The following is a 60,948-nucleotide window of genomic DNA, read 5'->3' as shown; positions in this document are numbered from 1 at the left end:
TGAGACATGGTTTCTGTCTTTATTTCATATTTGGAGAGAAACCATTCCAGTGTGGGAGGATTTTTGATTTACAGAACATCTTAAGGGCTTTCACTTGGTAAAAAATGAGCCATAATATCTGCCTCGCCCAGCTGTTAAACGCCATCAACCCACCGAGAAGAATTCCATTTCTCTGGCTTTCAATGGTAATGGTTTGAAACAACACTTCGGAAAACTTCAATATCCATGAGGGATTTATGGGTGATTTTGAAGAATGACTTCTGATAATTAAACCTGGCTTTTGTGCAGAATAGAGGGTTCTCTCCACTGTTTTGGTAGCAGATGTTTGAAGAAGTGTTTCCTTTTGGTTGCCATGGACGATAAGGATCAGTTTAAGACAACAAAGTTTTGACATAAATGTGTTTATTTGACCATTTGTATGACAAAAATCTCAGCAGCAGTTGCCATTTCAATTACATGTCCATGGTAAAAACTTTACAAAAATAAATAGCTTAAAAAGGAAGCTGTAATAATAATAAAATAAGTATGGTCCTTCACTGAAGGGATATAGGCCTAATACTTCATCAGTTTTATAACATACTGTAAATTAACAACAGGAATGAAAAAAAAAAAATCAAATGTACAAATCAGAGTCTGAATACAACTGTGAGGGGTTGCATAGGATATTGTAACACACGGAAAAAGAAAAAGAATAAAATCAATGGTATTTTTTATATACATGATAGATAATGAGCTAATAACTTAGTAATAACACCTCCAAAGAAATATTTCTTGCATTGCAAACTGTTAGTACCATTGTTCCTTTGCATTAACAACTGCTTTGTAACGCAATGTATAGGGAAAGGGGGAAAAGTCCAAGCTAGAGTTTTCAGATAGAAACATGACGTCCTCTTTCATATTTTGGTGCGTGTGCAGAGACGATATGGAATCAAACGGGAGGCCATTCTCTCAACTATTGCCGCATTTCCACAGACTTTTGTTTAGTTTTCGTTATAGCGTTTCATGTACGGACTCCGCCCCCTTGTGTTGAAAGCACTGGAAGCATGTCTTTACAGATGGAAAGAGTCACCACTGCAGCCAAAGAAGAGAATTTGGTGTGTTTGTTTTTTCACGTTGTGGTTTTGTGAAATATCTGTATTGCTATAAGGTTTGTGGTTAAAGTGCATTGTTTATATTATCATCATCTATTGATTTCTACAATTACATGAATGTGTGCTATGTTAATGTAATGATATATCGCACACTGTCTGAACAAGTTTATATTTTTAAACTACGGCTTGACTAACAATATCATACAACTGAATTTAACTAAAAAGCCAGATGGATTGTTTTTATGCTAATTTTCTGTTACGCAACTAGACACATAGGCCTTTTGCCACAAGAAGTAAGCCTAAAAAAGTGCATACAGTTTACCAAAATCAACTGCACAAATTATAAAGTCCAGATGAAAATATTACCAGATATCAGATATCATGGAGGTTGCCATTGGAATGAATACACTTCTGGCTGATTCGCTGACAGACAGAGCTATGTGGAAAGCAGACGTATACCTCAGTCATATGGACAGGGAGTGAGTGCGTTAGAGGGCGGCTGGAGGTATGAATAATTTGCTGGTGGTTGACAGCAGATTTCATGCCCCAAATGACACCCAACGTACAACGACTGAAACAAACTGCAGATTTGACAAAACCGCTCCCAAGAAGTTCGATTCTATCTAAAACAGGACTATAAAACTTCTCATTCTTGAAAAAAAACACACACACACACACACACACAGCACCTTCATCTATATACACGCATCACATGAGGTAGATTTCCATTGTTTCAATAGTGGTTGTCAAATAAAGAAAAAAAGAGACAAAAGGCAAAAATTCAGGCAAAAGCCTTTGATGCGACTTGATGCAACCAGTTGGCAACATGGAAAGATTATCGGACAATGGGTCCCTGGGCACAGGCCTTGCATCACTTTGCAGCCATTTTGTGTGTCTTTATAGTATTAGTCTAGCTTTTGTTTCTCATAGTCTCTCTGTAATCATTTTAAATTTCTTCAGATTTTGAGTCTTAGTAGTCATTTTTTAATGTCTTGTTGTCTTTGTGGATGTCTTTGTCCCTGTTCTATAAATCTTTTGTGGTCATTTTGTGTCTCCTGGTAGTCATTATGTCCCCTGCTCCCTCGGCCTGTGCCCGGCATGTGTTGTTCAGTAATCCATCCGTGGTTGGTAAGCGCAGTCAAACCAATATGGGAAAGTTCACTGTATGATGTTATTCATAGGCACTCCTGGCTGAGACACTGTACGGAGACTGGCTCTGGGACTTTGTTTGGGTCGCACTTCTCCGGATCAGTAGTCATCCCTGTGTAGTCTATGCAGAAGACGCTGCGGAGACGCTCCCCCTGGCCACAAGTTCGTGAGCATGTGGACCAAGGTCCCAACTGCCATATGGGACATGGCAGGTCACCGCAGGGTCTGATATCTACAGGTTTCAGATCTTTGTCGCACTGGCTGGAGAAAAAGCCTGCACTGTCCCGGCATTCAACATTCCTCCTGGACCACCCAAAACCGCAGCTCTTGGAACACTCGGACCACTCCCCCAACACCCACTCAGGCACGCTGAAGGGATGGATCATATGCAAAGACGAGCCCTTCTTCTCCTTGGATTTATCGAAACTCACATCTCTAGGAATGAAAAAGGTGTATTTGACCTTGGGTGGGTTGGCATCACCTGCAGTGGCCAGAATCTGGATGGTGATGGACTCTTTCAGTTGCCTGAAGCTTTGGATCCTCTCAAGTGTGGTGGAGGAGCCACTGTACTTTAGCACAGCACCCAGCACAGGAATGTCCTGCTCCACTGTGGATACAGAAAAGTTCCCATTTAGGATAAAACCACCATTCTCTTTCTTTATAGCCAGGTAGTTCCCGTCATGTTTGATTCCTCTGTTGCTCCGCTGTTTGACGTCAATATTAGTAGCGCCAATGGGAATTGTGACAATGTCACTGTATCCATAGCTGGTAGGAAAAAGAAGAAGAACTGGATTTAGATCATGTGCCATTTCAATCAAGAGACATTTATTTGCTTTAAAGGGAAATAACCTTTCAGCATATTGTAAACCAAAGGGTCTGTGTTATAACAACTCTTCTTCACCTCTTAAACTTTTGTTTACAGCCCATCAAGGGAGAGTTTGACCAATCTCAGAGCTTTTCAGAGAGAGAGATTGACTGATCTACTGTAACTACTCTGCAGTAGAATGATTGCTATTCCAGCAAGTGAGTGGGAGTATTACTAGACTTTAGTAGAGTAACCCCCCTACATCTGTTTTTATGCTAAGTGGTAAACATCTTAGGTATGACACAGCCAGGATTGCACCACCAAGACTTTCAGAAATGGAGGATTTGCTTCGGGCATGTGGGAAATGAGTGCGTCTGTTAGGACTCATCTAATGAGGAGCTCACAACAGAGATCAGTGACCACAAAACCTCAGTAATTTAAAGCTGTAGTCTATAAATGAATGTCTGTTACGTTCAACCCATTGCCAAAGTCTGTCAGCTCCACATGACTCTGTTTCTCAGTAAAACAGTTTGTTTGTTTTCATATCTGGGGCAACATTCTCTGCACACAGAGTGACGCATTTTAACGTTGAAAATAAATCTGGACGTTCAGAAGGACTTCACAATCATATTGCTTTAGCTTCTTACAAACATGATCATTCAATATCGGAAATGCGTGCTCCACCAACAGCAATAAAAGATTCCTCAACAGCTGCCCGACTACATGCCTCCATGTATAATCTACTTGTGTCTGCACCTCAGTGTCCTGGATGCAGTCATGCTACGGTAAAAGACAGATACATAACACATAACGTATACATTGATAAGTTATGTGTACTTATTAAGTACTATGGAAAGAAAAACTTGATATGGCTCTATTTCTGTCACTGTGTGTGTGAATAAACGGTGTGGTGGTTAGCACTCTGCATGTTGGTCACTCTAAATTGAGCGTAGGTGTGAGAGTGTGACTGGATGGTGGTTTGTCTCTATGTGGTCCTGTGATAGACTGGCAAACTGTGCAGGGTGTACCCTGTCTATCGCCCTATATCAGCTGAGATTGGAACAGCAACCCCCCACATGACCCTGATGTGGAGGATAAAGTGGTAGAAAATGCATGGATGGAGATATAATGAATTACATTTTAACAGAATGCAAACTTGGTGTGTTACGTGAAATAGTATGCATCTCAAAACAAACAAAACAAATGTATAAACGTGAAAACCAGACCAAAATATCTGCCTCACTCGCTCTGCCACAGCTGACCAACCTGAACACGTTAACAGTGTCACTTATCCTTGCTTTGTTTGGCATAAGTTGGTAAAAGCCCAAAGACCACAGAATCCTCCTCCAAGGCTGCATGGTTTCCCACAGTGTCCCATATGTCGCAGGATTGTATAAAAGCATAAAGACACACAGACGCATCCTTCTCATCTCAACTGCGAGGTTACAGAACACATAGCTGCGACTGTCGTTCTGTGTGTTCTACTGTTGCTTCAGCTGAAATAACCAGCAAAACCAGCGATGCTATGTTTTTGACTGAACCGCCTCAACCGACCCAACCACTGCTGCCTAAAAAAGCAAAACAATGTTCCTGAGCGCATGCCTCTTTGACAGAGGTGACACTTTTATTTTGAAATTCTGCCACTCAATGCATTTGTGCAATTCACTGAATATGAACTTTAATACATCACTTACGTTGCTTTGTTGTACGAGCCAGTTATCTTTCTACAGGTGAGCCCACTCCCTCCACACATGCCACACTTATCCACTCTCTTGTTGGATCCTATCACCTGGTCGCAGCCTGCTTTCACACACTGGCCTTGGACACACACTGAGGTGGTATCAGGGCCACAGGTCGTCCCATCAATCACCTGCACAGACATTTGACAGTTATGGATATAAATCATATTAAAGTGAATGTACAGTTGAATGTATAGTTGATTTTTCATTTTAAGATGGTCAGAGCTTTCGAGCCGTCATTATCAGTGGATGAAGGTTACATGTAATGATCATCCTTATGGTGGATGGACGTTATAATCAGCCACAGTTACTATATATGAAGACGATAAGGTGCTTCTCAAAGCTTCAAAGTTATAGATGCATATGTGTGTGTGTGCACTGTGTATTATGTTTATGAATAGGCTGTGACCTTGAGTGCATAATACTGTACCTTGTGTTCAAACACCTTAAATTCACTGCTGCCTTTGGCCCTGCAGACCAGTTTACATCTGTCTCTGGGAGAAACGCCAGCATACTTTGGTATCCACTGCTTCATGTTCCCATTGAACTCCACACTGTTGTGCTGCTCACACTGCTCCTCTCTGAAACTCTTCCCTGATGATAAAAGACAGATATACTGCAGTTTAGCATACGTCTACCTACTGAACAAGAAAAGAAAAAAAGAAATGACACCGTAGAAACACAGTGTAGAAACAGCCTTTCAGAACCAAACTTCTTATTTTCTCATTATTCTTTTATTGAACTATTCATTTCGGAATGCATAAATTCCTGAATTTATGTATCTATTTAATTTAATCTGACCTCTGACACACTATTTCCCAAAAAACAAAGCTACCTCATGGAATTTATTTCTCTAAAATAGCACAACAGTCATGCAATTCAATATAAATGAATGGATTCTCAATCATTTTATAAGAATAACAAAATATGTCTATCGTAATATCCAAAGAAATCCAACAGTGCATGATCTTGAACTATAAATGATGTCAGAATTTTTTTAGTTGTACTAAAGTTGTGTGACCCTCACATGATAAACACTATAGCTAATGGATGAATTAAAGATTTTAGATATTATTAATAACCATTTGATCAATTGACTTAACATCAAAACATCAGACATCAGCAGCCTCAAGCATCAGAGCAAAAAACCTGATTCTCACCATCGCTGTCGTCACAGGACTGCGTGTTGCAGGACTGATACTTGACCCTCTGTCCTTCGCAGTACTTCCCTCCGTTCTGTGGTATCGGGTCAGTACACTCCCTATAGGAGAACTCTACCCCTCCTCCACATGTTCTGGAGCACTGCTGCCACGGTCCCCACAAGCTCCAGCCGCCGTCCACAACCACCTGTGGTAAAGCACAAGCAGGACGAGAGAGGAGGGGAAAAAAAGAGCTGTCAGAGTTTTTGGTCAGAGCGCCGTGCCAAAGGCAATCTCAGCTGCACAGTCCAAACCACAGTCTGGGCTTCTGGGTTTGAGGCCGCACAGTAAGTTGGCGTGCCGCGACTCCAGCCCAAATCTGTGTTGAAGTTCGGCACGCGCCTGCTGTCTGCCTCTGCCCACGTTCCTGCCACATGCGTCACTCACTGTAGTGGAACCTGCCATGCTACAGCTTGAAGAGGTCACACTGAAAGTGTGTGATACGTTGTGGGTGTCCACTTTTAATGACTTTCAACCAACAAAGGTCCCAGTTCATGAACAGATTGTGATTACAAAGGCGATCAAGCTAAAATGAAACCCTGATGTAAAATGTTTTTAAAGATATATTAAAAAGGAGGCAGTAGGTTTCAAACCCCCGTTCCAGCTATTCTGTAATTCTCCATTTCATGTCTAAACTAAAACAATTTATTCAAAAGGGTTTGGTAATGATTACCATTTGCATGTTAGCCTGAAGCTTGTCTAAGTCACAATATTCCGAGGAGACATTTTGATCTGATTTTGTACTACTCACATCCCACTAACGTCTTCAGCAAAAAGGTTTTGCCCGGTTGTTAAGGAAGTTGTGGCAGTTCAAATTTCCTTTTCTTCCTGGCATGTGTCCCTTTCATCCATATTTCACAATTTCAGCTGTTATTTAAGAGCAGAATGACTCCAAGGCCCAACAAATGGTGATTTTGTTGGGGAAGAAATTCCACAATTCCACACACTGATAACGAGCTACCTGAGTTTATAAGTGTGTGTGAAAGCTGTTAAATAGCTCTATATTGCTATATTACTCTGACAGTAAATACAGGAGAAACTTTTCAGACTAGCACATACTTGTGAGGTTAGACTGTAGACAGTGAATGAATGCACTTATGAACAAGTGCGTTCATAAGGAGACAGAGGGAGTGGGGGAGGAAGCCCAATCCAATTTTTCATTTTGACCTCTTCCCCTTGGTTCAAAGGTACGAGGTGTATTGGTTAAAATCTAGCTCTACAATATAGGACACTCCTTCATGAACATGCCATGTCATGAAAAAAGCTCTTGTAATATCACTATTGTGGATTTTTGGAATAATTGTGTGCCGGTCTGTAGTAAAGTGGAGACATGTGGACCAGTTTATGATACATAAACATTGCAAACAAGTTCTGTTGTGGTTAGTGTTGCTACACAACCTGCTAATCAATGTTATGACTTTATGATTAGTTTCCTTGGTTAATTTTGGAAACAATAATCCACCGCCCCCTCCACGCCCAACTTAACCCGTACAATTCATCTTGCCCCACGGCCACAACAAGAATCAGGACAAGCGTCGCCTACAAGTGAATGTGCAAAAAGGAGAGATAGGGCTAAGTGGTAGGTGCAAGGGGAACAAAGGGAATTTGGCCTAAGTAAGTAAAAGGTGAGCCAAAAGAACCAAAAACAAAACATCACTGACAGCAGCTCTGATACTGAACGCGTCGAACATGAAACATTTTTGAAATGCGATGTGGTAGGAGACGGTGTCAGTTTGACTTAAAATTGTTTTTATAAGTCAGTTTCAGAGTAAATGAGCTGTGCACCTCAAGGAAAGTGACTCATCCACCGTTACAGGAAGATCACAGCAGTGAGCAAGTGAGCAAGTGCAAGCACAGCACACATCGCCCGCATGCAACACAGTGTGACAAGGTGTGTGTTCAGATCGCGTTACACTCTGAAGGTTAAAGTGAAGCAGTCAGAACTTAGAAAAGTTTCCGACAGCTGACGGTCACTCTGAAATGGCATCAGTGAAATTTGCTGATGTCGTTTATGGGGGTCACAATTTCTCCAGTTCCTCATTAAACAATTGATGCCATGTGACTGCTGTTCATATAAAGCCTTTTCAGTCTTTTCTGTGTATAAATACCGAACAGAAGGTATCTTCCAGAGTTACTGCCCATTTGATACAGAATTACAACATTCTGCCATATATGGAGGACCAAAAGGGCCACAATTAAATAAATAAATTAAATCATTCATTAAATGTGTCATTACATAATAAAATGTGCCATTAAATAATTCAATGTGTCATTAAATAATTCAATGTGTCATTAAATACATTTAATTAATTAATGACACATTTAATTATTTCATGGTCTGTGTTGCAGTGGATCATTAATTTATTTTATCTGTCAAACTCGCCCATCAAAGTCAGAGGGCGGGGCTAACGCTGATCGAGTCTGATTCATTGCTTTGGTCTGAAATGGCATGGCTGCCATGTATCACAGCATAGCAGCACAGAAAAGAAATCTAAACCTGAAATAAATATTTTTCTGAGTCCCCGAGCGCAGTTTTAAGATCATTTGTGGCGAGAAATAAGTCATTTAGAATTCAAAAATGTGGTTTGTGTATTAAGATATGATGTATTATATATAGTTTGGCAGCGACGGTATCGGAGGTGATCAGCTTCGCCTCAGCGGACGCTGGCTGCTTAGTGTCCGACGGAGAGCAGCGTTACCTCGGCCTGTCCGTTTGTGTATTACGATATGACGTATTATATATAGTTTGGCAGCGATAATATCGGAGGCATAGTCTCAAATTTATATTTTTGCCTGTGGGTGCCAAAATTAAAAATATTTATTTCAGGTTAATTAATTAAATGTATTTAATGACACATTTATTATTTAATGACACATTTAATTATTTAATGACACATTTAATTATTTAATGACACATTTAATTATTTAATGACACATTTAATGAATGATTTAATGGTGTATTAATTTATTTAATTTTGGCCCTTTTGGTCCTCCACAGCCATAATCATGGTGCATGGAAATACCATCAGGGGAATTACAAATAGGGAATTTTTATACTAAAATAATTTAACTTTGGAAGATACAATAAAGAGGCTTTTCCTTCATTTGAATGAAGCTTGTGCAGCTCAGGCAAAAATGTTGACTCAACTTTTGTTTTTTAATGGCAAACAGCAAATTTCATCCATTCATTTGGCCTGTTTTCTTTTTTCCCCCATCTGATAAATTACACCAGTTTAATAATAAATATAACACAAAATAATGTAAATAAACATATTTAACAACACTTATTGTCTGTCTCTCTGAGTAATTATCTCCTGATGCTGATTATTAAAAAAAAAGAAAACAAATCTGTCAATTATCAGCCCGACCAAATAATCAATCAACCTCAACACTTTTACATTACATTACATGTCATTTAGCAGACGCTTTTATCCAAAGCGACTTACAATGGAATCAAGTACAATTAGCCAGGGGTGGAATCGAACTTGCGACCATGATGTCTTTGGTACACAAGGTAGGGTCTTAACCACTGAGCCACTCCACCCCACACTTGCCACCATAATACTAGTTATGTCATACCGAACCAACTAAAGCTGCAGCAGCAAAACAAAAGGATGAGCAATGAAACATTTCAGAATGAACAAATTAAACTTTTGATTTATAAAAAGACGAGCATGTTTTTCATTCCCTCACTTGTTACATAATCTCAGTTTGAGGCCAGTAAATGAAAAACAGAGATTTTTTCATTTTTTTTTTTTAAACAATTAAAATAATCTGTCTTACCAGTGGCTGCATCACCTCGTGGGTCGACATGCATGCTCCTCGGAGACAGGTCTGGTTGAAGCTACAGGCGGTGCCGTCAGCCCAGGGCATGCTGCCGTTCTTGGTGATGCACTGTGAGGTCCCGTCCTCCTGGCACCAAAGCTGGCTGCAGACGTCACTGTCCGAGGTGTTGGGACAGTGGATGAACTCCTCTCCAAATATCTGCTGGCATTGTTGGTCCAGACTGTACTTGATGCCTGGCAGCTCACTTGGTAAAGGCATGGTACTCTCTGGAACGTCCAGCAGGCAGTCTCCTGTGATTACAATACAGAGCAATGCTGTATGAGACCGATTAGTTTGCGGTTTGTGGAGATTACAGAGCTGACAATGGTTCCACTGTGGCAATGGTAAAATGTGTTGCTCTTTTCTGTTTGACATGACAACAGTGGGAAAATATTCCTGGCAATTTGTGCCCTGACTGTTAAAATAAGCAATTTCATTTTAACTAATGCAGTGCACTTTTATAGGCAGCCTAGTGCTTTCTGTCTCTCCCAGTGAATCTGGACATTCGACAGCTATTCTAAATGTGATTTTATCCATTTCTTCTCTAACGATTCTTCCAAACATTCGATAAGCTTTGGTCTGGAGCTGTCGATGACACCCAGAGTTCGGAATTTACATTCTCAGCCATATGAGTTGTCGTTGGAGTTATTTTCCAACTGATAAAGAGCTTATTTTGCTGACACCAGCTGTTGCTTTTGGCTAATGAGGTGCAGAACAGGGAGAAGTCCATAGTATGACTCAGTGGGAAAGAAGGTTCAGTGATGGGTCTAGCAAGGATACAAACAGAACGTGATGAGGAGGTGGAGGTGGCAACGACAGGGAAAAAGAGAGTGAGCGGAGGAGGAGCATGTGGGAAGAGAAGATGTGGAATTCTGAGGATGAGATAAACTATCCCTATAAGTTATAGCCCATAAATTGAAGGGAGTGACACAGTTAAAGCATGAGAAGAAGAACAGTGCATTTTAATCTTCTCTGAGTGAGCCTTAATAATAGGGCCACGGCACTGTGAAAGATGTCTATGTTGGCAGTGGGTCTCTGTGGGGCGGCACAGTTTCACGGTGTCATGCCGTAGTGATGACATGAAACATTTCCTACCATATCCATTGTCAAAGAACTCGGTGATGGAGAGAGCACTGCAAGGGGACCAGGGCGCCGTCATATTGAGGCTGACAAACAGCGGCGCCATCAGGTAATGTCCTCCCAGCTCTCCAAACTGCCTCTTACAGTTCTTAGAGTCATCGTGGGACATACTCAGCACGTGACCTGCACCAGGAGAGGACACGAGGATAAAAATGTCACAGTTGTAGCGTCACAATAGATCGGAATGACTGAGGAGATGAAGATTAATTAAGTTAGAATAGTCAGAACATTAAGTTAGTCCTATCATAATCATACTGTGAGATGTCATTTTCATGGTCTTGCTACCAAAGATACTGATAGAGAGGTTTTGTAAAAGGCTTGGGTGTGTTCACCCATGTTTACATTTTTTTTTCAAGACCATGCTGTCACACACTTCTGTAACAGTTGAGTGAACTGTGGAGGGAAACTACACATACCTGACGGATTCACCATTTATTCCTAGTGCATGCACACTCATCAATTCAAAATCATCCATTCATCCATCCACCCAGCCTTCAAACCAAACTCCACAATAAATAGTTAAATGGGTCTTGTATCGCTGTGTTTGAATATGCAAGTTCATCCAGTCACCTGCTTTCAGTTAGATTTTTAAGTTTACAGCCTTTAACATATATTTTATTCTTCTATAAAAAAATATTTCACATGAATTTTATTTGTTTTTTAATTGTTACCAATTGGGCTTGTTATGCAGGTTGCCTTTGTGTTGTATTTGTCAGATTAGGCTTTTATTGCTGTGTGTGTGATTATTGTTTTTCTCCCTCTTTTTTGTTGAGAAAACGTATAAATCTGACTCTGTGTTGCTTGTTTACGCTTTTATTGCTTTATTGTTTGTGATTATTGTTTTTGTCTGTTTTGTTGTTGAATAACTGAAGACTTATAAATCCTGCAACCCACATGTCAAGGTTCAGCCAACCTCTTACCAAGCTCATGTGCAGCTGTGAAGGCAGCCTGCAGGCCGTTGTCCTCAATCACGGAGCAGCTTCTCTTGGGATCACACATAGTCCCGACATCGGCCACACCCAGTGTGTCGCAGCTCTTTTGTCCGCAGATGTCCTGAAAACAGATTATTTTGTAACTAAGTACTGACAGATCAAACCTGATGCCCAAAATAAACGCGACAATTTAGAGTCCAGAAACAGTTTAGAAAGAGACATTGTAGTGACCTGGAGTCTGTGGAATTTCTGCATAAATGCAACATATTTGGCTCACATATGGTGTATTTATTTTTAAAAAAAGAGCAAGATTGTTATATGGTTTGATGACAAAAAGGACATGTTTCTGCATGGTTAAAAATAAAGAAGTGGTGCACTATTATAAGTGCTGAATACATTTTGTTCCCCCAAACAGCAACTCAAAATAGTCTAAATGTCCAGACATATTGTGAGCTATAACAAATGACTAGAAATATGCTTTCTACTACACTGCAGCGTGCTCATTCTCATTGATTTATAGAAAATCCTATTAACTACGACTGCAATTATTCATCGGTTTTAGTGTTGTTGTTTTTCAAATAATTAAAACAAGCTCTCTATTTTTCAGCTTCTTAAATGTGAATCATTTCCAGTTTATTATCCATATAACAAATAAATGATTAAAACTGAATAATTGAAGAACATCATAATTTCAAGGTGGTCCAAAAAATGCTCAGGGAGTTTAGCTGCAGTGTGGTAAAGATTGACCATAATGCAAAATATTGTTGAATAGAAATGCCTTTTTTTGTATCCAATGAAAGAAGTCATATGTATGCATGTACTGTATATACGTACTAGTATACAGTACTATTTGATAGTGCTTGGTAACAGAGTCTAAGGCTGAGGAGGAGGCTAAGTTAGGGCTAAGGTGACGGGAAAAGGGGGGAGGGAGGGACTTCACTTCCCTCATGAAGTGGCACAGTAGTGACACACACAGCCCGCCATTAATCACAGAGTGCCATGAGAGTAATGGTACTTCACTAATCAGGAATGATATGACATACCATGCACAATCAGCCTGCGTCACTGGAACAAGTGGTGCACAAAGTGATCTCAGCACTGCTGCCAAACAGCTTTAATGTCAAGAGACACCAACATATTCCACAGAATATTTGAAAAGGCTCCAATTAAACCATTTCAGTCAAATCAGTTCAGATTAGGACCTTACTGGACATGCATAACCACTGTATTGTTGACTTGAATTTCTCTATTAAGTTACAATCAAGCGCTGTGTAAGAATAATACAGTGAATAAAATACTTCATGAAGTATTTTATTCACTGTATTATTCTTACACATCGCTTGAAATATAGTAAGTGTTTGGGCAGCCCTGAGGGACTGGTATAAAAGTTAGTTTATAAGTATAAGTACATAGGATGGTGTACCTTCATTCTATATTTACTGTCTAATTCGTTTTTTACAATTTTTAACTAAACAAATAAAAACACGTTGCTCAATGTTCCCATTATTAGACAAAGCTAATAAATATCTGCAGCTGAGATGTGGTGTGGAAATGAAAGTGAAGCATGTGGTATATGAGAGAACTTTCACTTTTCAAGACGATGCCTGGCTGTGTGGGACGGAGATGGACATGTCCAGTCTTTAGCTCAGCCCCAAAAAAACCCACAAGGCAAAGCTCTCTGTGATTCACAACACATCTGGACCTGGAGCAGCAGCTGAATGAAGCTCAGTGTGTGCTTGTACACCATGTTCCACAACAGCATCTGCTGCTCATATATGTATCTAGATCAGGGGTGTCAAACTCATTTTTGTTCAGGGGCCACATATAGCACAATTTGATCTCAAGTGGGCCGGAGCAGTGAAATAATAGCATAATAACCGATGACCAACAAGAACTTCATTTTTACAAAACATGACATTTCAGTGCAATTTCAACAATATCATGCCTAAATGTACTATTTACACATCACACTGGATCTATAAAGGCACAAGTATCTGGAAGTGAAAAATATTGCATTTGACATTACGTTTAGATTGTAATCGAAGTGTGAAATTTCAACAAATTCATCCCGTGGGCCGGATTGGACCCTCTGGCGGGCCGGTTCTGGCCCCCGGGCCGTATGTTTGACACCCCTGATCTAGATGTTCTCTATGGGTCAAAGTATGAGCAACTGTATCCATTCACCATTCACAGTCATTACTGTGCCGCACAGGTTGAAATATGGCACATCTGTCTAATCTTGGCTATTAATTAATTAAAGGGTTAATTATAAGGTTTGGACAAGGCACACACTGACAAAAATAAAAAAAACCTTTCACTACAAGCAGCAGATGGTAGATTGTGAGTTTCATAACAGCCAGTACTAGCAGCTGCATTCTCTTATTCCTGTGGAGAACATGGCAGACATTTTCAACACTAACTTCGCCAACATTTCAAGTAGCTTTCTGTCGTGGTTGACTTGTGGGGGCACTAAACTTAACTCATCCACGAGGAACCATCCGCCCTCAAAAGCATATCTCCGCAGAAATGGAAAAACAAACACACACCAGGTTTGTGTGAATGATGGTTTCCCCAACCCTGCGCTGTTTCAACAAACCCAACACAAGTCAGCAAAAGCCCATATGTTCTATTCATCATCTTCCCTGATCCTGGGTCAGATTTGCATGCTCGCGTCATTCGGTAGGCCCATAAATGTCAAGCCAATACCAGGGCACTCACCTACTAAAATATAAATCACAGACAAGCTCGTCACCTAATGTATTGTCTGCTAACACCTTGTCAGCAGGCACATACCAGATGAATAAAGGCAGCCAAATAAAGCAGAACAAGCCTATCACAGCTCAGGCCCTCAGGGCATGTGAATGCATTTCTTTGTGAAACTTCCATAAAGCCATCTCCTCTGTCCATACACTGTTTACCCCAAAGGGCTATAAAAATGTTTTTTTATTTATCTTATTTTATCCCCTTTTTCTGACTTATACATGTTGCTAGAACGGCAATCACCTCAAGGCAAGCGCTTCTTTTTCAGACGGGACCCCCCACATCTGCACTTCTGTTAATATACAACACTCATGTTTCAACAAATTGTTGTGTGGTCGAGTGTGATGCCTCTGAAACCACAGAATGTACCGCAGCTGGTCTGAGACAGAGTTCCACTAGGGCTTCATTCATGACTCATCCTTAGAGAGTTGTTGCTTTTTGGACAGTGAGAAAACCTGACCAGACTATCATGGGTAAAAGGACTTTTAAACAGTCACACTATATTTCATGCACTGAATAGAAGCATGACTATGATATTTCCTCATAGTTGCTGTCACTCCAACAATTTCAAATGTTGTAATACTGGTATCAATCCTTATTTTTCTTTCCAGTTTTGTTCGGCCATTTGGGCCCATATATCTACAACACTTAATGTTTCAAAAGGCAGACTTATTTGACTGTTGGAGCAGACAAACGTGAGGGTGGATACCTGAAACTAAGCCAGTCAGGATCCACTAAGTCAGGTTCAGATAAGGTTTGATTGGTGTCTCAATCAGGTAAAGGCAGAAAAAAAGCTTTGCTCTGAAACAAACATCAGTTGAGAATGCTTCAGACGACCTGACAAATATTAGTCGCCCTAAGAAAAATATGTATCTGCTTCTTTACCCAACTTGCTGGCATATAGTGTATGTCCTGTTTATGAAACATCTCTCGCCAAAAAAAGGTTCTGCTGCCGCTGGAAGCGAATATGAATAAGATGGAAACTATTTGGGACGGTCATTATTTTGTGAGCAACTTCATCTATTGTCATGTAAGATTTAAGATTCGTATGTGCAGCCCTAAATAACAGTTTCATGCCCAAATATCATGAGATACAATTTAAACTGTTTGTTGAAAACTAAATGTGGTGTTCCCCAGGGATCAATTCTTGGACCTCTGAAGTTTTAGACTGGAATATCTGGCAAAGTTAAGCTTTTTTTCCCCAAAAATGTCAATTTCTTGCTGTTGAAGTTTGTGCAGCTGTTGTGGTTAAGTTGTTATCATGTGACAATGACTGAGTTTCAATCACAGGGTAAAATGTGGTTTTATATGAGTGAGGATTGTAACCCACATCTTTCATTAAGATGTGGGTTACAATCCTAATTCATTGATTCCTGAGGAACTTAAATGTGACCTCTCCTCAGTAAAAACAGTCAGCTCGTGTCGGTTTCACTTTCAATGACAACTAATTACAATAAACCAACAGAAGAACTAGTTGGAGATGAAAGCTCTGGGAGAAAAGCTAATTAATGAACCGTTTGATAAATTACTCCTAAGGTCAAATCTAATCCGTTATTGTAAAAACGTTTAAATCCATTCTGAATGTCGTACGAAGAGATGAAACCACTTCTGTGAGTGTCCCTCACCTCTCTAGTGAAGAGCATGGCGGTGTCATAGTGCTCTGGGTGTCTCTGGCTTGGTGGATTGAAGATTTGCTGCCAGGAGCAAAAATTTCTTAGAGCCACACCTCCGTTGCTTGAGACCTCAGGGCCGACCTCCTCGTCCTCCACGACCAGCATCTTGACGACCACCATGTTAACGGAGTTCTTAATGCTGGGGTGCTTGTACAGCTGGGCTGCCATGGACATCAAGGTCAGAATGTAGTGCTACAGAGAGGAGAGGCAGGAGAGGACATCTAAAAATAAAACGTCAACTTTCATGAACGGGAACCTTCATCCACAAATATCCCAAATATCTTTTTTTATGTCTACATAGGTTCTCCAACACAATCGGAAAAAAAGGGTAAGGTGAGGGATTTCCACCTGCAACCAATACCTCTTGCCAAGTTTTACACACTGTACCTTTAAAAGAAACTTTTAACACTAGTAAAGATATGACCAAGATGTACTGGGTGGGATTTTTCATGCTATCAAATTAACCATGCAATTTCTCTCTGGTATATGTTAGAAATTAGATAGATATACATTTGGACATATAACACATGTGCAATTTGTTGGCCAACAGATTTGTGATAAAGTACAATGAGCAAATAGAGTGGGATTATCAGTTGTTCTCTATCACACACATCACCTTGTATCAAATGCAAACAAGAGCTATATATGCATGGCTTGATTTGGTTCATGTGCATACATGGACCTTTTTTTTTTTAATATATAAATGTTTTTTTCCCCCCTTTTATAAGTGTGACTATGATGGCCAACATTTAATCCCACAACTAAAAGTCAAGATAACCCAGACTAGAATTCAAAGAACAAGAATACCTCAATCTCTAGTGTAGAAATCCTCCTAGAATGGAAGCATTACTCAGAAAGTTATGGCACTGGCACTTAAAGCATTTAACGCATGGAGTTGTACTTTATATCCCTGCTGCTGCTGGAGAAGCACAGTTAACCATGTGCTGCCTATATTTCGTCCACTCATAATGTACAGTACACTTCACCAGGACGGCATATGAGTTATATCAATCTAATATGTTGTGTTTGTATCTACAGTAAGAGCACAAACGACTTCATTTGTCCGCATTGTCCAAGACAGACTGCAATATTACAGCACAACAGAGGTATTTCAAGTGCAGTATGTCAACAATTTCTAAAGCTTAAGACCTATCCCACTTTCTTCCATGCTGTCATATATACAGCTTTTGGGTTTGTCGGGGGTATGAGGTTGGATTTTACTGTTTACCTTGAAAAACCTTCATGAAAGAAGAAGGATTATTTAGAAGTCTGCTGTCTTTTTACATGTTGCCTCGTAATCATTGCGGGGGCATCTCTTTCATGGTTTTGTTGGTCGCTTGTATGGGAGTTGCACTATGGAGTGAATTGAAAAGTCATGGGATGATATTCTCTCATTGGAAGGTTTTGTGCCAGTGCTGCACATAGTGTTGGTTATTTTTTTACCGGGGTCTAAAAATCACCGTCCCCACACCTGCTTATTCAGAAACGATGTAAATGGAAGCTGACATTGTGTGAGTTGTAATTTAAAAAAACAAAATGAGCCAAATATTTCACCACAATTTGTATCCACTTGACTCTGGTGCCTGGTTGCCTGGGACTTACTGTGGTGCACGGCTAAGTGTTTGGCAGCCAGGAGCTTTTTAAGTAGAAACAGACTAGAATTTGGCTGGTCATGGATCATGGATTGTCCTACTTCTTGTTTAAATAAATAAATGCCTTCGGTTAGCTCTGGCTCAGACCAGGACTGATCTTAGTTAAGGAAGACTGTTTAAAAGGATATTTCTTAAAATATACACAATCCATTTAATTCTGCTACAGTATAATACGGTAAGTTTTAAATAGTATGTGGCTGAAAATGTAAGCAATTTATAATATTAAGATAGAGTAGAACAGATGTTGTAAGCCTCGTGAATCCTCTCTGGATGATGCTGAAGATCTGCTGCCAAATCATGACAAAGTCGTGAGGAATGTTGTGCAGCATTGCTTGCATTTCTGTTGCCTGACCTCATTCTGTGGAAAACAGGGAGCCACCGATTTCCTCCCAAACTCCCTTATTGCCTTTTTTTCATTTTGACTTTTTTATGAAGCAGCACAGGAAAAACAAACCCCTGCCTGCCTCTGTGTTTCCTATAGGCTGTAAAATGTGACTGATGTGGAAAGAAAGAACAACTTGTGACGTCTTTGGCAGTTTGTTTATGGGAGAGTCTAAATTGCTACGTTAGACCGGGCTTTGTTTATGTTCCTATCAACTGTGTGTGCGCAGGAAATAGTGAGTTCATGGTGTCTGACCTTTATTTCATCTCCATAGAAGTGGGTCATGGTTGAGTCAGCTACCACCAGGGTCTCTATGAACCGTGGCGCGGAAACAAAGCGTCTCCGGCGAGGTTCCCCGTGTGCGTCACTGTCGCTGTGCGTAAAACTTTCCCCGTCGCCCTGCTCCACTCGGCGCTCAAGCGCCGCGTGATCAAACAGGAGGGAAGCCCCGTGGCTTTTGGCGAGTGTCTTCCTCTTTATGACATGCAGCTGCTCGGCAGAGTCTGGCCCCAAGCTACCGCTGAGTTTGGGCTCAATTAAATACTCTTTCCCCTTCGTGATGAAGGAGCCGAAGATGCCAGAGCACAAACTGACAGCCACCACCGAGTTCTGATCGTGGTCCACGTTCCCAGAGTAGAAGCAGCTCCTCAGGTGTCCTTCGCTGTCCTCTGTCTGGTTCATGAACACCTGAGGATCTGACACCAGCCCAGCTTTAGCACCTGTGGCGCTGCGTAAAGCGCCAGCATCACTGGCCTTGATCCGCTGGACAGTGAAAGACGGAGCCATGAAGCTGGTGTCCGGTACAAGATTTAGAGTCATGTCCTTGCCAAATACGCTGAGGACAAACCTTGGCTGCTCCTCGCTTCTTTTCCGAAAGCGGCCACTCGTTCTTGCTTTTATCCGAACAGGTAAAACATCCTCTGATTCAAATGGAGTGGACAGTGCCGCGTTCATTACGCACATGGATAAAAAGACAAAACGCACAGAGGAACGCATCTTCAGACAATGAAACAGCTGTCCGAAGTTGTAAAAAAACATATAATAATAGTAAAAGACCTGATTACAGTGTGTGTCCTTTATCTGTTGTTAGTGGCACACCTTCTCCAAATGAGAGATTATCTTCTCAAGGTCAGAGATCTCTTCTGATAAAAAGTGATTTCCCAGCGCTGTGAAACAGTCTCAGTCAGAATATGTCTGCTATTTTATTTCAGTCTGTCTGTTTCGACTTCCTAAAGCAAACTGAGTCTTGTTGTACCGCTCAGCAGCACCGCTGCAGTCTGGAAGCATCGGTGGTATTTATACTTTCTGCTCTTCCTTCGACGTGGGGGGGTTTATTTTTGATATCCTGGAAAATCTCCTCCCACTCGCACTTCAGGAGAAACTCCACGGACAAAACGGGTCCAATGAGAATAGGCCGACACTCCCCCCTTCCTTCCTTCCTTCCTTCCTTCCTTCCGAGACAGCCTGACACCCGCGCTCCTATTATTAACCCGCTGCAGCGGCGGGACACCAATACTGTGCGCATAGCTGAAAGTTCGCTACTCCAGTTATTTAGGAGTGAGTGGCATGCGCGCGCGCACTCAGACGCGCAGTGTGAGTGCGCGCATAATCAGTTCCACAGATGTTTCACTGGGTGCGCTTCAGCGGTTTAAATTATAATCTTTACTCACATTCATTTTCTTAGATTATGTGAAGTCATTACGTGGATAGATTTATCTGAGAGAGGAACGTCAGGTTTTCCCACGTGACGTTTTAAATACCTTTTCGATTCATATCTTTTTGTATTGTTATTATTTTTGGTTTATTTGATTTTTTTTAAATTCACATTTAGTTACATTCAGGGTCCCGGACCAGTATTGTCGTCATATTGCTATAGTTGCTTCTGCTGGACCAACACACTGAGCTCATGTTCCTCCAGACACAACGCAAGTTACATCATCAGACCGTGTGCCAGGAGGAGGAAGATGAAGTGTGCTCAAGTGTTTGAGAAGGGGGGCGTCTACAGAAGCGTCGAGAGTGAGAGAAATAGTCCTGGTAGCGCAGTTTACTAGATTAACCGACAGGTGGCGCCACAGTATAACAAGCGCACATACGCGCCAACGCACCAGAGGATCTCAAACGCAAACAGGTGTCGCTCTTTGCCTGCACTTTCCCTTTAAAATGTGCAGAGGGAAAACGTTTGTTTACATGTCACTGGTGAAGCTCTTGTTAGAGATGGATTAAACATGCTGTTTTAGGAAAATAAAGTAGAAAGTAAATTATGCAGTGATGCAGCAGAGAGCAAAAAAGTAACAAATGAACATGAATTATGTACATCTAGAACTATAAATACATGGACAAATTATAATTACACATGTTAACACTGTAGCAAAATATAACATTTCTCTGAGTTTAAAATTTCATGGTGGTTAATCTTAAACAAAAGTTAATCTCCTCCCTTCGAAACGCCAAGGGAACCAATTCTCAATGATGCTTATTGTTTTAAGTTGTTGTTGTAACTTGTGGCATTCTATTGTTAGTTTAAGTTTCAATAGATTTGAGGATCTATTGTTTATAAATAGACCCTACTTGGATGTTTTCCTCATATGTAGTAGTTTGCCAGTTGCCAGGAAACTGTAAATTCAACTTGTTAAACCTTAATCACTTGAGTTTGATGTCTGAAGATTGCCATACTTTATGTTAAAGATAAGAAATGATATGGTATCTTATTTTCACAACAGTGCCTGTTAAAATCTTGTACAGTGGTCCAGAGGTTTGGAGACCAAAACCTGGTCCTAATGAGGCAGAACCTCATTTGTGATGTACTGTTTAAGATTCCAAATGAATATAAGTCAATACAGTGTCCTAAGAAGACTAGCTGTGCAAACCTGTGTGTGTGTGTGTGTGTGTGTGTGTGTGTGTGTGTGTGTGTGTGTGTGCATGCGTGCGTGTGTGTGTGTGGGTGTGCGCGTGTGTGTGTGTGTGTGTGCGTTACCCTTTGCAGTGACTCATGAGTCCAGGTTGTGGGAGGGGGATGATGCTCCGGTTCATGTCACACATGTTGTGCAGCAACAATAATATTTGGAGAGTTAAGTGGCTGCAGTCTGCAGCACAAACTTAGACGCACCGACCACTGAGCCCTCGCGCTTCTCTCGCGCGCGCACTCAGTCAGATTTCCCTTGTCGTTTAAAGTGTAGCAGCTCAGAGGAGTTGCAGTTCAGAGTGGAATCGCTGTGCAGGATGAAGAAGCTCAAGGGGCAGCGCGTTTGCATAGTTATCTGAAGACGCGCAAGCGGCATTTCATGAAGTTGCGCACAACTTTGTTTTAACTGCACGCCAACGCACAGCAGCTGAATTACTGTGTGGACTTTTCTGACCGGGAGCAGACATGGCTACACTCATTCATTATTTGGTTATTTGTGTAGAATTCCTCCTTTATTTCAAACAAACATTTTGTATGGAGGTGGATTTCCTCACACCAGTTCGTGTGGATCCAAACGTGGACGAGAAGCATCTGCAGATGAGTGAAAGACAAGTTGTTTTTAGACTAAGTGCTTTCCAACAGGATTTTTACCTACGACTCACACCGGATTCTAGCTTCCTTGCAGCTGGTGCTTTGGCCCCGGAGAGTGGCTCCTCAGCATCCAACGCCTCTACAGCGGCTGACCTCAGGGAGTGCTTCTACTCCGGCCAGGTCAACGCAGACCCAGATTCCTTCGCTGCACTCAGCCTGTGTAAAGGCCTACACGGAGGCTTCTCTTATAAAGGGATGGAGTATTTCATCAGCAGGAGTGAAGACGCAACAGCCGCGTCTGGAAACCGAAACTATTTGGACGGGACGCATGTCATTCGCCGCAGGGCACGCGCTGCGAGCTCAGACGGCAACTTCACCAGCAGGTGTGGAGTCGCACCTGATCCCAGCTTCACTGTTCCCCTGGAGAAATACAAGCACTTGATTGAGCCGGATAGAGATGACTTTACTGAAACTGTGCTGAAAAGCTTAGGAAGGTCAAAACGATTCGCCTCCATCCCCAGATTTGTCGAGGTGCTGGTCGTGGCTGATGAATCCATGGCCAAATTTCACGGGGATGACCTGAAACATTACCTCCTGACCCTGATGTCAGTGGCCTCCCGACTGTACAAACACCCCAGCATTTTAAACTCAATCAACATTGTGGTGGTTGGGTTCATGGTGATTAATGAAGCCAACAAGGGCCCGAAGGTTTCCGGCAACGCAGCTCTGACTCTGCGGAACTTCTGCTCCTGGCAGAAGAAGTTGAACAAACACAATGACAAGCACGCGGAATACTGGGACACTGCCATACTGTTCACCAAGCAGGTAAGTGGTAACATCTCAGAATTGTCATTAATTGTGGTCTTTGCAGACTTATTGCATCAATGTATGTACTTGTTTGACCTCTTTATTATTAAACAACTGTTGTGTCTCTGTCAGACCATGTATGAAATAGTGACTGGGGTCCCTTCTGAAGCCAACCTGGTAAAGAATAGCCACTAGGGGGCGAAACCACTGGTTGTTTAACAGTTTCGTTGTCATTGCAATGGTTAAATGGCTTGTTGTGGAGAGATTGGGAGCTGTCTTCACTCCCTCTATTGGGGAAAACCATCCTTGCAAGATCAGGGCGTCTGACACAGAGTCCTCAGAATCAGGAGGGCACCGGCTGTAAGATCAAAGCAGCGATCGTGTTCATCATGGCACAGCCTGCGAAAAAGTAGCAGAGAAAACCAGTTTCAGAGGAAGTGAGGAAGAGGAAACGACGGTCTGACCGAGCGAACGACGAGAATTGAAAAACACACAGAAGCAGGCAAAACATGGCTCCACGCTTGTGTTTGCCGGCTCGAAAACAAGTGCACATGGTCAGGCGAGGGGAAGTGTTGGGAATGGGGAATACACTGCTTGGACCCAAATGCACGAGACAGGAGGCACAATGACGGATTTCAAGAGTCTTTATTCTCTTGAAAAGGTAGGCAAAATCAAAATCACTAAACTAGACTATACTAGTAGAAAAAACAAAATCACTTCTTTACAGAAGTAAAAACTAAACTAGACTATACTAGATGAAATTAAAATCACTTCTTTACAGAAGGAGAACAAACAAGATTTGACTTGACGCTTGAGTTAAGACTAAACCAACTTGGGACCTGACGTGAACTCTAGAAGCGTAAACGACGCACTGGCAAAAGACAAAAGAACTGGGGACACTATATAGGGAAGAGGGAATCAAGGGCAGGTGCGAGTGATTACTTAAGGATCACCAGGTGAAGTGCATGAGGGAATAAGGGGAGATGTGTCAAAACAACTAAGGAAACTACGAGAAAGTAAGACATGACATTTACCAAAATAAAAGGGGAAGTGAAAATCAAACCCACACCAAAAGTGACATGAACTTAACGTGACTTTAAGCCTAAACTAACACAAAAACTAAACTAAGCGAACTAACAAACTTGACGCTTCGTGACAGGAAGGGAGGGGGGAGCGTCAGCAGTGAGTTTTTACGACAGTCAGGATAAAGCAGTAGACAGTGGATGGATGTTTACGGTGGCGTATGAAACGATGTACTCCGGAACTGTAGGGGGAGCTCCATAGAGAAAGAGGTGAAAAGTGACTTGCACAGTTCCACTTTAAGTTTGGAAACCTCAACATGGCACTGGCAAAATCCTTTTCTGGAGTTCAGATTTTTATCGGTGACGTCACAGCTGTAGCCATCAAAAATGTATCCTGAGGTTACTTTGCACACCTTTATAGTCATGTAGTGTCTCATTTGAGTTGTTTTTATACTGCGTTGGTCAGTTGACGTTCTTGTAGCCATGTCATGTCTCATGGATTAGTTTTGTCTCTGACTAACTTAACAAGCATTAACAAAGAGGCTGTGGGCCCTGACCCCTAATCCTTAGGGGTACTACAATTGACACTTGTGCCTGGTATACACCAGTTCTGTAATCCATCCATGAAAGAAGTGTTTTATCTACACAGCTGTGCAATGCCCTTTTTTTCTGTGTCACAGGAAAAGATCAAGTGAGAAGGCCCTTCCCATGAAAGACTCTGATCGCATGTGTTTCTATAGAATGAGAGTTTGGTCACATGCAATAAATTAAGTGTTAGATCTAGAATGTAACCCTTTGAACAGAGTAATATTCCAATAACAATTCGAGAAAGCACTCAAAGGCTGCTCATTTTCCAACAGTGTCACATTTTCCTATCTTGCAATGTTAACAATTGTTTAAAAGAAAAGAAAAAGAAAAAGATCAAATCAGCCAGTCTTTCTCTTGGAAGACCTTCAGCCCATGTGTTTCTACAGAATAAGGAGTGGGTCTCATTATCTGCCATAAGAATTGTCATAAATTACATTTACTAGTTTATTCAGTCAGTTTTTCTTTCTAAACTCATAACATGCACATGAGGCCAAAAACATGTCTTGTGATCCTGACCCTTGTCCATCCAAACAGTTCATCTGTGAGTCCAAATAAAAAAAGGAACCTTTCCATGATGTTCTGCCTCCAACCACGTCTGTCACCATCGCGGAGGCATACAATTCCTGTTAGGATACAAGTCACTCCTCCATGATGTAACGCGACACCATCAAATGCATTCACCATAATCACAGCTGTCAAGTAACCCCACATTACCATCATAGCTGTGACCACGCACATACTAAACCGGAGCTCTTTCTCCATAGTGACTCATTTCTGTCCATCCTTTCCTCTCTGTGGTGTGTTAGATGTTTCCTGCTTTTAAATAAGGTATAATTCCACTCTCACTGAGCATCAATACACACTGCAGAGTAATTACGTCAAAACTCTTGAAGGTCAGAGACACTCATCTAAGTACCACAGTGAAATAACTTGTTCACTCTGAGGGCACTTCTGTATAGGAAAGGCCTGGTCCAGTGTTTGTCCTTGGAGGACACAATGAGCACAGCTGCTGCATTGGAAAAAATCTAGTCATAGATTATGGAGAGCAAGTGGTGTGGACTACACATGGCTGACGGAAAGCAGTGCTCCTGGCGTCCCCACATTAGTTTAATGCTTGGTCAATAGACCCATAAGAGAGCCACGTCACAGAAATGTGCATTTTGGGGTCAGAAAACACACTTGTACCATTAATTTGTTTGGATTTCACAGAAATGTGTGTATCAATGCACATATGTATATGAAACCTATGCTGCCTAAAGTTATGTTGTGGTCTTGGACGTAGCTAGCTTGTAGTTAGCTGCTGGCCGGCTAGCGTGCTGACACCAAACATGGTGTGCTAAAAACGTTCCTTGTAAGATTTGTATGAGCATAGACTTTCTTGCGTGTACGGGCTAGCTTTATCTATAAGGTAGAAGTGAATAGCTGGCTACTTGCTAATATCATCTAGCCAATCTTTTATGGCAGACTATTGCCGACAGCTAGTACTAATTTATTTAGTTTGTGGTCCTTAATCGACAACGAAAGACCAAATTCAGAATTATTTGGTGGAGGACCGTGGACATACATGCTATTTGTTGACCTGTTGTGACGTTTTCTGACCCCAAACTGTGCACGCATGCTCGCTAGGCTTGGAATGTTTGTATACAATGAAAGGGTCTTTTGTGTATTCTTATTTAAAAAGAAAAATGCATAAGCACAGGGAGGTCAATTTTGAAATGGAATGAACTGATTGAACTTTCCCCTAATGAGTATTTTATTATGATTATTCACTTATCAGTATTATCCTCAACTATGGATGATGAGATATTCTGGGGACCCACTCATGTATTTCTCCTGGCGTAATATGATGATAAATTGTTTGATAAGAAAATAATCTACAAACTGTTTCAGATTACAACATGAATAATGAATGATTTATTGTACTCTGAAGGCTTCTGTAAAACACACAAAATGCCAATGGACCCCATTTGAGAGCCGCTGGCTAAAGCTTAAGCTAAGGGACCACCAAAGTTTTGCATGAGGTGAATATAAAAGCCAAAAATACATTAATAGCCTTCCATTCGACACTATCTTAATTAAAACCATAAATGTGCAATACATGGCTGCAGAGCAATATCAACAGATTAAAGTCAATGAGATTCAACATCTGGGGACCATGAATGTATAATATGCATGTAGTTTGATGACATTCCCTCTAACAGTTGTTGAGATGTTTTACTCTGAACCAAAGTGATGCACAAAAGGGGGGAATGGTAAGAATTAGTAGCTTGTAAAGAATGTAGTGGACTCCCTTGGTTTGGTTTGACTTCACTCCGAGTTGTGTGTTGCAGGTGGGATTCATCTAGTCCCTCCCAAACTATCTTCTTACCTCTTACCTAAACACCAAGGGGCAATCTGTAATGGCCTATCTCCCCTGTCCGTCTGCCTCAATATATTTTGAGAAGAGAGCAGCAATAAGCAAAGCAGAGTCCCATGTGCTTTGTATTAGTCTGTATGGTCTGTTCGCTCTGTACCCCACAGCTCAACCACACAAATCATGTTTGGAACATGGTTTGAGATGTGTCTGATTTTTCATGCTTCTTCTAAAAAAAGACTTGTGCTAATAATGCTCCCCACGCTGCATCGACAGGATCTTTGTGGTGCCACGACCTGTGACACGCTGGGGATGGCTGACGTTGGGACCATGTGTGACCCGAAGAGGAGCTGCTCTGTCATCGAGGATGACGGCCTGCCCTCAGCGTTCACAACTGCCCATGAACTTGGTGAGAATGTTTGAGTGTTTTTTTGAGTGAAGCGCTGACTAACTGGCCTGGACTTACAGGGACTGAGCTTTCATGCCACACATTTTAGATTTATGCTAATGTGCATTTGAACTGAAGCAGGCTTCATCGTGAGACATGCTTCATTCCGTGGTTCTCAAACTGTTTCTGGCACTCCAGAGAGACGAGAGAGCCCATGACCCCTCCCAACATCTTTTTTTTTTTTTTATCATCTATAACAATTACAGGGGAAGCAACTGATAAAAAAGTAAACTTTCAGTTAAAGGTCAGCGTGATAGCATCATTCAACCCAAGAATACATCCATACTACTCAGTTTTCGTTTAAACATTCATAAATTCCGCTCCCAATACGCCTGCTGTCCAAATACCCCGGCATTTGGGAGACCAGAAATGAGGGCTGAGACTGCCTTTCAGTATAGACAGGCAAAAACAGAGCGCTTTGGAAACAGTGACTCATGCCGGTTCTTATCAGCTGTGACTTGACTATCAGGTGTGAATGGAAAGTCCCAGCAGACCAAGGGCCACTTGCAGCTCGTCAAAGGAACGCCACAGTCCATTCTGACAGACGTATACCTACGTAAGCCTTGTGAAAACCGCTCTGCTTGGAAGGCTTTTGCAACACAATGATCTACCACGTAGATGGTGTCCCCGAGCTCTGCGTGGTTTCAGACCTAGGGTCTATCTAATAGCATAAACTCATGTCCGTTTGTAAATCAGTCTCTAATGAGGTGGGGAGATTCAGAACAAGCAGATCTGTGGGTCCCATGGGCCAAAGTTTAGATGTGCGCATGTTTGACGTAACAGCTGCACAATGTAATTCTGCACTTTGGCAGCTGCATGTGGCAGGAGAGAGATAAGTCAAAATAACGCAACTTCAGTTCCTATTAACCATTTCACATGGAAAGCAGTTATATATTCGCCCTGATGGTCTGTATTGCTTTAAAGAAGGCAACTTTAAGACAAATCTATCGCTGAGTCTACTTTTCTCTGGACTTCTCATGACTGCGTCTCACTGCTCTTTGGAGGCTCTGTGTTAAGTAATTAAAGCAACTCTATGCAACTTTAATAAACTTAAAATAACTGCTTCAAAATCATTGTAATGGGTCACAGACTTGTAATAGGGAAAATGTCCCTAGTGCAAAGGAAATTTTCCCTTATAAACCCATGACCCATCAAGCCTCAATTTTCCCAGAAAATGGAACCTCTTTAATCCTCACTCTGCACCTGAACCTCTGTCCTTGCTCTGTTGGTGTGTGAGCACAGTGAGAAGTGAGTCTAAGCTAATGAGACTCAGAGACTCAAACTGTCAGAATCAAGTTCAATCAGTTCAATAGTTGGAAGTCAAACATCTGCTCTCATCGTGGAGCGTTTGCTTAGCACATCCAGCAAAGGTTCATAGTGTCGCTTTAAAAGTCCACCGTATTAGTGAAGAAGTTGGCTCTAAAATAAATACGCATCATTTGCTATGACGTGGTTTTAATCTCGACATTTGTGGAACTATTAAAGCAGTGGTTCTCACTCACACACAGCAAGTCCTGGAAGTAGAAGAAAACCCTTAAGCCTTATTTATGCTTTTTTAGTGTTTATACTCGACTCTACACAGTGTTTTTCAATATGCTTATTGTATATGTTTTTCTTCCTAGCAACCGCATACTTTCAGTTGGCTGTCTCATCTGCCAGTTTACAACATTGTGATCAGTACAATGATTGTTTATTTGTGTCTATCCACGCTACCTTTTACTCATTTGGGTGGATTTGAGAGGACAACAGGAACTGAGGTGGTTCTCAGGGAGATGGTGAAGACAGTGATTACCAATCACAATGATCTACTTTAAAATATGCATTTCTATAAGAAAATGCTATATGTGCGTGACATGAGAGGAAAGGTTTGAGTCTGCTGTATCCAATGTTTATAAAGTTTGTCTGTGTACACCTCTAAAATGAATTAGCACATTATATGCAAGAATAGCACATTGTTTTCAAAATCTCATACCTTTTGGCGAGTCTACCTCAGATGCTTACAGTTTACAACAGTGCAATTTCTTGTGACATCATACTAAATTCAGAAGTGTGGATTTATGTCCACTGGGTGGAGAAGTGTGGTCTGAATGATGAGCAGTAACTACCTGACAATACACTCTTTTCTCTTCCACAGGCTTTTGTATAAGCCCATATTTATGTCAGATGGTAAAATGGAAAAGGAAGTGTTGTTGAACACGGCTAATACCTTCCTTTTCTGCTTTTTGATGCACTTTAATGGACGCCATTAAACTGAAGTTTTACTTACTCCGAACATGAAGGCCAGTCCCGTTAATCCCACAAGTGACAGGTTCACTCATTTTCAATAATCAGTGGTTGATGAGGCTGTAAAAGAAGCAGGACTCAATGCCCGAGACCACATGCACAAGTAACTCCTGAGGCCCCAGGAGAGGCATTGGTTTACACTAACTGCATATATGTTAAATAATTGCACACTTTCCCCTCAGAACAGTCCTGTCTCATGATTGAACAAGCTAAAACCACACTTTATGATTGGTCTTTTCTCTTTTTTTCCCCTTTTGGAAAGTATGCATGTTCGTATTTAGGGAATGAAACAATTACCTTGGGAACTGAATTCCCCCACCAGGCCAGATTTAGAGCATGGATGTATGCCACGCTGTATGTTCTCATGCATGGATGCATTCCTCTTTGCTTCAGTCCAAGTTTGGCTCACGTTTATACATCGACACAGACTGCGTGTACGGTGATCTGCGGTGGTCTGTTAAAGCTACAGCACGTAACTTTAGGTGATTTCTGTTGGTATTATTGTGCCTCTTTGTGAACCATAGAATAAAATGTAATTATAGACGTGCTGCATCCTTTATCTGAGAATGCACTCTGTCATGCAAAACTATCAGACCTGACTAAGAGAGCATTTGTGTGCAGTGCACGGGTGGGCGGAGACAAGAGGGTACTCCAGACTGTTTGCAGTCATCTCACTTTACTAGCGCAGTGACGCTGTTGTCTCTGTCTGCCATGACATGACAAATGAATCACTTCCTGTGTGCAGCACTTACGTGTCACTAATCGAAGCACTGAGAAACACAGAGCGAAAGGTACTCACAACAGGTTCCTGAAATGTCCTTGAAATGTCAAAGTAATTGCATTTTAAACCATGTTATGACTGAAAATGGAAGGAGGTGACCGTGTGTCTCTGTTCCCACCCCGCCCCCCTCTCTCTCTCTCCCCAGGACACGTCTTCAGCATGCCCCACGACAATACTAAGGCATGTGAAGAGGTATTTGGGAAACTAAAGGACAACCACATGATGTCTCCCACACTGATTCAGATCGACAGGAGCCGACCCTGGTCTGTGTGCAGCGCCGCCATCATTACAGAGTTCCTGGACAGAGGTCATGGTTAGTAAACACTTCCTGTATAAGTCAATGGACGTAGATGGAGCACTAATTCCGTTCTTTGCCGTCAGCTGGTAGTAATCTCTCCCACAAGAAGAAAGAAAAATAAAGATATTGGCCCTATTTTGTCACAGTTATACAGATCAGTGCAGTCGTATGACCAAAGGCCAAAAATATGTCTGCAGCCTCCTTTCTGTTATCCCTTTGTTAATTTGTGTAGCATTAGTTCAGGCAGACCCTGCTTTACAGTGACTGAGTCATAGTCACAGCTGTGTAACGTTCATTCTTCATTCATTCACATGGACATCACAGTCATTATAGGCAGACATTTCCTTACTGTTTTTCTGACAAACAAGCTCATGGTAACACACACACACACACACACGGTAACACAGCTGACCTGACAGCACAGGTTCTCACTTGATTACAGAGGGAAAGATCACGTGTGCAGAGTCTGTTCTCCATCAGCCTTGAAGTTGTTTGAAGTTGCTGTGGGGGTTTTCCCTGTAGCTCGTGCATGATGTTGAGCTGATCATTTGAACAGCATTTTTGTCAGACTGTTCACTTTAGTTGTAGGTCCTCTGTTATCAAGATGCTATAACCATCATCATCATGCAAGCTCATCTGCGAGACATGTATACTTAGGTACCTTAGGATTGTTACCTAACACAAGGTACATATATTTGGTTTAAAATACTTAATTTAAACATTAAGTTAATGTTAAGCTGTCTTTCTTTATAGCTATTTCATCAAATAAGAGGTAAAAGAGGGCTGCTTTTAATTCAAGAGGTATTTCAACAAGCTGCATTGATGCAATCATATAATACTCTTTGTTTGATGTACTTGAAATAATATTAAATAATGACGATAAATAACAAAGCTTGCAATAAGTATACTATTCGTAAAAATATGTTTTGAGGAGTTTTAGTGTCTTTTATCTATTTGTCTTGGTGCTCTGTTTTGCCTTAAACTCAGTGATCGGACCAATCTTGTTTTTAACCTCAGCAGCGAGTCTGCTAATAAAACACTGATAAACCCACTATACTCGTCCCTCCCAGGATTATAACCAGCTGGTGATGTAGTGGAACATTTTGTTGCTAAAAGAGCCCGACTATCTGTAGGCCACAGCAGTCATAGCTGAAATGTGGTAAAATGATGGAATAATCAAATCAGAATTGAATTAATTCAAAACATTAGATTTGATCATCACTTTGATGCAGCTGCCAGTTTCTCATACAGCTTTAAGAACTTGAGAATGACAAGTTAATCGAGTTGTGTCATTTGCTGGCCAGAGTTTTTTACAAAAATACTGGGAATTGCTGAACATCTGGGTGTATTTTTCTTTGTTTTGATCATTAAAAACACAGTTAAGTCGTCCTGGGTGTGCTGATAGTTCTAATTCAGTTGCATCGAGTAAACATTTAGCATGAGCTGAAAACGCATTTGCCATTTTGAAGCATTGATGTCAAGAGAAACTGCCACAGGATGAGTCAGTAATTAATGACACAAGATCCTCACAAACCTGGACAGACCATTCAAATAACATTCCACACTGGAGTGTAATAAACACACCACATGGGAGTTAAACACAGTTATGCAAGTAAATATGTTTTTCCTTGCCTTGTGATATATTTTCTAATGATAAACTGACCACACACACACACACACTTTATGCTCAAATGTAAACTCCCGTTAAGTGAGAACAAGTAGATTCAGTGTAATAAAGAGTCTTAAAAGGCAATTTATTACCTCCATTTACTTGAACACGCTTTTCTACATTAGCTGTCTCTACCTCACATGAACTCACCTGAACATCCTGTCACAGCATCTTAACACTGATTAGATTAGCTTGTTATCAGAAATCTTTCTACATAGGAACATGCAGAATCTGAGTTGTTTCCATTTCTAGTTTGGAGAATGATGTTTTTAGCATGCTGTGGTGGGTCTGCAGTCCAAAACGAGAGGAAAAGATATGGAACGCGTCGACCAAAATGCATTTTATCTGCATTTACATGCAAACAGCTGTTATTTTAGGACAGCCAAAAATCTTGCTAGCTGTTAGGGGAAAAAAAAACCCCAAAAAAAGTGCTGTAACTGTAACTCCATTCTCACGTCTCACGTTGCTCAGACTGTAAACAATGTTCGGGAAATGGAAAATGGGTCTTGGCCAAGATATTTGCTGTCTACATGGGAAGCTCCAAAATACTGGTCCACTGCCCCAGAGGCTATTTCAATGCCAGATGATAGCTGACGTGTCTGAAGATTGAAGGCTCTAACATGACTAAGAGCAGATGCTCACCATGTCTCAATCCAAACATGTTAAGGAGCATTATTCCTTATCATTCCTTATTCACATGTTGCCCTCATTCATATTCTAACACCATTACAGGTAATTATAACCTAAGCTTCATTTTGCAACAAGATAAATTGTATCGTTTTTTTGTTATCATGTGATAGGTTTGTAACCAGTGTTGGGCAGTAATGCATTATTCAGTAATGGATTACTGTTGTATAGGAATTACAATTTCCAAAAAATAATTATTACAAGTATTAAAAAAGGAAAGTAAGACTGATGTTTTTGCTGGATCGCAATTTGTTTTTTTGTTCTTAAGAGTTTACTTTATGATTGTGTGTACACAACCTCCAACTCCGCCATGTTATATTCGTGCCGTCTGATTGACTGCAGTGCTGTTTGTTGGTTTATGTAGGAGACTGTCTGTTGGACCAGCCTCAGAGGCAGCTGTCACTTCCTGACAACCTTCCGGGCTCCAGCTACAGCCTGCACCGTCAGTGTGAGCTGGCCTTTGGTGCCTCCTCCAAACCCTGCCCCTACATGCAGCCCTGCTCCAAACTGTGGTGCACGGGAAAGGCCCGCGGACAACTGGTGTGTCAAACCAGACACTTTCCCTGGGCGGACGGCACCAGCTGTGGCATTGGCAAGTTCTGCTACCAAGGAGTTTGCAGCGACAAGAATGTGACCATGCACATCAAGGTGAGTGTTTTACAATCAGTTACTGTATTTCGATGTCATCAGCTGACGTCACACTGATTTACCACTGTGGTTGTAGGTGGACGGCCGCTGGGGGAAGTGGGGTGCATTTGGAGACTGCTCTCGTACCTGTGGTGGTGGAGTTCAGCTGGCAAAGAGAGAGTGCAACAACCCTGTCCCTGAGAATGGAGGCAAATACTGTTACGGGGTCCGCATCAAATACCGCTCCTGTAACCTCAACCCCTGTCCTGATACAGGTACGCTAGTCTGCATTTATACAGGTAGACGCCCATAAAGAGCTATAAATGGCCCAATCACTATCATTAACTTTCATTGCCACGTTCAAAATCATCATACAAATATTAATACAACATTGTTTCAGTCACAAGCTGCACAGTTTAACACAGAGTACTACCTCTCTCATTCAAAATACAAAAGCCAGTTCGATAACATCATGAAGCAGCATGGAATCATGGGAATTGCTGGGCAGCAAAGAACAATGAGTTGTTGTGATCCATTAAGGACAAATAATACAGTAAAATGAAACAAAAATAATAATAATAATAATAAATAGGTAATAATCTTGAATATAAATGCAGATTTTTATGATCTTATGTGTTGGTGTTCCAATTTCTGAGTGAGCTCATGTGAGAACTCTGTAGGAGGAACTCCAAATGATCCACAGGGTGGGTGAGTGTCCTGTCTAGTGCATGTTGCACGCTCCAGCCAGGCTCCACCCCCTCGCCTGGATCCCCCTGGAGATTTTCCTCCTGTTGTGAAAACATTTGACCCAGATAATCACTACTGTCTTAGTCATGTGTGAACGGCACATTCTGGACCAGGTCCGCACCCAATTTTCCAGACAGTTAGCCAGAGCTCACGCCTGAAATGGCTCAGAATTGACTGTCAGAGCCTCGAGACCAAGAGACCCATGTCACAGAGCAAACACTCGAGATACAGCTAATAACTAAGCTTTAAATGACAGTATTTCACACCAACATCTGCTTAAACAGTTCTGGACTAACCGTCATTCTGCTGTAACTTTGTTTTTCATCTCCAGGAAAGAGTTTCCGGGAGGAGCAGTGTGAGGCATTCAACGGCTTGAACCTAAACACCAACAGATTGGGTTCCTCTGTGGTTTGGGTTCCTAAATATTCAGGCATCTCTCCCAAGGACCAGTGCAAGCTCATCTGCCGAGCCAATGGAACTGGGTACTTCCATTTCCACGCTCAGAAGGTATGTATGACAACTTCTTCCACTGAAACATTCACGGCACCAAACATGCAATTGGAGTTAAATCACTGTTGATAACACAAAAATGTGGAGCTGGATTAAAAAGACTGTCGGCATGGTGTGTTGACGAAGAAAGTTAACATGTTTGAGTTCAAGGCAGATGACACCACTCCACTTCACCACCAGCACATAATTACCTGAGGCTGATTTTAAAGTTAAAGCTTTCGTGAAAAGCCTTAAGACAGTTCAGAGCAGCTTGACCTGCTTCTATTATACTGCCATAAATAAAAATGTTCTCTTACACTTACTGTAGATCTAGATGTGTCTGTGAAATGATCTTAATACTATGACATCTGCACTGCTTCATGTCCTTGAACACATCATGAGTCAAGACCTTATGGGATGTGGAGTGAAACATTTAAGTGGCTCTGTGTTTTTAGGTTAGGCATTTACAGTTAAGGCTACACGGTGGTGTAGTGGTTAGCACTCTCGCCTTGCAGCGAGAAGACCCAGGTTCGAGCCCCGGTTGGAACAAGGGCCTTTCTGCATGGAGTTTGCATGTTCTCCCCGTGTGTGCGTGGGTTCTCTCCGGGTTCTCCGGCTTCCTCCCACAGTCCAAAAACATGCAATGTGGGGATTAGGTGAATTGGACACTCTAAATTGACCATAGGAGTGAGTGTGAGAGTGAATGGTTGTTTGTCTCTAGCTGTGTGTGGCCCTGCGATGGACTGGCGAACTGTCCAGGGTGTACCCCGCCTATCGCCCGATGTAGCTGAGATTGGCACAGCACCCCCCGCGACCCTCTGGTGGAGGATAAAGTGGTAGATGATGACTGACATTTACAGTTAAGTGTCTGCCTTGAGAGACTTGGCTCTTATACAGACTGCAAGAAGAAACTAGAAGAAACTGCACTCGAATGCAGGGCTTTAAGTGCAAACAGTCAAGTATTTAATAACGATAACTCACAAAGGGGAATCCAGGTGAGGGCTTAAGTAAGGCAAACATCAAACTGAACTGTAAAACAAAAATCTAAAATCGCTAAAAAACGTCCTCAAGTAAACACAAGAATTGCTGAGACACCAGAAAACAAAGGTAACCAGAGTAACAAGATGAACTGACAATAAAACACAGAATGATAAAATACACAAGGGGAGGAACTAACAGTACACTGGAAAATCCCATCAGGCAAACTCAAAGATATAGTATGCAACATTTCTGTGTAATATATCTAATATATGACATTTTATTTTAGTTTTACACTCTTAATATCTGCAGTAATGTGGATTTCTGTTCATGGAAACAGACCATTTCATTTCCGTTGCCTTTTAATGACCTAATTTGACTGTCTGTGCTATTACTTCCAGACAGATCCACAATGAAAGCGTGGAAGGAAATATTTGCTGCTACTAGTTTTCTTCTTTTGTTCTTGTTTGTTTTTTCTTTCATTTTATTGTGTGTATTTTTCACTAATGGCTCATTATTACTCTGTGCCATTTGTTGTGTTGCCAACAAGACAACAATTCCCATGATTTCATGACATCAAACTAGCTATTTTGTTATTGTTTTGATTGGGAGACTTGTAGTGGAAGAAATGACATAGTGTGTTTAAAGACAGGAAGTAAAACAAGTAAGTTATACAAAATAATACCAGACACAAGATGACCAAGACAGAATAAACTAGATAAAGCACAGAGAGTGGCTTAACCTCTGCAAATGCACCTTAGTTTCCCACAGTGTCTGTCCAGATTTCCACCAAACTGCACAGTAACTTAAATCTATTTGATATACTCACTCACTCATCTTCTTCACCACTTTATCCTCCACATGAGGGTCGCGGGGGGGCGGTGGTGCCAATTTCAGCTGACATAGGGTAAAACCCTGGACAGGCCGCCATTACAATATCACATATTATATTTTTATTATATTACATATTTCAAAACCAATACTTAAAAAACTCCCCTGTCTCAAAGAGTTAACAATTTGAAGGAATTCCTGAATCAACATCACCACCAAATTATAATTATGTCTTGGGTCGTAAACTTAAATCCGCAGAAAGTTTCATCCAAATCTGTCTTTTACTTTTTGAGTTATGCCGCCCAAAAATGGGCTGATGCAGCCAAAAACATAACTTACTCAGTGGGAGTAAAACAAAAAAACGCAAGGCAAGTCAAAAACAACAGAAACACCAAATACCAGACAGAACAATAAAAGTCCGAATGAAAAATAAACGTCCAAACGAGTCGTAACAAATCAAAAGTCATTCAGGGTCCGGGGGTCATGAGAGAAACAGGTAATTCCATCCTCAGCACAGTGCTGAGTGGAGATGTGTCAGTGGCAGTCGAGTGGATTTATGTAAGCAGCATCAAAACCCACTTGTAGCAGCAACACAAGTCCACGGCTCAGTGACACTAAAGAACACTTTCAACTCCCCTCGTTCTTTTCCTGCGTTAAACTGACGACTGGCAGAAGTGTGTCTGCAGCTTTGCTCTCTTTTGTCTTTTAGACACATTAACCAATGACATCAGCCAAGGATGGTGTAATAATAAAGCGGTCAAACCCTAATACAGGTCGTGGATGGGACGCCCTGCTCTCCAGACACCTCAGCTGTATGTGTTCAGGGAAAATGCATCAAGGCAGGCTGTGACAGCAAGCTGGACTCGGACAAGAAGTTCGACAAGTGCGGAGTGTGCGGTGGGGACAACAAAGGCTGCAAGAAAATCTCAGGATTGTTCACCAAACCTGTGTAAGTAACATGCAAACACATTCCATATCATATAGGCTTAATCAGCATGGTTTGAATGTAACATTTGTTTATATTTAATAGTTTTACAATTCTTAAGTACATTTACAAAAGGGGAGATTGGATAGGACGCAGAAGTGAAACCTGTCATCTCTGCACTGGTTGCAAGAAATCAGTTTGCATGCAAATCAGTGAGAATATGGTCCCAATAAATGGTTTGTGTTTTTATAGCGCGTTTCAGTTTTGCCATTCACCCATTCACTCATTCACTCACACGTTGATACAGACACCAACATGGTGCTGGTCCAAATATTCAAGTGGAGACTCCACAGCAGGAGTTAATAAATCAGTAGATGATGTCACAGTAAGTTGCCCCTTGGTTCACAGTAGACGCAGAGTGCTCCAGCTGTTGTTTGGCCTGAACATGGGCTCAGTACCAATGTCCACCCTCACAGTGAGTCAGTGTAACATCATCACATTTTGTGCGTCAAATGAAAAGTAAGTTTTCAATGTAAAACCAATTCCATTCCTGTTTATATCATATCAAACCCTTGCTGCCTCTCACACTTATAGGTCATGAGAGTTTAGGGCTGAAAGGTTTAGGAGGGACATTGTGACTTGGTCATGGAACAGTTCCGCTTCCGAATGAAGTGCAAAAGGCTGTTTTTGTTGTCATCCCAGCTCCAAAATCATGTGCATTATAATAAAGAAGAACGCTGAATCAGAAACTGGCACGTACCTTCTCTATTATAATAGTCTAAACACATTTCTCATCTGTATTTGGAAGCTTGATAACATAGTGGAGGTTTCTCTTGAGAACACACTCCTCAGTCTTCTATTAAGTGAGTGGACACACTAAACTAAGGGAAAAGGCAGAGGAGAGACAGAGAGAAACTGAGGCAGATAAAGTTTTAGGCTTTTATACTTTCCTGAAGCCACGCCCACTGACACATGTAAGAAAACAAGCCTCTCAGCTCCAACCTGAAAAGTAACTGAATCTTAGCATGTTAATGACCAACAGCTGGTCAGTGATTGATTGTAAAGAGGAGCAAGGCCTTAAATATGAGTGGAGCTGCACAACAGTATATGTGCCACATGCTGTAGCTCCATTTGGTTCTGGGGTTTTTTGTTTTATGTTGTTTACTCTCTTCTCAACCGGGGTGCTTATCCATGTGTTCCGTGCTCTTAACTTACAGAGTGGATGAGGGCTTGATTTTAAATATTTGATTTACTCCTTTGGACAAAATGACATCATAAAAACTAAAGTCAGCAGAAAAAAAAACCGAGCGTAAACGTCAAAGCATGTTCATACATCCTTCTAATGACATTATATCATTTTCTTGCAACGCTAGCATCAGGCTTTGCTGCTTTTTCCATGATTGTTTCTGATTATATTCCTGTTTAGTTTGTTAACTCACACAAAATGATCTGTGGGTAATTCCCTTTGGCAAAGTCTGCGGAATCACAGGCTCACAAAAACTGCAATGGAATAGATTCAGAAACTCCGAAAGAGAGTTCTTATGTACATGACAGTTTAACAGTTGGATGGTCCTCACTGACTGATCAGGAATGTCCCTCAACATCAACGTGTGTGTGGACCCTACTCACAAAGGCATTGGAGCACCATTTTTAAATGTATAGAAGTCTATAGGCTAAATTAATAATATACAATACTTGTGTATTATTAATCGATTACTATATTAATCGACAACTATTTTAATAATTGATTAATTGGTTTGAAGCTTTTTTCCTCATTAAAACATCACATGGACAAAACAAGACATTTCCAGGTTTGACAAACACCAATCAACATAATTTAAGGTTTTCTGACATTTTATGGACCAAACCATTCATCGATAATGAAAATAATTGTTAGTTGCAGCTCTACTTGTGTGATACAGCTTTACATTATATTCACATATATACACAATCAAATTTGAGGACAAGAAAAGCTCAATGCTGTGTTTGACTTTCACACAAACAAATCAGTGATCCCATTTCACTCGGAGTAAATATTGGTTCCTGTCTTACTCCGTTTTATTTAATCTGAGATTATTTCAACATGTGGTGAGAGGAACATTTTTGTCTTCACGCATTGTTATAGAACAAAGGGGCAGTTGGGAACGAGAAGCACTTATCCTGTCAAAATGCTGAACAACCAGGTTATTTGAGCGGTAGAATTCACTTCTGAAAGTTGTCTCGTCTTGATTTGAGAAACCACTACACTGGGAAACACAGGGAGAGTTGTGTTGAGCTGGCAAATGGCATAACGTCCAGAAGGAAAAGGAATATACGTCAAGTAGCCACAGGCTTATGAAAAAGAAAGAAAAGACAAGACTAAACCAGAGTAAGTTAGGGAAACTATAGGAAATAACAGCAATAGTAAAAAATACATTCATCTGCAGGAACAGGAATATACAAACAAAAGTTACACCCTAATTAAACACCATGAATCGAAAGAGAAAACAAATCCTTTTTAAACATATACCTTGCATCTTTTTTATTACTTATTTTTGTATATTTTTCTATTTTTTACTGTTTGCTTGACAATAAAAATAGTTTAAACATTTTTAAACATTTCCGATGATGACTCTCTTGCTACGTGAGCTTTGATGATCATCTGATTGAGCATCGCCCGTCTTTTGTTTGAATGTAACTGACATTTGTTTAAGCATGAATATAATTGTTTATATAAATGTCACACACTACAATTTTAAGATCACTCAAAATGTACACTTTCACTCTTTTACAGTCACGGCTACAACTTTGTGGTGATGCTGCCAATAGGAGCCTCCAACGTCGACATCCGTCAGCGTGGCTATCGTGGAATAGTCAGTGATGAAAACTACCTGGCAGTGAAGAACCAGTACGGAAAGTACCTCCTGAATGGCGACTACGTGGTGTCGGCTGCAGAGCGCGACCTGCTGGTGAAGGGCAGCCTGCTGCGTTACAGCGGCACCTCCACATCGGTGGAGATTCTGCGAGCCACCAGGCCTCTGAAGGAGCCCCTCACTGTAGAAGTGCTCTCTGTGGGGAAGATGACTCCGCCCAGGGTGCGCTACTCTTTCTACATCACTAAGGAGAGCAAGGAGCAGAAAACTCTGCAGAAAGAGGAGAGAAGCCACAAAGCGCACAACAGCGTCTTGATAGACAGCAACAAAGTAGAAGCTAAGAAGCAGGTGATGGGCAAGAGGCCGGTCAGTCACTGGGTGACGGGAAACTGGGATGTATGCACGGTGACCTGTGGCAGCGGTTTACAGAAGAGGCTGGTGCAGTGCCAGAGTGCAGAGGGACGTCCTGCAGTGGACTGTGACAGTGCTGACAAGCCTGTTGCAGTGAGAATGTGTGGGGATCCATGTCCCATGTGGGATGTGGGGACCTGGTCTCACTGCTCCAAGTCCTGTGGAAGGGGCTTTAAAAGGCGGCTGGTGCAGTGCATGACAGATAATGGCTTGCATCTACCCAGAGAGCACTGCTCTGGGAAGAGGAAGCCTCAGGAACTGGACCTCTGCAACCTCAAACCATGTTAGAGAAGTGCAGACACAGGAAGTGGGCTTACCTTTTAAGGGCAGACAGATGATTTGATATGAACCTTATACCAAATCAGCATGACAATGATTCAACGGCCGCATTTGGTGCAAATCCTCTCAACTTCAGTCTGTCTGCAGAAGCATCTGCGCTACAGAAGGAGAGAACCTTCAGCTGCTCCTGTTTTGAAAAGACAGAGACCTGTTTACATAAAAATTGAGGACACGCTGTCTTGTAAATTGAACCGTCAAACTGTGGTGGGTTTGACTTTCGGTTAGTCTACCTCTACCAGGAACAAAGACACACCAAACCTGTGCAAACTGTACAGACGCTACCAGAGATGGAGAGACATCGCTCGTTGATATCGGTCCATGAAAAGGATGAGATGAGACTGGATGAAAGCTTATGAGACTTGCACTGTGCTTTTATCAGGAGCAGGTATCTGTGACTTGACATTTCTACTCATTCGGCTGACCACTCAGCTGACACGTGAAACACAGTACTGTAGCTGCCACATTCTAGACCCGAATCGGTCTGTTCCTCCTTTATTGTTTATCTTTTTGTCTTGATTCAGTGCCAGTCGGTTCATCTGCAAACAGCCAGACACCATGATATCCTACGCACTTGAAACAACTGGATCAATATCAAATAATTCCTGAATTCTGTTGACCAAGCAAAACGAAAAGTATTGTATTAGCGTGGTAAGAGCTGAGATGTTAACCTTGTGTATACAGTGAATCTAGTGTGTTTATAGGGTGCAATCATAACACGTCTTTGTCTGTCATGTGTAAAACAAACTGACGAATGCTCAGATGTTTGTTCAGTGTTGCCAAGGAGCTATAACACCAGCATGTGTGAGTCCCAGAACATTTTGCTTTTTATTTTGGTCCAGTTGAAAAGTCTATTAATGACCAGCTTTTTTATATATAGGTTAGATATATAAGGCTAATAAGGTTAGAGCACCCACAGTGTACTGGGTCTTATTTTTGCTCCATTTTCTTTTTAACGGCAAAAGAGACGGATCTTTGACCACAATGTCTGTGTCTGTCAAATATGGCCCGAACATATACCGTATATTCATATATACACAACACTTTCTGCATGTGCAGCTGTCCTGCTGGATAAATCCAGTGTAGATTTTAAAGGTCCAGTGTGTAAGACTTGGTGACATCTATTGGTGAGACTGCAGAATGCACTCTCAAGACATGAAAGGTGGCGATCACTCTTTCAAAACTCGCTCTACTTCTCCCACTCTCCCTGCTGTTTGTGGTATGGGTTCATGTGGGAACACAAAACTCCTGCAGAAACATGAGAGCACATGATGGTGGATTCTGTAACACAACGCCCTCACCGACTCAGTTAGACACTTCTTCAAACACACTTATTTGTAATATATTCAATATCTGCCAACGACCCTCTAAAATGTTACACACTGGACCTTAAAAATGCTTTAATTGTGAAATATCTGCAGTAGCATAGATGTTAGATTTATACATTTTCAAAGGCAAACACTGTGAAACACAGAGCTGGAAAAGTAGCAGCTTCACAGCAGGTGCGCACAGGTGAACGTGAGTTGCAGCAGGTGAGCGATACGGGTGTCACACACTTCACATGCATCACGTAGTCCAAGCTTCACCTTCCACAAAGAATACGCACACTGAGAGCCTGAGGTGCACAGAAGCAGCAGCCACTGTACACTTCTGTCAAAACTTAATCGCTGTTGATGCGTCCTTGTCAAAAGTTATCTGACAAATCAGTGAATCTGTCAACAGAAAATGAACAACTGATAATCAGTCATATTTGTACTTGTACAAGCAAAACTGATTCAAGCTTGTCAAATATTTTCTCTTATGGTTGATTGAAACAATGGCGTCCTGTATCCGAAGACATTGTATATTCATTATTAATATCCCCAAAGTAATCAAACCTAAACACTTTATATGGTCAGTATGTTATATTTCAAACACAAATAATAGGTTCATTGTTCTTTTCTTCCACAATCATTGTTCTAGAAAGCAAAGCATCTCCTTAAATGGAAGAGAGAGAGAAGACAATGGCAGGACAAAACGCAAACAGATGGAAACTCCCAATTGAGGCAATTAAACACTTCCATATACTGAAACCGGCACCCCACAAGAAAGAAGGGAAATATCTTATGGTTGCTTCAAAACATGCACATCATTGTAAAATTGGCTTGACAGTATTTCAAAGTGAAAACAGTTCTTGGTAAAATGCCTGTTGGCTTGTGATATATCCTCAGCATACACAGGCTCCATTCCTTGTGCTTCATGGCAACGTCGACTCCTCTATGCCTAAACAAACAAGAGCTTCATGTAGTGGATGAGTCAAAACTCATACATAAGTCAGTGATATGGGAGAATTCACCAAGACTTGAACAACTTTGACAAAGGCCAAATAGCTGTGGCCAGATGACTGGATCTGAGTTAGTATTTGTCAGATTTGTACCCAAAAAGTTCTGGATTAGAACCTCACAAATCTCTTAGTTGAAAGCTGAGATCCTGATGCATGCAGAACTGAGAAATTCCAGATCCAAGTATGAAACAGGCTTGTCTGTTTTCCAGACCCGAGTAAAATGGAGTAATATTGAGAGAGACACAGCGAGGAGACCCAAACCTGATCACTATCACTTTCACAGATTGCAATTAACAATGACAACAAATGCTGATTTTGAATCCGCTTTGTGGCATTAGAGACCACTTCACAACTGTTTGCCTTTGAACTATAGTAACATTTGCATGCTAACGTGCAGTCACTCTGTGCTGTATGAGATAAGCCCCAACTCTCCTTGCTTCGGGCATATAAGGACATCCAGTATATTCATGGCCAGGTGTCCTCAGATTAGCTCAGGTTGTACACATGTTAAACGGTTAATCCAGGAACCCAAACCAGACACATTTGACCTTGGAAGCATGGAAGCCAGTCAATACTGGAGTATGCATGCACAGGTCCTGCAGAGTCCTTGCTTTAGTGGGTCAGTGCTGTCTTGGCAACATGCAAGTATATTTGGCAGTGGTGGCTTTAATGTTTTCGGCTCATTAAGCATACATTGTGGTCGTGTTCATACCTGGCATTAACATCCGTCCTGAGAGATCTGATCACATGTGGACGGCATTAAGTACAGCTTTTCACACCTGGCATTCAAATACTTCCTCGATGTGTCTCCTGTGACCACATGAGATCAGATCTGGCGCCCCCACCCAGTATTCGAATACACCCTGACGTCATGTCTGTTGTGAGGACTGACCGAGGGAGAGAAGAGTCCAGAGGAGCTGAGAGAATGAAAGCATTACTCATGCTATTGTAACATGAAATAAGGTTTTAATCAGACACGTGATAATCAGTATTAACACTGTGGCAGTGGCTATAAAACAACATATGGGTGCTGATTAGTCTAAAAAGGGCTGAGACTGTATTCATGCAGCTTAGGAACGTGGTCACATTCGTCCTTGATTGGTCACACAGAAATGTTAGTAGCACGTTTGACCGGGGTCTATTTGTTGCCAAAATCATGCATCATGTCAACCTGTGTTTTGGGACCTTGTGTACATGATATCCAAACCTTTTGAAAAGCAATGACTTTGCATGGTGACACGTCAATTATCTTTAGTGAACTGTGAAGTGAAAAAAATACAAAATGTACCACATCGAACACACACACACACACACACACACACACAGTGAAGTTAATGGCAGAATTCACTCAAAAACAATCAATCATCAAACAGATATTGCTGTACTTTCCATGTTGTAACTACAGGATGAAAATTGGATGGACATTTGTTTTGATGAGATTGTTTTCATTTCAGTTGTCCAACTGGTTGCCGTCTGGAAATATGTGCGGTTCAATAGAAAATGCTTCAGCAGTCTAAATGTTGTGTGTATATATATATATATATTGGCTGAAGTCCATCAGGCGAATAACTTCTTGTACTCAAAGGTAAACATGTCCTTAAACGTGAAGAGCCAATTCTTTAACAGGAAACTCATTGCAGTTTTTACATCTTTTCAATCTTCTGTTTTGCTTCCTATTGACTATCTTAAAGATAGCTTTGTACTTTTTTTTGTCTTTTACATCATGTGCAGATGTTTTTTTTTTATCAGTTGTCTTTTGTATTGTATACTATGTATACATCCATCTAGCAATATAAAATAAAGTATATATGAGATTATAACCATATGCTGAATCATGATTCATTCATGACAGTCAGGGAATATGACTTAATGGATACGTCTCCTGCAGTATATGTCAAAGTGGATTTCTGCTGCGTCTGCCATTACATGTGATGACACGGTCAACTCTCTTCCAACTTGAAGCATGAGCAAATGAAAATGCATTCATTCTTCCACTTTGGTTTTCTGTTGATTCAAACTCTGTTGTTCCAGCTGTACTGTAATAACACACCCAGCTTGGCCAGCGCCTGCCCAGTAATCCTGATGCATTGTTGGATGGATGTTTTTCAAACTCAAGACACCCTAACCCCAAAGATTTGATCCATGTGAGGGTTTAAAGCAGGCGTGGGGAACATCCGGCCTCTGGGCCATGTATGGCCCATGGGACAATTTAACCTAAGCCCATGAGGCAAGTCATAAATACAAAAGTAATGATTGAATACAAAACATTCTCCTGACACAATAACAAAGTGCTGTTGAGTAAAATATTCTTCAGGACACTGAAGAATGAAGAAATGGTAAGCTTTTTTTGAAGCCAGAGTTGAAAATAGCCAGCTAGTTATATGTAACACACACAACTGCTGCCCATGACAGTGTTTGCCAGAGCAACAAGCCCATCCATTTCCATGAGATCATTGAAGTAATGCTTCTGGCCAAGGTTGAGTTTGCCTTCTCGTTGATGAATCGTGCAAACCAACTGAGCATAGAACCAACTGATGCTGATCTCACTCGAGGGCCCTTCAACCAGCAGTGGTCTTTTGGTTTACTTCAGGACATACGGAGCCGAGAGACCTCCAATCATGGCGTTTATCAAAAGACAAGGATGTTGAGCTCTGACAGGAGAAAGTTACTATGAGCCTGGTGTCCACTGGTGTAGCCACTTAAGCATGTTATTTATATATAAGGAGTTGTTCCTATTACGTGCCAGCCAATCAAAAGTTCTAAGTTCTAACAAAAGATGAGCATTATAGATCATAGCAATTTATTCTCAAAAGTGATATGTACTTTAAAGTAACACAACGTAGGATTTGCTGTTGGTGTATAAACAATAAACAATATTGTTTGTTACAGCTGCATTTGTTGACAAAAATAATCAGGACATATCTTTTACCATGAACGTATTTACCCATGGACATGAATTCCTGGTTATCTGTGTGGTTTCTTCAGTGTGGTTGATGACATTTCACATGGCAGCGGATCGCTTGATTGTGTTAGTTTCCCAAAACCCAGTTGATTTTAATGCACAAGAGAAATGATTACACGTGTGGAGGGGGATTGCAGTGGATCTTCAGTGGGACGGTGTGTGTAAATCAAGCTTCAAAATAGTTTTCACCAACGCTCGCTCTGAGGTGCAGCAGCTGAGTTTGTGTGTGAAACCTGCTCTGGTCGCTCCTGGTAATCTGTCGCAAGTAGGTAATTCTTTTGAGGAGAGTTTGGGATTGAGGGAAAGTTTTTCCCTCTGTAATTTTCGTGGAAAAGCGCGGAGGTCTTTCAAAATCCCAGATAAATAAGAAAAGTTCCTGCAATGGAAAATGGGCTATTGTGTCACTTTAAGAAATAAAATAAGTCATTGTTCTTTTGTCATGCACCATAACTTGGTAAATGATCATTTTCTAGGGCTTAGAATCCATAATGATCCTCTATTTTATCCTTTAAACTGTTGTTGGTTGTGCAGTTGGCATTACATTTCGCTGTATGTGGAATTGGAAAGGTCTTAAATTTGATTTGGAGAACACCGGAAGAAAAAGAAAAAACATGGTATTTACAAACATATTATAAAACTGCCCTGGAAATGATTATCAAATAAAAAAAGTCCCAGCTAATTTCCTACCCTGCTTACAGGGTGGTCGCCTCAGGTGTATTAACTGGTTGGGGTAAACAACACACAGGTATAGTAATTATGTGTCACTGCAGACAGGCAGTATGAGGATATCCAGAATATGGTGCTTTCCAAAAGAAATTGTGGAATCAACCTGGCCTTCTAGGAAAGAAACACTTCCCCGCAGACCATGGGAAAAGTCCTTCCCTGACTTTGATGACTGTTTTCAATTGTTGCGACCAAAAATGTGTGTTGTGGTGTTTATGGCATTTATCGTGATGAATTTCCTAAAACAGTTGTGCACAGGATTATCATAGATAAGTGTCTGAGAGTTGCAGCCTGTGCATGTGTGTGTGACACTCACTCACAGCAGTTTGTCAGTGCAGAAGCTGCACTTGTCTCACTTCATGTCTGTATTTACATTAAAACGCTTAATTCTAACTGTTTTTTTTACATTTTTACATCAGTTTAATGATCAGAAAAATATGTTTTGTGTGTGATTCACTGCTCCCAGTTTGTTTTTGCTCTCTGCATTCAGTACATAATGTTGTGATGAGAGTGTCCTGAAGCTCACTGTGTCTGGAGCAGAGTGAGGAACACATCATACATCACATCCTATCCCAGTGTCCATGATATTGTCAAGTGCCACGGTGACCCATCATTTGAGATGATGAAACTGCCTCTGTGATTGTGACTGGTCAAAGTTGCAGTGACTGAAATGTTAGGTCATGAACTTGCTTTGATTGCAACATCGCAAATGCCTGGAAGAACTGATTTATGACTTTTGTGTATGTTTGGTAAAGTTGATAGGTGTCACTTCCTCATGTCTGAAGTGATGTAGTTCTCAAGTGTTCTGTTCCATAGGAGGAAAGGAGTTTGTGGTGGTGGTGTGTAAGTGAGATATTCACAGAGCAGCAGAACACAGTATGAGACTAGGTCAAGACCAAACATTGCAGTCTCATCCCTGTGTGTTCTAATCCTGTGAGACTCTTTAGTATTATGCGGGACACGATCGCAATGGAGAATTTTAACCCTCTTGACTGTGTTTTTATGGAGATGTTGTTGACTCTTTTTTGACACTTTAGTTTTTCTCATAATCTGATGTTTCTGAGCCTAAACCTAACCTCATTCATAACCAGGAAATCATCCTCATTTCTGCCAAAAGTGCCACAAGCATTTAAAACGCCATCGTGCTTGATATGCATGTCTGTAGACATGTAAATGAGTAGTGTAATTTTGGTTAGAAAATGTGAGCTCATGCATATCTGTGGTTTGCAGAAATGCACAAGGGCAACATGTAATCCTGGCAAATGGTTTGGAATTAGGCCAGAAAGGGTCATTACAAGTACAGACATGCAGCTAAACTGGATGAATTACAAGAACAAGTGTTTTTGGATGAAGGTGAAGTTCTTTGGTGGAGTTTGGTGCCCAACACGCCACTTTCCAAGACCACAGTCTGACAGAAACAAAGTTAAACTGACATGTTTTGTGGTGAGTGTGTTAGCAGTAAGAAGATGAAACATTATTCAAGGGGGAGAATTTGTGAAGGGGCATTGATGCTGCTGTGGACCTGCTGGAACTAGAACTGATCCAACATATCGATTGGAAGAGTTGTAAAGCAGATAACTGTAGTGTTTGTCTGTCTGTTTTTTGGGTAAAACAAAACATAGACAGCTCAAAGTAGTATCATCACCACCAACTGACATCAGACACCTCACTAAAATTAAACACTAACAAACATCATGGTTGAGAGGTCAATTTGATAGAGCCATCCATCTCAACCTGTCCTCCAACTGAAAGGTAACTATGGGTCGTTTTGGCCAACCCAAGGACCCAGAGGTAGATTTATAGAATATGACCCATAGGTAAGTATTTAACCTTTCTTTGTTCTGTATGTGTGTGAGTGGGTACTGGGTATACTTCCATGCACAGTGACCCAAGAGTATTAATCCCCGCTCACCAAGCAGAAAAAATATCTAAGGATAGTCATCCAAGCCTCGACCTGGTGACCCTCAACCTGTCTGACACCTCGAGTCCTGTGCACATGGGGCATGTGCACGGAAGTATACCAGGGCCTTAATGTGGGAATCAAACCCATGTCAACCAAACCAAAGTACAATGCTACTAAGGGCAAAGCTTCTGGATGAGCACCCATCCAAGGTACCAGATTGTTGTCAGTCCCAGCTGACATCGGGTGAAAGTCACCCTGGGGATGTCACTAGAGACAAACAACAATTCACTCACATTCACACCTACAGTTAAGTGTCCATGTTTTTGGACAGTGTGAGGAAGCTGGAGAACCCAAAAACATGCTAACTCCATGCAGAAAGGCCCTTGTTCCGACCAGGTCACAAACCCAGGTCTTTTATTTTTGGTAAGACGATGGGGGACCAGTCAGAATGTGTTTTATTGGCATTCATTGCTAGGTCAAAGGAATCTCTAATGCAAACAAGCTTTAAATGGCTTCTGCTTTGACCAACATTGGTGGGAATACAAAGGTGGCAAATTCTGACATTTCTGCCTAATTACATGTGTAGAGATTTTTATAGGTTTTCAGAGAATGCTGTGAGTTTACACAGCATTTTACATAATTTCCCATAAACATAATTTTAATGCTGTTTAGTATATTACAGTTATAGCGTGCATCTGAGCATGCCAGTCCACAATGTCCTTTTTCTTCCCAACAAAAGATCAAAGCTACAATGAAGAGATTCCAGTAAAAAGTTTGATATTGCAGCCAAAGCCCAGGCATGAGCAGAAACTCTCATTTTATTGATTGTGGTCTTTGTTTCGTGACAAAAACAAAAATACAGAAAACCACCAGCCTTTAAGTCGGATGTTTTGTCTGAATTTCACCACATTTTTATTTTCACAATATTTATCACACTGAGTTTGCAGTAGATTAAAGTGTCCTGCCCTGATAATGTTCATCTAAAGTAAACATCCAGATGGTCTCAATCACAATAGATTTCACCTGAGAAGTTTACTGACGACACAAACACTGTTCTCATGCCATCTAAGGGCTTTCTTTTAAAGCTACATTACCCATAATAGAAAATAACAATTCATTCTCTACCAAATGGGATGTGGTAGATTTCCATAAATGAAACTGTTTGTTTTTCCACCTGCAGAGAGTGAAATTTGATGTGAAAACCCAAACAGCAGTGACTCATCAGTGTTGGATCATTTTTCTTCCAGTGTCCTCTGGGATAAAGCAGGGCAGATGGGGAGTAAAAATGAGAATTTAGTAATGTCATATCATGTGACACTTGGTGGTAGTGTGAAATACCAAACTTCACATAATGGGTTCCACGATTTCAGGTTAAACAGAATGGGAGTGGAAACAGATTTACTTTGTCCTTCCACAGGGCCATTTCAAGGGACTTAGGGGGCCTTGAGCAAAATGGACATGGAGGGTTTTGCATCAAAACCAAACCACCAACCACTGAAACACAATACCAAATGACAAACCACAAATCAAAATCTAATGAAAAGCTTTTTCTTTTGTTTCTGTTGACACCTACTATGTTAACAGTGAGAAATAAGCTGCTACAAAACTGTCTTCCATGCCTTCATTCTGTCACATTTGGACTGCTGTAATGCCACGATCACTTGACAAAACCTTTACATTGATTTCTAACACTTAAAAGTCACCCAACAGTCATCTTTTTCTGAATTCCGCAGCTTCCTTTCATAAATGTGAACATTTAGCTGGATAACAGCGTTCATAATAGCAGGTGTAATGTTAGTTTTGGCAGAGCCACAAAAAATCCTAGTAGTTAAAACAATGTGTGTGTGGTCTGAAGAACATACTGTTGAGACATATAGGCGACACTGTTTTAAACTGTTTTAAGTGATTCATTTGAATGGAAATGGAAATTAAATCAAGCCATTTAGGAGAGCCATTACTATTTGTTCCACTGGCACACAAGCCCTCCTCTCATTTATACTCCATTAAACAGTGAAGGGGCAGAAACCTGACTCGCAGGCCTGGTTCTAGTCTGCTTTGATTGGGGGGCTTGTGTGTAACATTTAGAAGGGTATATTTACAGAAACTTAATATACTACCATAGGTATGTTTGTATGTGAATAATAATAAAATAATAATAAAAAAAGGTTTGTTTTTCTTAGAATAAGCCCTTTACATGTGCTTTTCCAGCAATCTGAATGGATTTATCACTTATTATACTATATCATACCATATTATCCATCAGATGTCACTAGTTCACACACACTGGTCTTTTCTCTAAATACTGGTGTAGTATAATAGAGTCCGACTGTGTGGTTCTGTAAGTGAACTTTCCATTGATATTTTGATTATCAGCATTATTACTCTAACCATCCAAGGTTGACTCTGTGTAATAACAATGTGTGTCAACCCAGTCACCAGATCCATATGTTGCTATCGTACATTTCTGCAAACCGAAAGAAAGAAAACCTTCAGGCTCACATTCCTGAACTAAAATAACATTACTCCTTTATGTCAACAGTTTGAGGCACTATTAGCTAAAATAAGGAGGGTGATGTTCAGAAACCCTGGGTATGAATGTGATCAGAGTGGGAATTAAAACCTTCTTCTTTTCCATTCTTGTAAGATTTTGGTAATGCTCATGCACTGATCCTTGTAACTGAGGGATCTGAGGAATCAATACTGAAGCAGATGTTGAGGCCTGGTCGTTCTCCAGAAATTGAAGGCAAGTACTGATTGCTTATATGGCACTGACCAGAGATGGGAGGGTTATCACTAGAGTGCTTTTGGACGAGTGATAGGCAATGACCACATGAACTGGAGGAGATGAAGCAGAGTTTGGCAGAAACAGAACAACATTTGGCCCGTGGAGCAAAATGATTTAATCTCTGACCACTTTCAGGCTGGAGCTGAAGTTCTGTGTGAAGCAGGGAGTTACTCTCTCAACTGGAGAGTTGACAATCACCTTGTTGCTCAAGGCTTGGAGCTGTGAGAACTCCAGACACAGAGCTGGAGTAATGCCTCTTTGAGATTTTGAGCAACTCGAGGAGGTCCAGATTGGATTGTTCATGACAGAATGTGATTCTAGAGCTGTGCCAGACAACTGATGGAGAAGAATGCAACTCAAAAATCTTCACCTCGCCTAGATCCAAACTGGAGATGGATATAATGACAAACATGGGCCTAAGATCAAACAGAAATATGGAACTTAAATTTGGCATTAACTGTAGCCCAGTAACAGGTATGCACACATTGCAGTTTCTCATGTCTTAAGTTGGTAGCAGATTTGCAGAATAATTTTATTGCAACAAAGTTGACCGTAAACAGCAGTGTGGGACAACTAAGGCATAGAGAGAAAACATATTTAAAAAGATGGCTGATGAGGCTATCAGGACGGAAGCTAAACAGCTAATTACACCTAAGAATTAAGAGTGCGCATGCCTGAGAGGAAATACAAGAATTAAACTGTGATCAAAGTATACAACAGAGGAGACTTCAAGAACATACACTGATTTCAATTCGTTTTATTACACACCAGTCCATCCCAGGGCCACAGAGAGACAAACGACCATTCACTCTCACATTCACACCTGTGGGCAATCTGCATGTTTTTGGACATGTACAGTATGTATTTATTATTTTATTTTATGATCACAATATATTTCATAGCATGTTAGATTCCAGGTTTAGGATTGTTTTTCATCAAGGAGAAATTGAGACTAATCTCCCAAACAAGAGCGTTTCCAAAAAATGAGCGGTTCCTGATGCACTGTATTAATGTTCTCCAGGATTGGGATGTTGTAGGATGCAGTGGGCGGATTTGATTGACATATTTGACCAGTAAAGCATGACATGGGACCGTGTAACCTTTAACATAAGATTATCAATGAATGACAAATGCATTTAAGGTAAACAGAGGATATCACATTGCAATATATGGTGAAAGCATACATTCACAGACAGACCTATCTTTGCAGGATAAAGTGTGAAACTGTTAGGGCTGCAACTAACGATTATTTTCTTAATCTATTCATCGAGTAATCGTTTGGTCCATGAAATGTTGATCAGTGTTTCTGGAACCTGGAAAGGATGATGTACTCAAGTGTCTTGTTTCGTCCAAAAAGAACCCAAACATAATTCAGTTTTAATGATTTCTGTGTTACATGGAGCAACCAAACCAGAACGTATTCACATTTAGAAGCTGAAAACAGAAAACTTGTCCTTAAATTCCTTAAAAACACTCAAACCGATTAATGGACTAACTGTTTCAGCCCTACACACTATACATTAAGGGAACTTTCATGCAAACAATGGTGAGACCACAGCAATTCTGGTATATTGCTAACTTCCTGTGCTTTGGATTCATTCTACATACATCAAGCTGGTGAGTAACTGGACACAGGTGCAATCAATCAAGGCAGGGCAAGTCATCAGTCAAGAGAAGTCTTCTGGGCAGAATGGTTCATTATTTTTCCTATTTATTTTCCTAAGCATTTGATAGCAGCTTCAATGTTTCTTCAGTCAACTCCTGCCAACTACAACACACCGTGTTCTCTTGAAGAGGTAATTAGGGAAAGAAGTGATTCCATACTGTGACAGAACACCACAAACATTCATTTACATTCAAAATCTATTGATGAATGAATGAATAAAATACCTCACCTGATTCAGGTTTTTTGATTTGAGTGTCTATAGAGAAAATCTACATTGTTTAGCTTGTGGGGACTCAGGAGTTGCTGCTGCCTTTGTGAATCCAAAAAAGGAAACTTCAAACACCAACGTAAAAAACATGTGTTATCTTATACTTACTAGTAGGGGCAGCAATGCATCACAGTTCCTGTGTGTCATGGACGATGGTGAAGGGAGTGAGTGGTTTACACACTTCAGGTTCCAGTAAGAACAGACAAATGCTGGACATATTAACCTTTCATCTCCTTCAGCTGATACTGACATTCCTTTTCCCAGCCTTTGTCTGAGAAATAAAAAAAAGTCACATGCATTCCTGTTTTTATCTCAACAACAGCCTTTTCCACCAACACCCTTTTCGACTGAACGGCTTCAGTTATGAGGTCGTGAGAAGATCACAACAGTGACGGATGATTCTGGGCTTTTTCAGAGGATCCACAGCTCCTGATGGTAACCGCCCTTTTCCTTGACGTTATTCCATTCCAGGCAGTGGAAGAAGGATTTCTGGGAATGGCATTTAGGGGTCAGGCTTCTCATGATGTGTCATTCTGACAAACCAAGTACATGTGAAGTTACAGTTAAGATACTGTACCTTTTGATTTTTGTAAAGAAGATAAAGTAAGTGAATCAGAGTGTACAAGAAGAAAAACCTGACGGTTGTTTTATGAAAATATAGTCAAGCTCTTCCACCATTTTTCTTGCTAATTACTGTATATGTTAAAATCCACTAGCTCGAGTAAAGTTTCAAGTTTTCCCAGGCTACAAGACCCCAAATCATTTTAAGACCATCACAACCCAGGAATTAGATGGATGAAGTACACTTGCTATTTAAACAATGTGGACGCTGTTCAGGAACATGTCAAGTGTGTGTGTTTGAAATAGGCAATGACACTTCAGTCACACTTCAGTGCTACTTTGCACTGGGTTTATGAGAATGTCTAGATCATTTTAAACCACACCTACTTACCATGGAGCTGATGAGTATAAAGAACATTTAGTCAGTTTTCCAAATGTTCCAAAGAGAATTAAGGGTGTTCGGAAAAATCAACTGCTCTTAAGATTTTTGCAGACAGGGACCATTAACGCCCCCCCCATAAATATTACACGTTTATACTTACTGCCATTTGTTCTCCTAGATGTAGTTGTATTCATCAATGACATAGTAGTTTACAATCTCCAGCATCCATGTCCTGCAAAGCAGTCCAAACATATGTGATTACAGTATCCTCAACATCACAGAATTTACTACAGTCACAGTTGTGTTTAAATCAGAGTGAAGATCCGGTTCCATGTCTTTGGATGTGAGCATCTGTTGATTGAACATACAGGTTTTGGCAACAATCTTCAGGTTAAATGGTCTGTATTTGTATAGTACTTTTCTAGTCTTGATGACCACTGAAAAACAACACACTACAGTTTTGCCATTCACCCATTCACTCAGTGCAGGATTTGTGGAGCTGGGAAACAAACCGACAACCCTCCAGTTGAAAGACAGCTTGCTTTCCCACTGTTACGCTGTCGCCCTAAGGATGACAGACTTTATTTCTACTGTAGCTCATCATTGCCACCACAACACAAACTACACATATTTCCAGTTTGGTCTCACTTCACTCATAAAGTTTTCCGAAAGTCTGAATTTGTCCTTCCCTTCTCTCTGAAATCTGCATTTAAATCACTAACTATTGTAAACATCCATTAAAATCATCAGTAGTTAATGTCAGAAATGGTTGCACTCACAAAAGTTGTCCTCACAGATTAGTTAGAATGATGTTAGTGATGTGGGGAACCAGTTAAAGTAAATTCTTAAAATATTCTGTCCTTCAGTCCTCCCTCTATAAATTGCTGGTCCTGATTTTATAACCACAGTGTTGTGTGACAAAATAACCGCACACATCATTTAAAGACATCGCCCGGGTTGTAATTTCAGCTTTTAGTATGTTCGGCACAGCAGTGCTGACAGCTGAATACTTACGTTGGCAGTGACATACTGTATTTCAGCTGGCTCCTGTGGGAGGAAGAAAGGATGACGCAATGATCCTGGAGAGGTGAGTGCATTCACACCTTTTCCAATCAGATTTCAGATTTTTCAATTTCACAGGATTACGTGGCTCTTTGAAGATGCTACATGTACAGTATGCGTACAGTGGAAGTCTGACATGATCCAAAACATTTCAGAGGATGCCACAAAATTCTCAAATACTAATTGAACCAGCACTACTGTGTAAAAGCTGAATAAATAATATTTAATTAAAGACACTGTATTCAAACATCCATTGCAGTTCACACGGTGCTTGCTAAGCCTATCAGCTCCACATAACTCTGTATTTCCCAGGCTATGAGATCCCAAAGAATCTCTTGTTGCCAGCCATCATTCCCATGCCGCGCACTGGAAGTGATTTGTTGTATGTCAAGCCAGACTGAAGCAACAGCAACACTGTGCGAGTAAAGGAAGAACATTGCAACAGTTTTCTACCTTTACTAGAGTTTGGCTTAAAAAAACAAAACACAAATCACCCATCGAAATGTGGACTCTACTGCTAAAAAAACCCAAAAACAGCAGTTTGATAGGATAAGCACCTCAATAGTGAATGGGTAGTGGAGGGTGGAGAGCGTTGGTGGTGCAAGATCACCTAGGCATACATCATGTAGAGGCACTGTTTTTGTAAATACTCAGAATTCCTCAGGGGGGTGACATTAGTTACACACTGAAGCTTTAATACAATACACTAGGTGTTTGTTTTTGGATCCTTTATCAACTTTATCAGTACATTTTGGGCACCCCTGTGTTAGAACAACACAACAGCCTGCATCACAGTACTCACTGGTCTACATGATATGTGTGTGAGATTTGGGAGGTGTATGTGTGTGTTCACCTCACTGTGACCTCTGTGACAGTCATTAATGTGCACAACAATTCCAGTGTAAATGTAAATGGATCAAAGGTCTTACAGTTAACACTGGCCGATCATGACTCCTATAGCTTTTCTGTGGTAGAATATTCCACCTGAGGTGATGCGCGGATATTTCTGTTAATTACAACCTGACATGTTGGACTGGGGTTTGCAGCAGAGATTCAAGGTCGACACAAACAGCTTTAGCTCATTTCTCTGGCGCCTGTGCCGTCATATCTGAACCTCAGCTCCAGTCACATAACAGTCCTTCCTCTGGAAGCAGCGAGGCTGTGGTTGAAATCAATAAATGGGAGGGATCCGTGTGGTGAGTGTGGGGTTAACAGCTCCGGGACTTCATCCACAAGAATTTATTGGCAGTGCCCTGTCCTGTTCCCACACCAATCTTGTTTCAAAGTGAAGGATTGTGGGTCTTCATCCGGAGATTAGATGCTGTCATCCACACTTAGACCACAGCCTGTGTGTGGTTTTAATTATGCCTTATCACAGGATGTAGTCGGCAGCACATGTGAACAGCCTACGTCATAAAAACGAAACTTGATAGACACACTGTGTTATGCAACTGTCACTTTTTTCTCAGTTTAACTTTTATTTCCCAGTCTGATTCTTCTTCACGATTATCTGTAGAGACATTCACCCGTCTGTGTCCTTTCCCCCTCACTCCTTTCCTTCCCTCTGCTCCCCACTAAGAAAATAAAAAACCTAATGAGGACTAAATTGGGGTTTTTCCAGCGCCTACGTAGATTTACATCACCATGGAAACTTAGCAAAATAAGGGCTGGGCTTAGTTAGCTGCTCACCTAATGTTTCACAATCATCTTGGCTGTAATGAAAAGCAGCATGTTTTTTTAAAAGAAAAGTCAGCAGTCAGCAGCTTTTTACAGTTCACTCCACTTGGAACTGTAGTTTTAATGTCTCTAATAGTTTGTGTTTAAATGTGCATCTAGACTATTAAAATGTCATGAATACCACAGGGATAAACTATCTCGATATATTTCACAAGCTTTTCTAAAACAGGCGACGATACAGAACAGGCAGCTGCACAGACGGAGACAAATTCTTCAGAAATATAATACTAGTTGGTCATAAAAGGTCAAGTTGATGCAGACGTCCTGCTGAAGACGGCAACAATGAGCGATTCACTCGTCTGTCGAGACTTTGCACATTTTAAACGCTTTCTCTTGCACAACAGAAACGGCCTTTGTTATCTGAAGGAGGAGGAATCAATGGATGGTAGGAATCCGCAGAAGATGCCAATAGGCTTTGATCCCACAGAGCGGCTTCAGCGCTGCTTTGGCGAGCAGCCATCGTATCATCTCACCACCACGTGAACTAGGTTTACTGGACAGAGAGGAGAGAAAAGGTGGGGGGGGCTGTGGTGGAGGGAGACAGCATGGTTATGATCACAACACACTGTTGTGTTTGCTTAACAAGTTTACACTAGAGTCGTTTGCCTTGACTCACTCTGATGAGCGATTCTGAGGGTGATGTTTCAGAGCAAGTCAGTCAGGGGACGCAGAAGCAGCCTGGAGGACATGATGGTATTGAAGTAATAGTCTGTATTTGGTTTCAAAAACACATTATCATATTAGTTGAAATCATCAGTGTTCTAAAAGCCATCAGTAGATTGTCTGTAGCCGTTGCCAATACTCAAGTTAACACAACCAGTTATTTAAGTTGCAGTCAAAAAAACTGATTTGTAGATGAAACAGTCAACATGTGCAGTTTATTCTATTTTCAAAAGTGGATCTTTTTGGAAAGGGCGGACTAGTGGGTGTAGGATGTACCATTTGCAGCAAAGCCTTATGTTGGAAGCTTTCCCATTGTGTGTTTTTTCATACAACTTTATTGATGTCTAACAAGATGTAAAAAAAACATAAAATAAACATTCATGTACAGAGATGAAGGGGATTGGTTCCCCTGGGCTCAGGAACCCACTGTAGAATGTGTATCATGAAACAAATAAGCCTGATAGTAAGCCAACATTTGAGGCAACTGCAAAGCTGTGTATAAAAAGGGGAATCAGTGTTTATATACTGTCATATATACATATACTAGAACACTGTTGACCCTCTTTTATCGTTCTTTTATTGAATCTATTTTTTCGTCTAGTCTGGTGTCTTGGTGCAGTAACCTTTCTCTGAAAAACAAAAACTCCCTGAATCAACTTGTGAGGTGCGCTAGTCTAATGGAGAGTCAGAGCTTAACCCAGAATGCCTATATTGCAGATGATGACAGAGGATGGCTGGTGACATTTTGAAAGATGGCTCCCACCCACTACATGGTGAATTTCAGCCTCTCCCATCAGGCCACAGATATAAATTGCCAACCTGCAAAACCAAGTAATATATGGATAGCTTTGTTCCTGAAGCCATCAGAGTGATCAACAAAACCTAGCATTCGTCCATCTGAAATTTTGCTTGCTTTTATACTTCTTTGATGGTTTTATTCCTGTATTGTAACCTTTTTATTGCACTGTTCTTTTGAGCCTGTTTTTTTAGTATGGAGCATGTGTGTCATGAGCAAGGTAACTCACTTCACTGTAAACCAGATCTACCTTTCTATATAAATAAAGTTACCTTGTCATTGGTTTGGTGGGTCACAGCTCTGTAAGGTTGAGATCGTGCCGTTAAGGACAAGGAAATGGCACCTCTCTGGCTCCTTCCAAGATAGCAAGAAACTTGGGTGCCACGATTGATGACCAGTTGACCTTTACAAATCATGTTTCCTCTGTTGCCTGGTCATGTGGCTTTGTACTATTCAATATAAGAAAAATCAGGCTGTACCTAACCCAACAGGCTGCCCAGGCTTCGGCCCTCACGCCTCGGCTACTGAAACGCCCTGCTAACAGGCCTCCCGACCTGTGCTGTGAAAACAGGTCAGATGGTCCAGAACACTCCAGCATGTCTGGTCTTCAATCAGCCTAAAAGGGCACATGTCACCCCTCTGTTCATTGAGCTCCGCTGGCTACCCTTAGCTGCCCACATCAAATTCAATGCTAGCTTACAAAGTGCTCCATGGGTCCTCTCCCACCTACTTAAATGCTCTCATAAAGGCTTATGTTACCCCACGACTACTCCGTTAGTTGGCGGCTGGTGGTGCCAACACCCCGCACAAGACAATCCAGACTCTTTTCGTGTGGTTCCACGTTGGTGGAATGACATACCGAGCGCTACCCTAACATGGGTGTCCCTGTCAATCTTCAAGAAGCTCTTGAAGATCCAACTGTTCCAAGAGCATCTTCTGTCCTAGCACTTACTGTACCCCCCTCCCCTGTGATCTCCTGCTGCCTTTGGATGCACTTCTGCACTCTCACCCTCTGTCACTCCACTGTTTTATCCGTCACTTTGGATAAAAGAGTCTGCTAAGTGCTTGTGATTTGAATTATGAACTTATTAAATATACTACTGGTATAGTAGTGTGCTCTCATTGCCATGTGCGAGACTGTCCTCCAATAAAATGTACATATAGGTTATATGCAGGAATTACGACCTATGTCTACGTTTTCATAACCAGCGCTCCTAGCGGTTGTATACATGACAGCAACTTGGTACCTTGGAAGTGGTATCTAGTAGCGTCACTGAAGTCACCACTGGCAGTCAGCTCAGTGACGAGAGCACTGCACCCGAGTGTGGTCGACAAGGGTTCAACTCCCTATACCACCTTTTTAATTTTTACTGCCTAACCCTGTCTTTTTTGCCCTTACCCTAACCTCAGTAACACATGTTCATATTTGAGTTGAAAAATACCGCACTGTACATATAGGTCTTATGGAGGCATTACGACCTATGTCTACGTTTTCAAAACCAGCGCCCAAAACGACCCATAGTTACATTTCAGGAGTTGGAAAAAATGACAGTTCAGTTGGAGCACAGGTTGCATGTGCATTTGTTTTCAATGGAGCCGGCGGACACAAGCCATAGAGCCATGTCTATGCCGATGGAATAACAGCCAACCACCCACCGAAAATAAACCAGCAACAGACATTGTTTGGCATCTGTTTTGCATGCTGCTGTGGTTTTCAAGTTAAGCTGGTCCGGTATTTACTCAAGTGTGGCCCCTCGCTTGGTCTGACACTTGTTTCCTCTTACCGCCAATAATTTCTTGACATTTTCACTGCTTATTTTTTGCCGGCTCTGCCTTCATGAACATCTAAAATAATGCTATTACTGCCTTTATCTTATAGCCTGTACCTGGTTAAGGAGTTGGGTCTCGTTGGAAACACAAACTGCACGCACGATTCTGAGAAATCCAGGTTGACATTCCTGATCTTGCAGAGCTGGTTTTCCGTTAAAAGACAGTAGTAGAGCTAACTGTGGCACTCCTCAACCTCCATGCAACAAGCCATTTAACCATCACAATGACTGCAAAGCTGTTAAATTAGGGTAAAAATACTGCATGGTTCAACCTTAAATTAGATTAAACCTTTTCAGTACAAGCAGCCATGTTCAG

General features: G+C 41.2%; 2 protein-coding genes across 2 annotated transcripts; one reads left to right on the top strand and one right to left on the bottom strand.

Moving 5' to 3' along the window:
- Positions 1–385: 385 nt before the first annotated feature.
- LOC122772957 (A disintegrin and metalloproteinase with thrombospondin motifs 8-like) lies at positions 386–19,607 on the bottom strand. The gene is made up of 9 exons (XM_044031282.1): positions 18,603–19,607; positions 16,266–16,505; positions 11,869–12,001; positions 10,904–11,071; positions 9,767–10,059; positions 5,945–6,131; positions 5,215–5,378; positions 4,740–4,915; positions 386–3,005 (listed from the first exon to the last, which is right to left on the bottom strand). Exons 1-9 carry the CDS (start codon positions 19,383–19,385, stop codon positions 2,267–2,269), a joined length of 2,883 nt encoding a protein of 960 aa, XP_043887217.1. The 5' UTR covers positions 19,386–19,607; the 3' UTR covers positions 386–2,266.
- A 1,815-nt stretch (positions 19,608–21,422) lies between these two features.
- On the top strand, positions 21,423–45,118 carry LOC122773901 (A disintegrin and metalloproteinase with thrombospondin motifs 15-like). Its single transcript, XM_044032884.1, has 8 exons — positions 21,423–22,665; positions 26,887–27,019; positions 30,268–30,435; positions 33,141–33,424; positions 33,501–33,678; positions 34,482–34,657; positions 37,222–37,397; positions 40,147–45,118. The coding sequence occupies exons 1-8, from the start codon at positions 21,715–21,717 to the stop codon at positions 40,922–40,924; spliced, it is 2,844 nt and encodes a 947-aa protein (XP_043888819.1). The 5' UTR covers positions 21,423–21,714; the 3' UTR covers positions 40,925–45,118.
- The last annotated feature ends 15,830 nt before the right edge of the window (positions 45,119–60,948 follow it).

The sequence above is a fragment of the Solea senegalensis genome, linkage group LG8 (genome assembly GCF_019176455.1).
Source record: "Solea senegalensis isolate Sse05_10M linkage group LG8, IFAPA_SoseM_1, whole genome shotgun sequence".
NCBI classification, from domain to species: domain Eukaryota; kingdom Metazoa; phylum Chordata; class Actinopteri; order Pleuronectiformes; family Soleidae; genus Solea; species Solea senegalensis.
Note: the sequence above shows the minus strand (reverse complement) of the source record. Positions and strands in the feature narration are given on the sequence as shown.

Excerpts from the sequence above, each read along its gene's own strand:
- LOC122773901 (XM_044032884.1), top strand. The coding sequence starts at position 21,715 with ATGGCTACACTCATTCATTATTTGGTTATTTGTGTAGAATTCCTCCTT. Across the intron at positions 33,425-33,500 it reads ATGTGACCATGCACATCAAG|GTGGACGGCCGCTGGGGGAA; the intron begins GTGAGTGTTTTA and ends CTGTGGTTGTAG. Across the intron at positions 34,658-37,221 it reads TCCATTTCCACGCTCAGAAG|GTCGTGGATGGGACGCCCTG; the intron begins GTATGTATGACA and ends ACCCTAATACAG.
- LOC122772957 (XM_044031282.1), bottom strand. The coding sequence starts at position 19,385 with ATGTTTTTTTACAACTTCGGACAGCTGTTTCATTGTCTGAAGATGCGT. Across the intron at positions 11,072-11,868 it reads CACAGCTGCACATGAGCTTG|GTCACGTGCTGAGTATGTCC; the intron begins GTAAGAGGTTGG and ends CTCCTGGTGCAG. Across the intron at positions 3,006-4,739 it reads GGCTCGTACAACAAAGCAAC|CTATGGATACAGTGACATTG; the intron begins GTAAGTGATGTA and ends TTTTCCTACCAG.